Raw genomic sequence first — 72,089 nt, 5'->3', positions numbered from 1 at the left:
TAGTTTAGGTGGAGCCCATCCTTCCTGTATAGGCTCCCCCTTTCCCAAAAGTTTCCCCAGTTCTTAATAAATGTAAACTCCTCCTGCCTACACCATGGTCTCATCCACGCATTGAGACTCTGCAGTTCTGCCTGTCTAACTGGCCCTGCGCGTGAAACTGGGATCATCTCAGAGAATGCTCCCATGGAGGTCCTGGACTTCAATCTCTTACCTAGAAGCCTAAATTTGGCCTCCAGGAACTCTCTCCTGTCATTCCCTATGTCAATGGTACCTACATGTACCACGACCACCGGCTCCCCCCCAGCACTACACATAAGTCTATCTAGATGTCTCAAGAGATCCGCAACCTTCGCACCAGACAGGCAAGTCACCATGCGGTTCTCCTGGTCATCGCAAACCCAGCTATCTATGTTTCTAATGATCGAATCGCCCATTACTAATACCTGTATCTTCCTAATGCCTCTTCCTAATCAGTGCGAGAGGATACCACATCATCATCTGGAAGGAAGGTCCCAACTATGGGATTGTTTCCCTCTGCTGCAGTTAGATGCTCTCCTTCTCTACAACTTTCATCCTCCTCAACAGCACAGTGCTGTCAGACCGGGGATGGGACCTTTCTACTGTGTCCCGGAAAGTCTCATTTATGTACCTCTCTGTCTCCCTCAGCTCCTCCAGTTCAGCCACTCTAGTCTCCAAAGCCCGTACATGGTCTCGGAGGGCCAGGAGCTCCTTGCACCAAATGCACACATACTCCACCTGCCCATAGGGCAGGTAATCATACATGCTGCACTGGGTGCAATAAACTGGGTAGCCCCCACTTTGTTGCTGGACTTCAGCCTGTATTCTCTTTTTACTCCTGCAGCTGGTTCCTTTGCTGTTGTTTTGTATATATCAAGGGGGTGTTTTTGGCTTTTAAGTTTAATGAATGTTGAGTTCTAGCCCCTGCTCACACTCCCCCTCTAAACTCCCTCGCCAAACTCCCCTGTTAGCCACTCCTGTTCACTAGCTCCTCTGGTCGCTTAGGAGTGGGCTTTTTAAACCCCTGGTCTCCCTGAGTAGCCCCGCCACCTGGTTAAGGGTTGATGGGTGCTAAAAGGCTTAGGGATCACAGCCTGGTTAAGAAGCTCTCAGCCTTGCCTAGCAATGTTGATAGTTTTCATTCCCCATTTGGTTTCAAAGTTAACGTCCCACTGAGTTTAATGCCATTTACTGAAGTTTTGTTTGAGGCTGTGGGAAGACAAACAGTCCACGAGTTTATACTCTGTTCTCATCTAGAAATTTATCTTGGCAACTATAGGGACCAGAAATGTATTTGTTTTTTAAAATTAGAGTTTCGATTCTGGAGTACAATGGTGCAGCACAGAGTGGATTCTGCAGCATATTTCAAAAAAATTATACAAATGACCAATGTTATGTACAGTGCTCTCTGTATGCAGTTTGTAACTCATCACAGTAAAAATGTTATTGTTTTAAATTACTGTACCATGTAAAATATAGTCCGACCCCTGTTAGTAGTGTCCCACACTATTCTTAATTATAGCAGCTCTCTGTTGAGTAAATGTGCTTTCTAGAGAATACATTGTAACTTTCTAAGCATTTCTTCACTGGTGCCGAAGCAATCTTGATGCACAGTTCTATATTTCAGTAGTCAGTCAAAATAATCATTAAAGCGCAACACAGCTCAATAAAATGGTAAGAGCGGTGCTGCAGAAATAATTAAAAAGATCAGTAACCAGAAACAGCCATTATTTAAGTGCAGACCTACTGCAGTAGGATGACTTGCCTTACCCCAAACATTGAAGTAAGACAGTCAGTATGGGAAAAATAGCTCTGTCTGTGGTTCAGACCGTTTTCCTTTTCTAGCATGCAAAATCTAGCATATCTGAGAAGCTTTTTCTCCTGCAATGTTAATTACGCCACAGACCAGAGTTCCCTGTAAAGATATGTAGTAGTACCGTGTTACTATTCACTAATAGTTCCTTCAAGTCAATAAAAGCTGGAGACCTCTGTAAAGGCCTAATTAAGTTACACAAAAATGAACGACTTTACTGAGGTTGCAAGACTTCAATTCTTAATAAATAGTGTTGTTCTCCAACAACAATGATGGAGAAGTGGCGAGAGAGCAATTCTGGAACAATTCTCTTGAGGAAAAAAGCAATAATGCATGTATCTAAAAAGAGATCCAAATAAATAATACATAATTTATACATCATTGCAAAAGCCCTTCTAGCATTTGGCTCCTCACAGCAGAGAACACTGACTCTACGGGCCAGATTTTTAAAGCTATTTAGACACCTAAAGATTGAGATCGCTATGGAGTTAGATGTCTAGCCACTTTTGAAAATCCCACCAGGCCTCTATTTGCATCTTTAAGCACCTAAATACCTTTGAAAATATGGTCCTAACTCCATAACCCTAGGGTTACCATACGTCCGTATTTTCCCGGACATGTCCGGCTTTTTAGTTCTTAAATTGCCATATGGGAGGAATTTTAAAATATCTAAAACGCCTGGGATTTTGCCACATCGGTTGGGACGCCCTTTGTCCTGATATCGGGGACCGCTCACCTCACCGCGCGCACCAAAGTCCCAGGGCTGCGGCGCTTCCTGGGGCAGCTCCTGGCGCCCACCTGCTGGCAGGAGCCTGCAATGTGGGCGGCCCCTAGGCACAGAGGCGGAGGGGGGTCTCCGAGTGCTGCACCGGCTCCCTCTTGCCCAATCAGAGCTGCGGGGGCGGGGCTTGCAGGTGCCAGCAGCGGGCAGAGAGCCCTCCGACCTGACCCTAGGAGAGCCAGAGGGACCTGCCGGATGCTTCCTGGGAGCTGCCCAGGTAAGCACTGCCGGGACTCCCCACCTCGCCCCCGGCAGGTTCCTCTGGCTCTTAGGGTCGGGTGGGGGGGGCAGAGGGCTCTCTATGCGCTGCTGGCACCTGCAAGCCCCACTCCGCAGCTCTGGCACCTCCCATTGGTGCTTTTTCCGGCCAATGGGAGCACGGAGCTCGCGCTTGTGGTGGGTGCAGCATGTGGAGACCCCTCGGCTGCCCCTGATCCTAGGAGCCAGAGGGACCTGCAGCAGGAGGGGTGAGTAGGCAAGCAGGGCGGGGTGAAGAGGCGAGCGGTGAACCAGCAGCGGTGGGGGGGTAAGTAGGTGAGCGGGGGGTGGTGAAGAGGCGAGCGGCAAGGGAGCCAGTGGCTGGCTGGCTGGCAGGCAGGTGGGCAGGTGAGGGTGAAGAGGCGAGTGGCGAGCCAACGGTGGGCAGTGAAGCGGCGAGCGGTGAGAGAGCCAGCAGTGGGCGGGGTCCAATGGGGCAGGGAGGGGGCGGAGTTGGGGCGGGGACTTTGGGGAAGGGGTTGGAATGGGGGTGGGGAAGTGGTGGAGTTGGGGTGGGGCCAGGGGGGCATGAGCAAATACCACCCCCGCTCCGTGGAGTGTCCTCTTTTTTGAATGTTCAAATATGGTACCCCTACATAACCCCCAGCCCAGATTGCAGGAACTATCCAGTTACGATGCTTAATTTGAATCTAACTATTCTCCATGCCATAGCAAGATGGTTTACGTATTTGAGTAATGCAACTACTTTTGTAAGAACTTCACACTTTCAGCCTGCTTTATTACACTGCAGACCAATGTCCAGTGTTTCCACATTACCTTCAACAGCTCAGCCAAGACAGAGTTGGGGCTCTCAGCAGCAAATGGTGTCAACCCTACAGCCAGTGCCCATGTTGAAATAACTTTATAGACATGACAAATTACACCAGTCTGTCAAAGCTGGTGTAACAATGTATTTTGAACAACAAATAGAGCAGCGGTTGAAAAATAGGTTTTAATCTCTTTATAGCACATTTTTAATCTGATGGCAAACAGCAACATATTCTGAAATTGCTGCTGTTTTTCTCATTGCTCTGAAAGACATGGGCAGTTTTTCTTCTTCATTGTTTAGATTACAATTTGTTATTGTTTCTGATCATTTGAGACAATATTTCTCAGTAATCTCCTTGCTTTTGTACAATGGGGAATATAACGCTTCTCTGTTTAATTGCCCTTTTTTTTTTACATTGCTTGCAAAACCTGGCCTGTTTTTGCTTTCCAGTCTTGACTCAGTCCTGCAATTACATACATATGTGAGCAAGCCCACTGACTTTAATGGGACTAGTCATGTGAGTAAAAGTTACACACATGTGTATTTGCAGAATCAAGGTCTTAGATCCAGATCCTCAAAGGTATTTAGGCTGGAAGTCGGGAGCCTAGATACCTTTGAGGATCCAGGTATTAGTTTGTACCTGCCAGCTTGCATGTCTAAGACACTATAATCAAAAAAACGGGATTACTCAGTGAAGTGAAAAGTGAACACATTTAAATCGGACAAGGACACACTTTTTACACTATTTGTTTTCTTTTGATTTATGTAAAAAAGTAAAAGAGGGGGCTTGTCCAAAGTTCTAAGAGGTCCTGCCATAAATTAAAAAAACAAATACATTTAGAGCCAGCAGAACACAAAAACAATGCAGTCATCCTGTAGATCTCACTGCCTCAAGATAATAAGAGCCCAGAGGTAGGTATAAAAAAGCTGACAATAACAGAGGGCTAAATATTGGGGGAGAAAACGGAAAGTTGCAATAGGGTCATATGAACAATAGAGAAATCAGCGGAGGAATTGATTCAACATCTTAGCTGCCTTTACTTAGTTGTAAGGAGCATGGGGATTAAACAGGAAGAACTGGAAGTATTAGTACACAAGCTAAATTACGACTTAATTGGAATCACAGAGACTTCGTGGAGAAATCTCATGACTGGAATATTAGAATAGAGGGATACTGCTTATCCAGGAAGGACAAGAAGTGGGGGGGTGAAAGGTGGAGGTGTTGCATTATATGTCAAGAATGTATATGCTAGACCTGAAGTCCAGAAGGAGGGGAGAGACAGACCAGTTGAAAATCTCTGTGTGGATGAGGCATTTCTAAAACAAATAACAGAAATATCCAAAACACAAGATCTGCTACTAATGGGAAAAGTTAACTACCCAGACATCTGTTGGAAAACTAATATAATAAAACACAAAATGCCCAATAAGTTCTTGGAATGTATTGGAGACAACTTTTTGTTTCAGAAGGTGGAGGCAGTAACTGAGGGATAGCCATTTTAGACTTGATTCTGAAGAAGAAGGAGGAAGTGGTAGCAAATCTGAAGACTGAAATCAATTTGGGTGACAGTGAATCGTGAAATGATAGATTTCATAATTCTAAGGAAAGGAAAGGCGGTGAGAGCCCCAGAATAAGAACAATGGACTTCAAAAAAGTAGACTTTAACAAACTCAGAGAACTGGTAAGGTCCTATGAGAAGAAAATCTTAGGGGAAACTGAATTCAGGAAAGCTTGCAGTTTCTCAAAGAGACACTATTAAAGGTGCAACAGTAAACTATACTAATGTGAAGGAAAGATTGGAAAAATAGGAAGAGGCCCATATGGCTCCATCAGGAGTTCTTTAATGACCTGCAAATCAAAAAGGAATCCTACAAAAATTGAAAACACTGACAAATTGCTGAGGATGAGTACAAAAGAATAGTACAAGTGTAAGCAGAGTCAGGATGAGCTCTACCCTGACATCTGGTGGCGAGTCATGGTGGGTTGTGGAAAAGAACTTCAGGGCCTGATCTCATTTGCATAGGCACACCCACCCTGCCTAGGTGGTCACTTTGGCTGCTGTAGGAGCCCCAGTTTCTCTGTTATTGGGGCAGGAGTAAACTGTTATTATCCAGATTATGTGAATCAAGGACAGTGGAACTGTACTTGGCCTTTTGTTATGATGGAGGGACTCACCATCAATTAAGCAGCACTCGCTAGGCAAGGGTCATGCATTCCAAAAACCCAGTGAATGGAGAGAGGTTGGGGGCAGGTATTAATACTTGGTGGCATGGGTCCCCTTACATGATAATTGCACTTCCTCCTCTCTTCAATGTGGAATATCAGAGCTAATTTTGATTCTATTAGGAGTCTAGTTATAGGCTGCTGAGCTGAATTCATTTTGGGCTAATGGTGCACCAGCACTGAGGCTCCCCTACTACAAGCTGAAATCACTGAGTGTTGTGTTAAGTAGTGGGGGAGCCTGAAGATATACGGTGGAGCAGTTTGTGGGGCGGCTGGTGGAGCAGAGCAGTTTGTTGGATGCCTGGAACAGCTCATGGGGGCGGCTGGCAGAGCGGAGCCCCATGGAGAGGTGGGGCAATCAGCTTTGGACCATGTAAGGTGCCCCTTAACCCCCCCCATCTCCACCCAGGTTGGGAGGTAAAACTCTGCAGATAAACTTTCAAACTCTGGGGCTCCCCTGACCAGGGACAGAGACTTTTGGGTCTGTGGACTTTTGGGACTTTGGGTGATTTTGTGTTGCTGGACTCAAGAACCAAAGGGAAAGGACATGCCCCAATTTGCTTGGGGTGGGTTTTCTGCTCGTGGGTTGTGTTATGAATCCTGTTGGTGGTGTTTTCCCAACATAATGCCAAATTGTTTCTCAAAGGCTTTTTGCTACACTCAGACTCTGTGCTTGTGAGAGGGGAAGTATTGCCTCTTGGAGGCGCTCAGCGGGAGTGGTATATATTTGTCCCAGGTCACTGGGTGGGGGCTCGAGCCGGTTTTGCATTATGTTATTGGAATGGAACCCCTAGATACTGAACCCGGCCCTTGTTGCTGCCAACTCTGACGGGCAGAAGGGTTATACAAGCATGTAGGGACAAAATCAGAAAGACTAAGGCAGAAAATGAATTACACCTATCAAAGGGCATAAAAAGCAATAGGAAGTTCTATAAATACCTCAGGAGCAAGAGAAAGACAGAGGAAAGTGTAGGTCCTCTACTTAGCGAGGAAGGAGAGCTAATAACGGACAACATCAAAAAGGCTGAGGTCATGTCTACACTACAAACTCTGGTTGACGCAAGTTATGATGGCATACAGCCATCAAAGTTTTTGTATTGTTCGTGCATGTGTATATTTGGCAGCGTGTGCCAGTGCCACATATACCTATCAGGAACACTTGTGTCAATGCAAATGGCAGTGCATCACAGATAGGTGTCCCAATGTGCCATGCGGTGCTGCCCAGCCTGATGCCTTTTGGGAATTTTTTGCAATGTCTTGTGGGACAGAAATCATTTGCCCATGAATCTCTGAGAGCTAGGGGGTCAACTTCTCAGCATGCAACTTTCTCCATCCCATAATGCCATCCATATTCCATAATTTTTGCACCTCTTTTTTAAATTCTGCAAATCCGCACAGCACTTTTTGGTGTCCACCATTCCTGACAAGCATGGAGCCCACAGAACTCTGCACTATTCTCATGAAAGTTAGGATGCATGATCCTCCTGTATTAGCAGACCTGCAGGAAGTACTGCAGCAATAGGGGACATGACAATTTCTTAGAGGACAGTTTGCTGAGGAACATAGTGAAAAACAATTCAAGCTTATTGGTGACATCCGCATGCGGTTGAGACCATTCTGGGCTTGAGAAATGAGCATTGCCTGTTGGGATTGCATTGTAATGCAGGTTTGGGTTGATGATCAGTGGCTGCAGAACTTTTGGATGTGAAAACCCACATTTCTGGATCTGTGTGCAGAGCTCACCTCAGCCTGGCAGTGGAGGGACACCAGAATGAAAGCAGCACTGACAGTGGAAAAGCAAGTAGCAATCACACTCTGGAAGCTTGCAACACTGGATTGCTACTGGTCAGTGGGAAATCATTTTGGAGTTGGAAAATCCACATATGGAGGGAGGGGGCATTGTCATCCAAGTGTGTTGGTGTAACATTCCCTACAGTAAAATCTGGACAACTGAACAATTGTGTCCCCTCCAACCCGGGGTGCCTTTCACACTTCTTTGCTGTGAAAGCACCCACTCCTGGTCTGTTCATATAGCCTCTAGCATGCAAAATCACTCCTATATGTTTGCTGTTGAAGAAAAAAATCCAGAATACATAACATTGTTGTTTTTAGTTAAATAAAACAATTTAAATGTCTGTCTGGTGATGTTCTCCTCTTAATACAGCAAGGCAAGAAAATCCTCCAAATATTAATGATTAACCTGTTGAATTGGAGATCGTTCACCTCCCAATGACTTCATAAATATATGCTTTGGTAAATGAAATAACCAACAATCATTCATTTTCTGATATAGCTGTAAAACTAATCTGAAAAGTTTTCAAAATAAATCACTTAAAAAATGTATAGTGTGTACCTTTTAAAAATGAAACTTACATCTATCTCTGAGTTGTGAAGAATATGTATTAAGGTTATAACAAGCAACAAGAACGCACTTTTATGTAGAAATCCATGATTAAATCGAGTCTTCCTGACTAGTGATTTAAATCAAATCCACCCTGGTACATTCAAGGGTTTTTACACCTTCCTCTGAAGTATCTATTATTGGTCCCTCAGAGACAGGATACCAGACCAAAGGGGTGATTGATCTCACACTCTATCGCTTTTCCTGCATGCTTAGCAACCATGTAATGTTAAAACACCATTTTCTGAGACAGTAAAAGCGCGGTTCTGCCTTGTAGATAGGACCTATAATGTTTGAACCATGCTACTAGCCCTCTTCAGTCCAAGCAACTTTCAAGGAATAATTTGAAATTAGTTAGGTCCCATCTACGTTAAAAGACAGAACCATGTTTTAAATATATCTGGGAGGAAGTTTATCCCTTGTCATGACACAAGACAGATCCCTTGTCATGGTTATTATAGCGCATGATGTTCCTTAGTGCTGTTTACTAGTTCTATACTTGGTTAGGAGCTGCCTATGTCTGGCATTATTTTTACTGTTTGCATTAATCAGTTATGAGAGAATATGATTTCTGTTTATAAATCAGTGCTTAGCTACCATAGTGATAGGCACTATATAAAAAAAAAATTAGCAAGATGTGTAGCAATCTAGTTGGTTTTGTTGTTTAATCTGCTCTCTCCCACAGCTATGTGGGCTCTCTGTGGTCTGCTCCCATGTGTTCAGCATGACCTGCTCATGGTTCAAGTTGCTTGTTATTCATGCTCTTTCTCTGTCTCCCAGTGCAATTTACTGATTTGTCCACTGAACTAATTTTCACTGCCTTGCAACTTGCAGTCATTTACACCTGTGCAAAATGTTACCAAATCAGAAGGGTGACATTCTACATCTTCTGTGCCAATGCTGCAAACTCTTGCACATTCTTTTTACAAGTCTACTATTTGGAGTTATTCTTTAAGCCCCAGCTGCTGAATTCACAATACTGCATGAGAATCGCTGCTTTCGTTAAATTATTACATTTCTAGCTCTCACAGTTGCAAAGAAAAGCTTAGACTCATCGATTTTAGGTCAGAAGGTCATCTAATCTAGTCCTGGGAATCCTGGAGCCCCACATTCTCAGGTATTGGCACCCTGTCAGCAGGATTGTCTGGCTAGGTGGACTCTCTCCTCAGGCCCTATGCTACCAGCACTCCCAGCTATCTTTGAGACACCACTGGCTTCCTGAGGAAACTACAATCCATCGATGATCTTCCAGAAAACCTTCCTGGCCACCATGGATGTAGAAGTCCTCGACACCAACATTCCACACAAAGATGGACTACAAGCTGTCAGGAACAGTATCCCCGATAATGTCACGGCAAACCTGGTGGCTGACCTTTGTGACTTTGTCCTCACCCACAACTATTTCACATTTGGGGACAATGTATATCTTCAAGTCAGCGGCTCTGCTATGGGAACCCGCATGGCCCCACAGTATGCTAACATTTTTATGGCTGAGTTAGAACAACGCTTCCTTAGCTCTCGTCCCCTAACACCCCTACTCTACTTGCGCTACATTGATGACATCTTCATCATCTGGACCCATGGAAAAGAAGCCCTTGAGGAATTCCACCATGATTTCAACAATTTCCATCCCACCATCAACCTCAGCCTAGACCAATCCACACAAGTGGTCCATTTCCTGGACACTACTGTGCTAATAAGTGATGGTCACATAAACACCACCCTATACCGGAAACCTATACTTATCTATATGCCTCCAGCTTCCATCCAGGACACACCACACGACCCATTGTCTACAGCCAAGCTCTACAATAGAACCACATTTGCTCCAATCCCTCAGACAGAGATAAACACCTACAAGATCTTTATCAAGCATTCTTAAAACTACAATACCCACCTGCTGAAGTGAAAAAACAGGCTGACAGAGCCAGAAGAGTACCCAGAACTCACCTACTACAGGACAGGCCCAACAAAAAAATTACAGAACGCCACTAGCTGTCACCTTCAGCCCCCAACTAAAACCTCTCCAGCGCATCATCAAAGATTTACAACCTATCCTGAAAAATGATCCCTCACTCTCACAGATCTTGGGAGACAGACCAGTCCTCACTTACAGACAGCCCCCCAACCTGAAGCAAATACTCACCAGCAACCACACACCAAAAACACTAACCCAGGAACCTATCCTTGCAACAAAGCCCGATGCCAACTCTGTCCACATATTTATTCAATTGACGCCATCATAGGACCTAATCACATTAGCCACACCATCAGGGGTTTGTTCACCTGCACATCTACTAATGTGATATATGCCATCATGTGCCAGCAATGCCCCTCTGCCGTGTACATTGGCCATACCAGACAGTCTCTACGCAAAAGAATAAATGGACACAAATCTGACATCAGGAATCATAACATTCAAAAACTGGTAGGAGAACACTTCAACCTCTCTGGCCACTCAGTAAAAGATTTAAGGGTGGCAATTTTGCAACAGAAAAGCTTCAAAAACAGACTCCAACGGGAAACTGCTTGAGCTTGAATTAATATGCAAACTAGATACCATTAACTTGGGTTTGAATAGAGACTGGGAGTGGCTGGGTCATTACACATATTGAATCTATTTCCTTAAGTTAAGTATCCTCACATCTTCTTGTCAACTGTCTAAATGGGCCATCTTGATTATCACTACAAAAGTTTTTTTGTCCTGCTGATAATAGCTCATCTAAACTAATTAGCCTCTCACAGTTTGTATGGTAATTTCCAACTTATCTGTATGTGTGTGTGTGTATATATCTATATCTATCTATCTTACCATATGTTCCATTCTATGCATCCGATGAAGTGGGCTGTAGCCCACAAAAGCTTATGCTCTAGTAAATTTGTTAGTCTCTAAGCCTTGGTCTACACTAGGAGTTGAGGTCGAATTTAGCAGCGTTAAATCGATTTAACCCTGCACCCGTCCACACGACGAAGCCCTTTTTTTCGACTTAAAGGGCTCTTAAAATCGATTTCCTTACTCCACCCCCGACAAGGGGATTAGCGCTGAAATCGGCCTTGCCAGATCGAATTTGGGGTACTGTGGACACAATTAGACGGTATTGGCCTCCGGGAGCTATCCCAGAATGCTCCATTGTGACCGCTCTGGACAGCACTCTCAACTCAGATGCACTGGCCAGGTAGACAGGAAAAGGCCCGCGAACTTTTGAATTTCAATTTCCTGTTTGGCCAGCTTGGCAAGCTGCAGGTGACCATGCAGAGCTCATCAGCAGAGGTGACCATGATGAAGTCCCAGAATTGCAAAAGAGCTCCAGCATGGACCGAACAGGAGGTATGGTATCTGATTGCTCTATGGGGAGAGGAATCCATGCTATCAGAACTACATTCCAGTTTTCGAAATGCCAAAACATTTGTCAAAATCTCCCAGGGCATGAAGGACAGAGGCCATAACAGGGACTCGAAGCAGTGCCGCGTGAAACTTAAGGAGCTGAGGGAAGCCTACCAGAAAACCAGAGAGGCAAACGGCCGCTCCGGATCAGAGCTCCAAAAATGCCACTTCTATGATGAGCTACATGCCATTTTAGGAGGTTCAGCCACCACTACCCCAGCCATGTTGTTTGACTCCTTCAGTGGAGATGGAGGAAACACGGAAGCAGGTTTTGGGGATGAGGATGATAGGATATAGATATTCAGGCCTGTCTGTAAAGGCCAAACTCTAAGAATTTAGGTGTATTCTTATCACTTGACTAGTTATAGAGGTATAAAAGAAAGAATCAAAATCACTGTCTGCCAGTGTAAGGTCCTTCTTTTACTGTGATAGTCTGAGGCCCTGTTCTTAGGCTAAGGTCTTTGGCTAAGCAGCAGAGGCAGCCATAAGCTGGGAAGCAAACGGTCACCTCCTCACATTCCAAACTAGTCACATTGAAATAAGGTGCTATTGGGCTGTTAGGCATTATCAGGACAGGATTGTATTCCTATGGCCTCCAGAGAAAGGGAAGTGCCTAGAAAATGTAAAAGGAAACTTAGTTTGATAGCATCCTGTCTGGCAAGAACTCACTTATCAATAGCTGGGATGTGAAATTCTCACTTCTGTATTGTTTTGTCATTATAGTTCCCACTTTGCTATTGTTTGTCTGTATAATCTCTGTCTGGTTCTGTGATTGTTCCTGACTGCTGTATAATTAATTTTGCTGGGTGTAAACTAATTAAGGTGGTGGGATATAATTGGTTACATAATCATGTTAAAATATGTTAGGATTGGTTAGTTAAATTTCAAGAAAATGATTGGTTAAGATATAGCTAAGCAGAACTCAAGTTTTACTATATAGTCTGCAGTCAATCAGGGTGTGGGTGGGTGGGGGAAATGGGAACAGGGAATGGGGGTGGGGAAATTGGAATCATGTTTGGCTAAGGGCAGGAATGGAAACAGGGACACAGGTGTAAGGCTCTGTGGTGTCAGAGGTGGGAAGGAGGACACTAAGGAAGGAAACTGGAATGATGCTTGCTGGGAGTTCACCCCAATAAACATCAAATTGTTTGCACCTTTGGACTTCGGGTATTGTTGCTCTCTGTTCATGCGAGAAGGACCAGGAATGTAAGTGGGTGAAGGAATAAGCCCCCTAACAGAGGAAGATGATGATGATGAGGTTGTAGATAGCTCACAGCAAGCAAGCGGACAAACCGGTTTTCCCGACAGCCAGGAACTGTTTCTCACCCTGGACCTGGAGCCAGTACCCCCCGAACCCACCCAAGGCTGCCTCCTGGACCCGCCAGGCGGAGAAGGGACCTCTGGTGAGTGTACCTTTTAAAATACTATACATGGTTTAAAAGCAAGCATGTTTAATGATTAATTTGCCCTGGCATTTGCAGCTCTCCTGGATGTACTCCCAAAGCCTTTGCAAAAGGTTTCTGGGGAGGGCAGCCTTATTCCATCCACCATGGTAAGACACTTTACCACGTCAGGTCAGTAGCATGTAGTCGGGAATCATTGCAGAACAAAGTATTGCAGTGTATGTTTGCTGGTGTTCGAACAACATCCGTTCTTTATCTCTCTGTGTTATCCTCAGGAGAATGATATCATTCATGGTCACCTGGTTGAAATATGGTGCTTTTCTTAAGGGGACATACAGAGGTGCTCGTTCCTGCTGGGCTGTTTGCCTGTACTTGAACAGAAATGTTCCCCGCTGTTAGCCATGGGGTGGGGGAGGGATGAGGGGCTAGCCACGTGGTGGGGGGAGCCAAAATGCTACCTTGGAACGAAAGCACATGTGCTATGTATGTAATGATAACAGCAAGGTTTACCGTGAAAGAGTGTACCCATTGTTTTATAAAATGTGTCTTTTAAATACCACTGTCCCTTTTTTTTTTCTCCACCAGCTGCATGTATTTCAAGGAGCACAGGATCTTCTGCTTCCCAGAGGCTAGTGAAGATCAGAAGGCGAAAAAAACGCACTCGCGATGAAATGTTCTCTGAGCTTATGCTGTCCTCCCACACTGACAGAGCACAGACGAATGCGTGGAGACAGACAATGTCAGAGTGCAGGAAAGCACAAAATGAGTGGGAGGAGAGGTGGCGGGCTGAAGAGAGTAAGTGGCGGGCTGAAGAGAGGGCTGAAGCTGAAAGGTGGCGGCAGCGTGATGAGAGGAGGTAGGATTCAATGCTGAGGCTGCTGGAGGATCAAACTAATATGCTCCAGCATATGGCTGATCTGCAGGAAAGGCAGCAGGAGCACAGACAGTCATTACAGCCCCTGTGTAACCAACTGCCCTCCTCCCGAAGTTCCATAGCCTCCTCACCCAGACGCCCAAGAACGTGGTGGGGGGGCCTCCGGCCACCCAGCCACTCCACCACAGAGGATTGCCCAAGTAACAGAAGGCTGGCATTCAATAAGTTTTAAAGTTTTAAACTTTTAAAGTGCTGTGTGGCCTTGTCCTTCCCTCCACCACCACCCCTCCTGGTGCTTCTCTCCTCCATCACCCCTCCTGGGCTACCTTGGTAGTTATCCCCCTGTTTGTGTGATGAATTAATAAAGAATGCATGAATGTGAAGCAACAATGACTTTACTGCCTCTGCAAGTGGTGATCGAAGGGAGGAGGGGAAGGTGGTTAGCTTACAGGGAAGTAGAGTGAACCAAGGGTCGGGAGGTTTCATCAAGGAAAAACAAAGAGAACTTTCACACAGTAGCCTGGCTAGTCATGAAACTGGTTGTCAAAGCTTCTCTGATGCGCACCGCGCCCTCCTGTGCTCTTCTAACCACCCTGGTGTCTGGCTGCATGTAACCAGCGGCCAGGCAATTTGCCTGAACCTCCCACCCTGCCATAAATGTCTCCCCCTTACTCTCACAGATATTGTGGAGTGCACAGCAAGCAGTAATAACAGTGGGAATATTGGTTTCGCTGAGGTCTAACCGAGTCAGTAAACTGCGCCAGTGCACTTTTAAATGTCCAAATGCACATTCTACTACCATTCTGCACTTGCTCAGCCTGTAGTTGAACAGCTCCTGACTACTGTCCAGGGTGCCTGTGTATGGCTTCATGAGCCATGGCATTAAGGGGTAGGCTGGGTCCCCAAGGATAACTATAGGCATTTCAACATCCCCAACGGTTATTTTCTGGTCTGGGAATAAAGTCCCTTCCTGCAGCTTTTGAAACAGACCAGAGTTCCTGAAGATGCGAGCGTCATGTACCTTTCCCGGCCATCCCACGTTGATGTTGGTGAAACGTCCCTTGTGATCCACCAGTGCTTGCAGCACTATTGAAAAGTACCCTTTGCAGTTTACGTACTCGCCGGCTTGGTGCTCCGGTGCCAAGATAGGGATATGGGTTCTGTCTATGGCCCCACCACATTTAGGGAATCCCATTGCAGCAAAGCCATCCACTATGACCTGCACATTTCCCAGGGTCACTACCCTTGATATCAGCAGATCTTTGATTGCGTTGGCTACTTGCATCACAGCAACCCGCACAGTAGATTTTCCCACTCCAAATTGATTCCCGACTGACCGGTAGCTGTCTGGCGTTGCAAGCTTCCAGAGGGCTATTGCCACTCGCTTGTGAACTGTGGGGGCTGCTCTCATCTTGGTATTCTTGTGCCTCAGGGCAGGGGAAAGCAAGTCACAAAGTTCCATGAAAGTGCCCTTACGAATGCGAAAGTTTTGCAGCCACTGGAAATCATCCCAGACCTGCAACACTCTGCGGTTCCACCAGTCTGTGCTTGTTTCCCGAGCCCAGAATCGGCATTCCACCGCATGAACCTGCCCCATTAGCACCATGATGCCCACATTGCCAGGGTCCGTGCTTTGAGAGAAGTCTGTGTCCATGTCCTCACCACTCTCGTCACCGTGCTGACATCGCCTACTCGCCCGGTTTCGCTTTGCCAGGTTCTGGTTGTGCATATACTGCTGGATAACGTGTGTGGTGTTTAATGTGCTCCTAATTGCCAAAGTGATCTGAGCAGGCTCCATGCTTGCCGTGGTATGGCGTCTGCACAGAAAAAAGGCGTGGAAGATTGTCTACCGTTGCTCTGATGGAGGGAGGGGCGACTGATGACATGGCTTACAGGGAATTAAAATCAACAAAGGGGGTGGCTTTGCTAGAAACAGAATGGCCCCCTGAAGAATAGAACTCAAAACTGTGTTTAGCAGGCCGTTGATTTCACGGAGGGAGGGAGGAGAAAATGAATACAAAACAAATCTGGTCTATTTCTTGTTTTGATCCACTGCATCTATCTTTATAAATCTTGCTGGCAGCAGACTGTGCAGTACAACCGCTAGCCATTGTCATCTCCTGGGTGCTCAGCAGAAGACGGTGTTACGATATAGATATTCAGGCCTGTCTGTAAAGGCCTATACTCTAAGAATTTAGGTTTATTCTTATCACTTGGCTAGTTATAGAGGTACAAAAGAGAATCAGAATCACTGTCTGCCGGTGTAAGGGCCTTCTCTTACTGTGACAGTCTGAGGCGCTGTTCTTAGGGTAAAGCCTTTGGCTAAGCAACAGGGGCAGCCATAAGCTGGGAAGCAAACGGTCACATCCTCACATTCCAAACTAGTCACATTGAAAGAAGGTGCTATTGGGCTGTTAGGAATACAATCCTGTCCTGATAGTGTCTATCACCTCCAGAGAAAGGGAAGTGCCTAGAAAATGTAAAAGGAAACTTAGTTTGATAGCATCCTGTCTGGCAAGAACTCACTTATCAATAGCTGGGATGTGAAATCCTCACTTCTGTATTGTTTTGTCATTATAGTTCCCACTTTGCTCTTGTTTGTCTGTATAATCTCTGTCTGGTTCTGTGATTGTTCCTGACTGCTGTATAATTAATTTTGTTGGGTGTAAACTAATTAAGGTGGTGGGATATAATTGGGTACACAATCATGTTACAATATGTTAGGATTGGTTAGTTAAATTTAAGGAACATGATTGGTTAAGGTATAGCTAAGCAGAACTCAAGTTTTACTATATAGTCTGCAGTCAATCAGGAAGTAAGGGTGTGGGGGTGGGCATGCGGGTGGGGGAAATGGGAACAGGGAATGTGGGTAAGGAAATTGGAATCATGTTTTGCTAAAAGGGGAAATGGGAACAGGGAATGGGGCTGGGGAAATTGGAATCCTGTTTGGCTAAGGGCAGGAATGGGAACAGAGACACAGGTGTAAGGCTCTGTGGTGTCAGAGCTGGGAAGGAGGATACTAAGGAAGGAAACTGGAATGATGCTTGCTGGAAGTTCACCCCAATAAACATCAAATTGTTTGCACCTTTGGACTTCGGGTATTGTTGCTCTCTGTTCATGCGAGAAGGACCAGGGAAGTGAGTGGGTGAAGGAATAAGCCCCCTAACAGACGGTGCAGTATGACTGCTGGCCATCGTCTTCTGCTGGCTGCAGACTAAAAGACAGTGCACTGCCGGTAGGACTGAATTGCCACAAAATGAAACTTAAAAGGGAAATGACTTGGCTGAATCACTCCTATGTTTGCCCAGGAGCCCTTGACCTCATCGAGGTTGGTTAAAAGAGCACCCTGGACTACATCGACGACGGCTACCAGTCATACTGCACTGTCTGCTGCTAAAAGGCAATAAACTGCTGCTGTGTAGCAATGCAGTACCACATCTGCCAGCACCCAGGAGACATACGGTGACGGTTAGCTGAGCGGTCTCCATGCTTACCGTGGTATGGCGTCTGCACAGGTAACTCAAGAAAAAGGGTGCAAAACAATTGTCTGCCCTTGCTTTCACGGAGGGAGGGGGGGAAGAGGGGCCTGACGATATGTACCCAGAACCACCCGCGACAATGTTTTAGCCCCATCAGGCACTGGGATTTCTATCCAGAATTCAAATGGGCGGCGGAGACTGTGGGAACTGTGGGATAGCTATTCATTGTGCAATGCTCTGGAAGTCGATGGTTGCCTCGGCACTGTGGACACAGTCCGCCGACTACATACACTTAGAGCATTTGTGTGGGTACACACACAATCGACTGTATAAAAACGCTTTCTACAAAACTGACTTCTATAAATTCGACCTAATTTCATAGTGTAGACATACCTTAAGGTGCCACAAGTACTCCTGTTCTTTTTGTGGATACAGACTAACATGGCTTGTACTCTGAAACTAATCTAGTCCAGGGGTTCTCAAACTGTGGGTCAGGACCACAAAGTGGGTCGCGACCCTGTTTTAATGGGGTCACTAGGGCTGGTGTTAGACTTGCTGGGGCCTGGGGCTGAAGCCCGAGCCCTACCACCTGGGGCCGAAGCCAAGCTAAGGGCTTCAGCCCTGGGCTGCAGGGCTCAGGTTCTGGCTTCAACCCCCTGACTGGGGCGGAAGCCCTGGGATTCAGCTTTGTCTCTCCCAGCCTCTGCATGGGGTGGTGAGGCTTGAGCTTGAGGCTCCCCACCCAGGGTGGCGGTGCTCAGGCGTGCTGAGGCTTTGGTCCCGCCTCCTGGGGGTCATGTCGTAATTTTTGTTGTCAGAAGGAGGTCGCAGTGCAATGAAGTTTGAGAACCACTTATCTAGTCTGACCTCCTGCACATTGCAGACCACAGAACCTCACCCACCCACTCCTGTAATAGACCCCTAACCTCTGGCTGAGTTACTGAAGTCATCAAATCATGATTTAAAGACTTCAAGTTACAGAGAATCCACCATTTACACTGGTTTAAACCTGCAAGTGACCCAGGCCCCATGCTGCAGAAGAAGGCGAAACCCCCCACAGGGTCTCTGCCAGTCTGACCTGGGAGAAAATTCCTTACCAAGCCCATGTATTATCTGGTGGTCCGAATTTGGCCCGCGGGCCTCCTATTGACTATCCCGGAGTTAGATCCATAGCATGTTGCCAAGACCCACCCAGCCAGACACCTAGGAAAGAATTTTCTGTAGTAACTCAGAGCCCTACCTATCTAGTGCCTCATCGTTAGCCATTGGAGATATTGGCTGCTAGAAGTCATAGATCGGCTACATGCCATTGTAGGCAGTCTCATCATGCCATCCCATCCATAAACTTATTAAGGTCAGTCTTGAAGCCAGTTACGTTTTTTTGCCCCCACTGCTCCCCTTGGAAAGCTGTTTCAGAACTTCACTCCTCTGATGGTTAGAAACCTTTGTCTAATTTCAAGCCTAAACTTGTTGATGGCCAGTTTATATCCATTTGTTCTTGTGTCCACTTTGGCACTCAACATAAATAATTCCTCTCCCTCTCTGGTATTTATCCCTCTGATGTATTTAGAGACAGCAATCTTATCTCCCCTCAGCCTTCTTTTGGTTAGGCTAAACAAGCCAAGCTCTTTGAGAATCTTCTCTGAAGGTAGGTTTTCCATTTCTTGGGTCATCCTAGTAGCCCTTCTCTGCACCTGTTCCAGTTTGAATTCATCTTTCTTAACCACCAGAGACCAGAATTGCACACAGTATTCCAGAGGAGGTTTCACCAGTGCCTTGTATAATGGTGCTAACAGTTCCCTGTCTCTTGGAAACATACACCAAATATAAACTAAAGACTCAAAAGCTGGAAAGGAAAAGAACAAAAAATGTATTATTTCTAAAAAATCTTATGATTTTTAAGCCAAGCTCATGTTCCCCTCCCCTGACCTGCCACGATTTTTGAACACTTGAAGCTGACAATACTGTGTGCACAGACATAAATGACTGCGCAAGGTTCAAAGGCTACGGAGAATCAAGCTCTGCCTGTGCATCACAGTCCTCAGCTGGGAGAAGACAAGTATTGTATTACCACCAATGAATGCTGAAGACCGGTCTACCCTTAAAAACGGACACGGGCATAGTTATATCAGCCAGGGAGTGTTGAAAAAATGGCACCCACCCAGTGATGAACTGCCAAAATCTTAACAATGGGTTCCTTCCTCACCCCACGACGGGGTCGTTGCCCGCCCCCCGGGACTCCTGCCCCATCCAACCCCCCCGCGTTCCTTGATGCCCCTCCCCCAGGACCCCTGCCCCATCCACCCCCCTCCCCTATCCCCTGACTGCCCCCAGAACTGGGCAGGAGGGTCTTGCGGGCCACCGTAGTGGGTGCCCACCCCACCCCTAAGAGCCAGAGGCACCTGTGGGGGGGGGGGAAGAGGTGGGGAGTCCTGTTAGGGGGCTTATTCCTTCACCCACTTACTTCTCTAGTCCTTCTCGCATGAACAGAGAGCAACAATACCCGAAGTCCAAAGGTGCAAACAATTCGATGTTTATTGGGGTGAACTTCCAGCAAGCATGATTCCAGTTTCCTTCCTTAGTATCCTCCTTCCCAGCTCTGACACCACAGAGCCTTATACCTGTGTCCTTGTTCCCATTCCTGCCCTTAGCCAAACATGATTCCAATTTCCTTACCCACATTCCCTGTTCCCTTCTCCCCCACCCATACACCCACCCCCACACCCACTCACTTCCTCGACTGCAGACTATATAGTAAAACTTGAGTTCTGCTTTGCTATACCTTAACCAATCATTTTCCTGAAATTTAACTAACCAATCCTAACATATTGTAACATGATTATGTACCCAATTATATCCCACCACCTTAATTAGTTTACACCCAGCAAAATTAATTATACAGCAGACAGGAACAATCACAGAACCAGACAGAGATTATACAGACAAACAAGAGCAAAGTGGGAACTATAATGACAAAACAATACAGAAGTGAGGATTTCACATCCCAGCTATTGATAAGTGAGTTCTTGCCAGACAGGATGCTATCAAACTAAGTTTCCTTTTACATTTTCTAGGCACTTCCCTTTCTCCAGAGGTGATAGGACAGGATTGTATTCCTAACAGCCCATAGCACCTTATTTCAATGTGACTAGTTTGGAATGTGAGGATGTGACCCATTCACTTCCCAGTTTATGACTGCCTCTGCTGCTTAGGCCTTAGCCTAAGCACGGGACCTCAAACTGTCACAGTAAGAGAAGGCCCTTACACCGGCAGACAGTGATTTTGATTCTCTTTTGTACCTCTATAACTAGCCAAGTGATAAGAATACACCTAAATTCTTAGAGTATAGGCCTTTACAGACAGGCCTGAATATCTATATCTTAACACTCCACCCCTTTTTTTCTTTTGGGATCCTCCTGCCCAGGTATCCCTGGAAAAGCATAGGACATATGGCGACACATTTCCTGACAGGGCCAGGCATCAAGGTGGAAGGTGTCGATATTCCATTTGTCCCACTGCCCCTTGTGTAGTATAGTGCCCTGCACCTTCTCTCGTATGGGTATACCACACCTATTCCAATTAGTGTTCCAGACTTCCCATTACAGTGGGCCCGAGAAGGTTGGGTCCGGGTTGTCTAGTACATTGCAGGGTTTGGAGGGCTTATTACATTACTTATAGGTTATCTCCCTATGCAACATAACACAAATATAGTGAACAGTACAAAATCCACAGCAACACCGAGTCCTGACCACTGCAGTATGGTCCAACATCCGAGACACCCCCAAAACACTGCCTCTCCTCCTTCGACGGGGTCACGATCTTACGTGTCCAGTTGCTGGCAGTTGCAACAAGCTGCCCCTGCAGGTTTTGCTTGCTTTTGTCCATATCATAAGTCCACTGAATGTTCATACAGAAATGGGATATTGTCCAAACCAGCTTGACCACTTGGTATGGAATCAGGCAGTAGGCCCTGGCTTATTTACAGCAATAAGATTCACAGATCCATTTGTGCACCAAAGTCCATATAGCAGCATGTAGATGTGTGTAGTTTGGTTATGGCCTGGTGTAATTGTGCCCCCAGTAATATGTACATTCCCAGCAAAACACCTTATACACAGTACACCCAATTGTCCACCCCTTGCATAGGCCATTGATCCTGCTCCTCTATAGTTATAGGAGAGGGGCACATCCAAACATCTTCTGCTGATTTACACTATTTTACACACCCCTCCATTGATTCCCAGTGAGCTCCTCCCCTTCTCATTATTTCCACAGGGCTTGTGGGGACCACCTTAGCTGCCATTCCATTTCCAGGTACCACGGTAGCTATTACACAGGTGCTGGCCTCCTAGTGGAGCATTTTGCATTCCCATACACATCTTCCCCCCCAAGGTCAGCCTTTTGAAGCCATCCCCCATCCATGTCATGAGGTTTTCTGTTCATTAAAAACACAACAGTGCTAGCAACAAGACAAACACCACAGACAAACACAAAACACAGATCCATGGTATTCTGGGTTATTTTTCCCGCTGGCGCCAGCTTGCTTGTAGAGTGTCTGAAAAACAAAAGAAACAATTTCCACCCCCATGGTGGGGACAGACTATTGCTTAATAATAATACCACTTTCTTTTACAAATTTCCTTGCTAATTGCAGGAAAAACAGAATTACCTCCAGGCTTTCCTTATTTTGTTCTATAGTCAAAAGTGAATTACCCCACTCACTGGTCATTTATGAAATTCATTAAGTGGTGTACCTCAGTTTCCCCTCTTGTTCAACAGACCAAGTCTGCAATAGTTTCTCTGCTGTACCAAGCTTTAAGTTTATTCTCAGGTAATAGCGGAGACACAGCTTCAGATTTTAGCACTGTACACACACACACACACCTCCCTTTTCTTTTTACGAATACAGACTAACACGGCTGTTACTCTGAAACCTGTCATTATGCAAGGCACTGCATTTAGCCGCATGGAGTGGAAATCTATCAACTGCATGAAAAAACTTGTACAGATACAGACAGACATCATCTTCCTTTCCAAATGCAAACAGATGGATCACTTTAGATAAGCTGTTACCAGCAGGAGAGTGGGGTGGGAGGAAGTTTTGTTTCATGGTCTCTGTGTGTATATAATGTCTTCTGCAGTTTCCACGATATGCTATGCATCCGATGAAGTGAGCTGTAGCTCACGAAAGCTCATGCTCAAATAAACTGGTTAGTCTCTAAGGTGCCACAAGTACTCCTTTTCTTTTTACCTCCCTTAAGGTTAACCTGTCTCTCTTATTTTCAGGCTTGACTTTTTTCACCTCCCTTTCCTGGAGGGCCATAATCTGAGTCTTCTAGTAGCTTGTTTGCTGATCAGATGTATTCATTATTTGCAGCTCCTTTGTGCCCATTGCATTTACACAGAGGCTTACTAGCTTGCTTCTGGATCCAAAGCTGTCAGCAGCTCAGACAGACACTGTCTTAAAAGGGAAACATTTTACTTCCACCAGAGTTCTGATTACTTTCCACTTTCATCTCCTGCTCCAAAACACACACAGATCTGAAAAAGAAAGCACAACCTATTGTGGCCCCTTTTGGAGCCCTAATAGGATTTTAATTAAGTACCATGTTTTATTTGCATTTCTTTTACCCCTTCTCCAATATACACTGCACACGTCCTGGGAAAATGCACATTCCTTCCGTATAGTTTAACCTCCATAACATTATATTAGCCATATTAATTTTACACAAGGTGTAACTGCCTCCCCCATGCCCACAGAGTTTTCATGCACACCCACCAAAGCAACAATCTGATCCCCCAGAGCCACCCCAAGGCTCAGTGTTCCTATCATTCCTCCCCTTTTCCTTTTACCACACAAAATTCTCTTTTGCCTAATATTTCTTGCACTGTGATTACTCTTTTTTACACAACTATACCCCAATTACACTTCCATCTTGTACAACTAGACACAACCAGGGGCAGCCAAGTTAAGTTCCAATAGAAACCCCTTCCATCCTTTCGTGATTTTGATTACATTTCCCAAAAGTCAAATAATTTTGATCAGATTCTCTCTCTGCCTGCAGCAGTCCCTTATAGACCATTTCTGTGGGAAAAGGGCCCATTTTCCCTCAGAATAGCTGTAAAGGCTTCTGGGGACAGAAGCATAGTGGTGGTAGTAGCCACTCGACCTGACCCCCTTGGATAATTTAATTACCAAGCTTCCATCCAATGTGACTGCACAGACTTGCACATACAGTTACATTTATAGAACTGGGTTTTATCATTAAACAAAAACTTCCTTCTTGACATCTCACGTAAGTATCCAAAGTACCCTCCATTAAAACTTCAGAAAAACAGAAGTGTGGAAAGGCAGGTTGCACTTTGAAACTTATTTTTTTTTCCTCTCCACTCCCCCAGGACCAAGTCCCAGGTCCAGTCTCTAAAGGTCGTCTGTTAACTCTGCTTTTGACCTTTTGTGCCAAATCATCTTTAACTACCCCTAACTAATTTACAACCCTTCAGCAGCCCTTGCTGAAGCAGCACCAAACTTGAAAGATTACTGGCAGCTTCCCATAATGCTGCCCTTACTTCAAACCTCTCACAAGCGGACTGAAGTGCCTCCTTTCCCTGGAAGGCATTCAGTCCCCATGGGCAAGGACCTTCTTCCACTACCCATATACCAAGAAGGGTGGGCTCCTCAGCCACCCCCCCCCATACCTTTGGGTCCCCTAACACTTCCTCCGTTTCCTTTTTAATCTCATCCCAGGTTGACCCCTGCACCTGGTATGGGCCCTGGTTCTTCCTTATCCATTTATCCAAAAAAATCCTTTACCCTGGCTTGCCAGAACCCGCAACTACCACCATGAGAGTTCACGATACCGCCTCCAAGCAGCTGCGCGGACTGTTGGGGAGGGGGACTTACAGGCTGCCACTCACCTATCCAACGTGATGCACCCGAGTCACCGGCACCAAGAGGTTAGGGGGCTTATTCCTTCACCCACTTACTTCCCTGATCCTTCTCGCATGAACAGAAAGCAACAATACCCAAAGTCCAAAGGTGCAATTTGATGTTTATTGGGGTGAACTTCCAGCAAGCATGATTCCAGTTTCCTTCCTTAGTATCCTCCTTCCCAGCTCTGACACCACAGAGCCTTACACCTGTGTCCTTCTTCCCATTCCAGCCCTTAGCCAAACATGATTTCAATTTCCCCTCTTAACAAAACATGATTCCAATTTCCTTACCCACATTCCCTGTTCCCATCTCCCCCACACCCACTCACTTCCTCATTGACTGCAGACTATATAGTAAAACTTGAGTTCTGCTTAGCTATACCTTAACCAATCATTTTCCTAAAATTTAACTAACCAATCCTAACATATTGTAACATGATTATGTACCCAATTATATCCCACCACCTTAATTAGTTTACACCCAGCAAAATTAATTATACAGCAGACAGGAACAATCACAGAACCAGACAGAGATTATACAGACAAACAAGAGCAAAGTGGGAACTATAATGACAAAACAATACAGAAGTGAGGATTTCATATCCCAGCTATTGATAAGTGAATTCTTGCCAGACAGGATGCTATCAAACTAAGTTTCCTTTTATATTTTCTAGGCACTTCCCTTTCTCTGGAGGTGATAGGCATTATCAGGACAGGATTGTATTCCTAACAGCCCAATAGCACCTTCTTTCAATGGGACTAGGTTGGAATGTGAGGAGGTGACCTGTCGCTTCCTAGCTTATGGCTGCCTCTGCTGCTTAGCCAAAGGCCTTAGCCTAAGCACAGGGCCTCAAACTGTCACAGTAAGAGAAGGCACTTACACCGGCAGACGGTGATTTTGATTCTTTCTTTTGTACCTCTATAACTAGCCAAGTGATAAGAATACACCTAAATTCTTAGAGTATAGGCCTTTACAGACAGACCTGAATATGTATATCCTAACAAGTCCCCGCGGTGCTTACCTAGGGCAGCTCCCAGGAAGCATCTGGCAGGTCCCTCTGGCTCCAAGGGGCGGGGGAGCGTAGCTGGGGGGGAGCAGGGGGAGCGGCCGCTCCCCCCACTGATCACATCAAAAGTGGCGCCTTAGGCACCGACTCCCTGGGTGCTCGAGCACCCACGGGAAAAATTGGTGGGTGCAGAGCCCCCACCGGCAACTCCCCGCCCCGTGCCAGGCCCCAGCTCACCTCTGCTCCGCCTCCTCCCCTGAACTCACCACCCTGCTCTGCTTCTCTGCACCCCCCCCTCCCCCCCAGAAGGGCGGATAAGCGGAGCTGGGAGGAGCGTTCAGGGGTGGAGGCGGAGCGGAGGTGAGCTGGGGTCGGGGAGCTGCCAGTGGGTGCTCTGCACCCACCAAATTTTCCCCTTGGGTGCTCCAGGGCTGGAGCACCCATGGAGTCGGCGCCTAAGGCAGAACCGGGCAGGAGGGTCTCGCGGGCCACCGTAGTGGGTGCCCACCCCACCCCTAAGAGCCAGAGGGACCTGCCGGGGGGCAAGGTGCGGAGTCCCGGCGGTGCTTACCTGGGGCAGCTCCCAGGAAGTATCTGGCAGGTCCCTCTGGCTCCTAGGGCCGGGTGAGCGTAGCTGGGGGGGAGCAGGGGGAGCAGCCGCTCCCCCCACTGATCATATCAAAAGTGGCACCTTAGGCGCCGACTCCCTGGGTGCTCCGGGGCTGGAGCACCCACGGGGAAAATTGGTGGGTGCAGAGCCCCCACCGGGAGCTCCCTGCCCCATGCCCGGCCCCAGCACACCTCCGCTCTGCCTCCTCCCCTGAAAGCACCGCCCCGCTCTGCTTCTCTGCCCCCCCCCCCGCCCTGAGAAGGGCGGAGAAGTGGAGCTCGGCCCCGCGTTCAGGGGAGGAGGCGGAGGCGGAGCGGAGGTGAGCTGGGGCTCGGGGTGGGGCGGGGAGCTGCCAGTGGGTGCTCTGCACCCACCAAATTTTCCCCTTGGGTGCTCCAGGGCTGGAGCACCCGTGGAGTCAGCGCCTAAGGCAGAACCGGGCAGGAGGGTCTCGCGGGCCACCGTAGTGGGTGCCCACCCCACCCCTAAGAGCAGAGGCACCTGCGGTGGGAGGGGGGGGCGAGGTGGGGAGTCCCGGCGGTGCTTACCTGGGGTAGCTCCCAGGAAGCATCTGGCAGGTCCCTCTGGCTCCTATGGGCGGGGGAGCGTAGCTGGGGGGGAGCGGGGGGAGCAGCTGCTCCCCCCACTGATCACATCAAAAGTGGCACCTTAGGCGCCGACTCCCTGGGTGCTCCGGGGCTGGAGCACCCACGGGGAAAATTGGTGGGTGCAGAGCCCCCACCGGCAACTCCCCGCCCCGCGCCCGGCCCCAGCTCACCTCTGCTCCGCCTCCTCCCCTGAACTCACCACCCCGCTCTGCTTCTCTGCACCCCCCCCACCCCCCAGAAGGGCGGAGAAGCGGAGCTGGGAGGAGCGTTAAGGGGCGGAGGGGGAGCGGAGGTGAGCTGGGGTCGGGGAGCTGCCGGTGGGCGCTCTGCACCCACCAAATTTTCCCCTTGGGTGCTCCAGGGCTGGAGCACCCATGGAGTCGGCGCCTAAGGCAGAACCGGGCAGGAGGGTCTCGCGGGCCACCGTAGTGGGTGCCCACCCCACCCCTAAGAGCCAGAGGGACCTGCCGGGGGGCAAGGTGGGGAGTCCCGGCGGTACTTACCTGGGGCAGCTCCCAGGAAGCATCTGGCAGGTCCCTCTGGCTCCTATGGGCGGGGGAGCGTAGCTGGGGGGGAGCAGGGGGAGCGGCCGCTCCCCCCACTGATCACATCAAAAGTGGCGCCTTAGGCGCCGACTCCCTGGGTGCTCCGGGGCTGGAGCACCCACGGGGAAAATTGGTGGGTGCAGAGCCCCCACCAGGAGCTCCCCGCCCCATGCCCGGCCCCAGCTCACCTCTGCTCTGCCTCCTCCCCTGAAAGCACCGCCCCGCTCTGCTTCTCTGCCCCCCCCCCCCCGCCCCGAGAAGGGCGGAGAAGCGGACCTCGGCCCCGCGTTCAGGGGAGGAGGCGGAGGCGGAGCGGAGGTGAGCTGGGGCTCGGGGTGGGGCGGGGAGCTGCCAGTGGGTGCTCTGCACCCACCAAATTTTCCCCTTGGGTGCTCTAGGGCTGGAGCACCCGTGGAGTCAGCGCCTAAGGCAGAACTGGGCAGGAGGGTCTCGCGGGCCACCGTAGTGGGTGCCCACCCCACCCCTAAGAGCAGAGGCACCTGCGGTGGGAGGGGGGGGCGAGGTGGGGAGTCCCAGCGGTGCTTACCTGGGGTAGCTCCCAGGAAGCATCTGGCAGGTCCCTCTGGCTCCTATGGGCGGGGGAGCGTAGCTGGGGGGGAGCCGGGGGAGCAGCTGCTCCCCCCACTGATCACATCAAAAGTGGCGCCTTAGGCGCCGACTCCCTGGGTGCTCCGGGGCTGGAGCACCCACGGGGAAAATTGGTGGGTGCAGAGCCCCCACCGGCAACTCCCCGCCCCGTGCCCGGCCCCAGCTCACCTCTGCTCCGCCTCCTCCCCTGAACTCACCACCCCGCTCTGCTTCTCTGCACCCCCCCTACCCCCCAGAAGGGCGGAGAAGCGGAGCTGGGAGGAGCGTTCAGGGGCGGAGGGGGAGTGGAGGTGAGCTGGGGTCGGGGAGCTGCTAGTGGGTGCTCTGCACCCACCAAATTTTCCCCTTGGGTGCTCCAGGGCTGGAGCACCCGTGGAGTCGGCGCCTAAGGCAGAACCGGGCAGGAGGGTCTCGCGGGCCACCGTAGTGGGTGCCCACCCCACCCCTAAGAGCCAGAGGGACCTGCCGGGGGGCAAGGTGGGGAGTCCCGGCGGTGCTTACCTGGGGCAGCTCCCAGGAAGCATCTGGCAGGTCCCTCTGGCTCCTATGGGCGGGGGAGCGTAGCTGGGGGGGAGCAGGGGGAGCGGCCGCTCCCCGCACTGATCACATCAAATGTGGCACCTTAGGTGCCGACTCCCTGGGTGCTCCGGGGCTGGAGCCCCCACGGGGAAAATTGGTGGGTGCAGAGCCCCCACCGGGAGCTCCCTGCCCCACGCCCGGCCCCAGCTCACCTCCGCTCTGCCCCCTCCCCTGAACGCACCGCCCCGCTCTGCTTCTCTGCCCCCCCGCCCCGAGAAGGGCGGAGAAGCGGAGCTCGGCCCCGCGTTCAGGGGAGGAGGCGGAGGCGGAGCGGAGGTGAGCTGGGACCGGGGGTGGGGCGGGGAGCTGCCAGTGGGTGCTCTGCACCCACCAAATTTTCCCCTTGGGTGCTCCAGGGCTGGAGCGCCGGTGGAGTCGGCGCCTAGGCCGCGGAGCCTAGCGCAACGGCGGGCGGGGGCTGCCTGGCGCTTCGCTCCCCTTCCCCCCCAGCCCCCCATGTGGAGGAGACGCCACGGGGTCGGCGCGGAGCCCAGCGCAGGTAGGGGCTGGGAAGGGGGCCCCGGGGGCGCAGCGGCGGGGCCTGCAGGGGCGGGATGAGCTGGAGGGGCTGAGGGGTGGGGGGTCGGGGGGGTGTATTGATTGCCAGCGGGGGGCTATGGGGAGAGGTTTTTGTAGGGAATGCTGGGGGGGGGGGGATGTGAGGTGCTGGGGGGTGTAAGGAGCTTGGGGGGGTTTGGTGGTGCGGGCGCTGTGGGGCATGGGTGGTGGGTCTGTGTTGTGGGGCTGTTGGGGGGTTGTATTGGTTGCCAGCGGGGGGCTATGGGGAGAGGTTTTTATAGGGAATGCTATGGGGGGGTGTAAGGGGCTGGGGGGGGGGTTTGGTGGTGCGGTGGCTGTGGGGCGTGGGTGGTGGGTCTCTGTTGTGGGGCTGTTGGGGGGTTGTATTGGTTGCCAGCGGGGGGCTATGGGGAGAGGTTTTTGTAGGGAATGCTATGGGGGGGTGTAAGGTGCTGGGGGGTATAAGGGGCTGGGGGGGTTTGGTGGTGTGGTGGCTGTGGGGAATGGGTGGTGGGGCTGTGTTGTGAGGCTGTTGGGGGGCTGGGAGAGTGTATTTGTTGCTGGGGGGGGCTATGGGGAGAGGTTTTTGTAGGGAATGCTGTGGGGGGGGATGTAAGGGGCTGGGGGGGTTTGGTGGTGCGAGGGCTGGGGGGCATGGGTGGTGGATCTGTGTTGTGAGGCTGTTGGGGGGCTGGGAGGGTGTATTGGTTGCCAGCGGGGGGGCTATGGGGAGAGGTTTTTGTAGGGAATGCTATTGGGGGGGGTGTAAGGGGCTGGGGGGGTTGGTGGTGGGATGGTGTTTTGAGAGTATGTGGGGGGGCCTGTAGGTGGTTATGTGGGGGTTGGGTATTGGTTGTCTTAGGGTTATGGGGTGGTCTTGTAGGGGATATTTTGGGGTCTGAAGGGAGTTATGGGGGGTTGGTGGTGGTATTTTGAGGGTTCTGTAAGAGGTTACAGGAGAGCTGGGGAGGGAGTATTAGTTGCCTGTAGGAGGCTGTGGGCATGTTGGTTCTGGGGTGGTGGTAGGTTTGTACAGGATGTTATGGGGGCTGGAGGGGGTTATTGGGCAGGTTTGGGTGTGAGGGCGGTGTTCAGAAACTTTGTAAGGGAATGTTATGGGCAGAGGTTGCCTAGTGATGGATTGTTCAGTTCTCTGGCAATTCTGAAAAAATTGTAAATCTTGTTTTGGGTTGAACTGAAAACAAATTATTTAGAATTTTTTTAGCATATAAAAAAACAGGAAACATTTCTAGTTGGGTCGAATGAAACATTTTTTTCAAGCCAACTCATTTTTTTGTTTTGATTTTAGGCATTTTGTTAAAAGGATGACTATTCACAAGACAGGGGAGGGGGAGATTGAGGTGGTGGTGGCTGGTGGTGCTCTCCTTATAAATTACTTGGGATGTGGGAGACCCAAGTTCTATTCCGCCCTCTCTCTGATGTGGAGAAGTGATTTGAATTTGGGTTGGCTACATTGTAGAGAGTGCCCTAACCACTGGGCTGGATGTTCTGGTGTGGGTCTCTCTCCTGTTAAAGCTGTTTCACTCTGTTTAAATAAACAGTCCTTAAATTAGGGATTGAAGTAGGATCTCCCATATCCTGTGTGAGTGCCCTAGACCCCAGGCTATAGAGGCATTCTCATTCTCTTTCCCTGGTTCAATTGTTCACTGTCATTCATAATGACAGTGGGCCAGGGAAGTGGAATGACACTCTGGCTCCAGGGGGGTTAGGGCATTCACCCAGGATGTGGGAGACCCAAATTCAATCACTGCTCCAATGATTGATTATCTAGATTGAGACCCCCCCCTCACCCCCGAATATCCAGCACAGTAGGTAGGGCACTCTGCTACAGTCCCAGGTGAGTACACTAACCATTGGACTAAACTTTATAAAAGAGGCACCCCCCACCCCTTCCTTCAACTGTTTTGTGACTCCAACCTGCAAAAAATGACGTTTTGGTATGTCAAAACAGTTTTGACCAAACCAAAAAAAAAAAAAAAAGAAAATATTTGGTGAATTTGACACAAATTCACTAATTGTTTTGGGTCAGCTGAAATTTTTTCCCCCAGCTGCTCTAGTTACAGTTTGTTGGGAAGGTTTTGGTGCTGTGAGGTGGTGGGAGAGTTTGTAGGGGGTGTTACCGGATTTATATGGGGTTATGGAAGTGTTGTATGGGGTCTGTTGGGTTAGGGAAGGACTGTAGAGGGTTACTGAAGAAGTTTTGATGTTGGTGGCTAATAATGAAGGTTTGGAGATTTCAGAAATGGGGTAGTGTTGGGGTACTTAGTAAGGCGGGGAGAAGAGGAGCGTTCTTAGAAGGGATGGGTTGCGGGGGATTTGGTTTTTGAGAGGGCAGTTTGTGAGAAGTGGTTTATTTGGTTCAGAGGAAGGGAAAATCCTGTTTATGGGGTAAATTTACCTCTTTAAATGGATCAAGTTCTCGGCTGTACCGTCCCTGGTACCTGCTATATTCAATCACACAAGCTGGAACTAGCTGTGGGGTCTTCTAACCCCCATGTTTGCTATTATAAGTGACCAAGGTGCATAGCTGGAACATGTGCAGTTGAATGGGTGATGGCGCAGTAGGGGGCTGCCTTAGGTGGCCACAAAACCCCAAAGTACCAGTACTGTGGGCATATCATACTGAATAAGAGCTTCTCATTTAAATTGTGGAAGCTGCAGCAAGCTTGATTTGGGGTTCTGTTGCCAGCCAGGAGTGAGTGGGTGGAACAAGTAGACTATATAATTGCCTCTGCTGCATGCTTTCCCATTAAAATAAATAAAATCCTATTCTGTTGCATCATTTCTCTCTCTGTCATGTGGTCTGATGCTCTAAATTTGGTTGAGGATCTCCTAGATTCACAGCTGTCAAACTGAAAGAGATTAAATGGATTTCAAAATGAAAGAGAAATTTGCAAAACCTTTTTCCGTAAAAGATAGCAAAACTTTAAAAACTGCCTTTAATCTAGAGTGAGGAAGGCTTTCTCCAAATGATAGACGTGCTAAGATTGTGGAGGTGAGTCTGTAACGGATGTGAGTCTTTCTCAGTACTATTTTTGAGATGAGAAATTTTTTTTAGCTTATGTTGTTTTGGGTTTCACCTGAAATATGTATATTTGCATTTGAGTGTATGGTTGGTGTGTATTTTTGCTGCTGTAATTTGAAGCAGTAAAGAGGCAAAGTTGAAAGAAATAGCTTCTTCTGCTAAAACACATTTCCCTGACTCTGGCCCTCTTTAATAGTCAGGGCCAGCCTTACAAAGCCTCGTGATGTGGGGAGCCACCCAGGGTGCTGTAGTCAGGGGAGTGCTGTCTGAGTGCTGCAAGCTGGTGGGCCTAGGCTGCTGGAGCAGGGTGAGTGTGGGTGAACCCGGGGCTGGAGCCCCTGGGCAGGCGGTGGGCAACGCTGCCCTGAGCTGCCAGCCTGGTGGGGAGGCACAGGCAGCAGGGCTCACCCCTGCAGAGCCAGTGGGCTAGCCCCTGGGTCCCCCCTTCCTGTGGGTATGGATGGTGTTCATGCACCCGCTCTCCTGCTAGGTGTTCAAGGGGTGCATACTCAGGGGAGCCCCGGACTCCTTCCTGTTCAGCCCGGCCGGGCTCTGCGGCCAGGAGCTGGCCCTTTTGCTTGGAGCCCCACGCTGCTGTTCTCAAACTCAAAGAAAGGGCGCCAAATACAAGTTTGCCCCGGGGCTCCATTTTCCCTAAGGCTGGCCCTGTTAAAAGTACTCCAGGAAGATAGTAATTCTGCTTGTCTTCTGCATTTTGCCATTCTAACTTATAATTGTAAAATGCTACTTTAGACCTCTAAATATGTGAGGGGAAAAATGTTTAAGAATTTCTTTTGGGAAAACAACCTTTTCCTTCCTGGATGATTATTTCTGTTGTTTGAACTCAGAAGTTGTAAGGGTGATCAAAATGTGTGTGTGCTTCTTTATTTTGCCACATTTAAAGAGATATTGTAAAGATTAGAAATCTATTTGTGTGTTGCAAATGGAAATTTAGGTTAATAAAAATGAACATTTAAAACATCTAATTTGCTTAACTATTCATTTGGGTTTTTAATTTATATTTCTCTCTGGACAGTGAACATAGACTTCAATTTCAGGCTCTTACATGCTGAGACTTAGTGTTTGGGTTGCAGATACTACAAAGGAATATTTTTGTTTAAAATGCTTTCTGTTGGACTTAAAAAAGAGATAATGGAAATGTTTCTCTTGGTCTTAGCTTTTGTAAAAACTTATTTTACGTACTATGAGCTAAATTCTGTTGATGACACTCTAAACTTAGACTACCCCTGGACTTAGGTCTCCAGTTATACGTAGTGTCTTTGACATAGTTTATTTGTGAACCAAATTTATTCAACTATCCACAACAACATCCCCAATGTTAACTCAAGCACAGCATTCACACCAACCTAAGATGCTGTAAGACTCTTTAAGTAAAGTCTGTTGGTAAAATATTTATCTTAAGGAAGGTTGTGTCTCCCATGGGAGTTAGAAGAATTGAGTGTGGGTTTTGGTAGTGGTTGCAGGTTGGAAGTGAAAGCAGGTTTGTCTTGGCTTTTACGCTAGAAATAACAGATGTCCGGAGAATATTGTTTAGCTGAAAGTTGAGTTGAGGACACATGTTCAGTACTGTTTCAGCAATCAGAAATGGTACCGAACCTCTTCTACAATTTTGTGAAGCCCTTATTTTGTGTAATGTGATAGAAACGATTTTTAAAAAGCATTCCTTTTCTTAGGTGTCATCTATGCATGTTTTATTAAACAGATAAGGTGAGCGTCCCAACATGTGGTTCATGTGCACAGGTATCTGTAACCAGGCGTCCTAGGGTCTTGACTACACAGAAATAGTTTTTTGGTATAACCCAAAGTATGGTGGTCGTAGTTAAAAAATATACTCATAATTTTACAAAATAGAACACATTATTTTTCTTCTTTTTTAACTTTATGCGAAAAGCCCTGCAGATTGAACACCTCCTGTTGCTTAAACTTCTACACCAGAATTTCATCATCCCTAATCATGAGCAAAGGTGGCGTTTCCATTTCCTAGAAAATTTTGACATCTTTTCTGCAAATTATTTTTGTTTTTTATTGATTTGATTTTTTTCCAAATACAACAAATACACCAACATACTATTTTCTTTTATAAAATGATTGTTTCTTGCCTCTGAAAAAGGAAGTGGACCAGTGCATTTGGAAAAAGGGAGGACTTTACACTGAGTGTTCTCTTTCCTGTATTATTGACTTAGGCTCTGTGGTGTTATATTCATATGTTTCTTTTAATAAAGTCTGATAGTGGCATATAGAAAACTTTCTGGGAAATGGAGATGCTCGTACACCGAAAAGAATGTGTAGTAAGTGAGAAATGGAGGAGGAAAAAAGAATTGTGCCTTCACCTCTCTGAGTAACTTCCAGGGTTGGGATTCCAGCCAAGCTGCTGCCCTTGAACTGCATTGCTTCCCCTCCAACTTTCGTTCTGACTACTTGGCGTCTTGGAACTTTTCAAGACTTGTAGCCGCATATAATGAAAATAGGCTTGGCATAGTTTGATTTTTTGTTTTGTAATTTTGATTGATATTATCAATGTTTATTTTTAAGCATTTTTTATTTTTATCCATTTAAATGTTCACAGTTGTGCAAAATTATGGGTTTTAAGCATTTTCTTCAATTTTTATCAAATTAAATTTTCACAGTTGCGGAGAATTATGTGGGGTGTCAGACAATAGTTATTTAATGACTAGATGTTGAGATTCAGAAAGTTAGAGCTTTATAACTGTTAAATCAAAAATTGTGAACATCACATGTCAAAATATACAAAGTAACTATCTTTAAATAAACTCTAGTTCTTCAGCAGCATTTTTCTTTCTTTGCCTATCTGTAAATCTGGATGATCATCTATGGAAATATTTTTAATTGGTTTGTGTACGTACAGTGAAAGCAACATTTACCAACTATTGGAAATAATTTCTTTAAGTTTATTAAGGTTTACCATGACTCAGTTTCCACACAAGCATTCATTTATTTGTCCAGAGGCCAGTTGGTGTTGTTTACATCCAAATTACAAATACAAGCATATATGCACTTCTATACCACTTTCTAGCAACAATACAGTTATAAACATTGGCCAGCTACTCATAACAGGATCAGGCCCAGGAGATGCCTTTCCATCATGGCATGACTCCAGAGGGGTAAGGAAAAGCTCTGTCAAAGAGACCCCTAGAAAACTTTGCTTCTTATACACTATAATAAACAAGTGATGTCACTGCTTGTTATTGGATCTTTGCGGAAGCCAGATGAGGGAGTTTTAAGACTGAACACTGTACCTGATATCCAGTTAACCATGTTTTCTTTGTTTCCATTACCTCAGCTCAACCTTAAATAAGATAATGCTGGTATTTCAAGGATCACTACAAGTTTAACACAAACAACTCTTCTTTCTCATGATTTCATTATATGTGGTCACATGCTTTTGGTTTTATCGCCTATGCTAATATTCAAACTCAATTTAAAACCATAGTTTACGCAGTTCTAATGTGGGCCTATATTCCTACACTAACAGTTTCCAGTAAAAATCTAATTCTTCCAAGCCTAATGTTAAAGAACAAAGAGATACCTGAACTTAAAACAAAAATAGATCTGCAACTAGGATCCTTGATTTCAAAAGGCCAAACTTTTCAAAAGACACACAAACAGGAGTATACATTCCATTCAGCACAGCTATTTTACCAGCCATTAAACAAAAGGAAATCGAACGCATTTCTACCTAGATTGCTTACTAACTTAAGGAGTTATGAAGAGCATTCCTGATCTGTTCCCAGCAAAAGCATCCCATAGAAAGACAGACCCTTTGTTTCCCCCCCCCCACCCCTCCAGCTTTGAAAGTATCTTGTCTCCTCATTGGTCATTTTGGGTCAGGTGCCAGCGAGGTTTTCTGAGCTTCTTAACCCTTTACAGGTGAAAGGGTTTTGCCTCTGGCCAGGAGGGATTTTATAGTTCTGTATACAGAAAGGTGGTTACCCTTCCCTTTATATTTACGACAGCATAAAGAAGAGTGCTCAAACTGGCTGGTATGCTTACAAAGCACATGAGGAAAGAGCTCTGAATCTGTTTACCTCCTCCCACAGCCATTTCAAACTGCATAAGTAAATCACTGTTGTACAGTCAGTATAGTCAGCAGATATTTGAGGAGCAAAGTAAAAACACTTCTAGCTGAGGATGCTTCAATTTGCTGAGTACTCTTGTCTTCCCACTGAGTTACGTGAGAATATTTTTTGTTTAAATGTGAAATAGATCCAAGAGCCATGTGTGAAGATATTTTGTGAGGAAGGATGGTCCAGTGGTTAGGACAGTAGTCTATAATCTGGAAGGCATAGGTTCAATTTTCTGCTCTGCCACAGATTTCCTGTGTGACCTTGGGCAAGTCATTTACCTTCTCTGTGCCTCAGTTCTCCATCAGTAAAATGGGGATAATAGCACTCCCCCCAGCTCACTGTGGTAGTGTGAAGATTAATATATTAAATAATGTGAAGTGCTCTGGAGTCTGTTGATGAAAAATGCTATATAAGACCATGGCATAATTATTATCATCATTTGTTATCATGGGCGGCAGGTATAATAGACCAGAGAAGGCTCTGCCTTTCCTGGCTGCAGCTGCTGCTGTGGGATGCTGGGCTGGGGCGTCTGTGGCAGAGCAGACTGGGGCTGCTTGGGTTGGTCGGCCAGCTTGAGCCGCTCCGGGGCTCCTGTGGTGGGGGTAGGTGGCTCGGGGTTCTGGCAGCCAGGGGCTTCTCTCTTCTTTTTAAGAGACTGATGATAGTAAGTACATTTCTTAACATAAAACATCAATACCAGAATCAGAAACTGCACAAGATTCTGTAATAGAATTTTCATCCATGGAAAATCAGTTTGTAAAAACCCACAAATTAAGAAAGATTTATCTTGAAGACAGTTTTTAAATATTTTCAGTCTCTTAATACTCAAATTGGCTAAACAGGGGAGACTGAGCACTTCACCAGCATACAGATGTGTTGCAAAATGATACCTGCAGTGTGTAAATGCAGTTAAACAGCACAGCGTTTTTCACATCCAAGCGAAATAGCAGCAGAATCTTTAAGAAATAACGTAGAATAGGGAAAATTACACTTGTGTAGGAGACACAATTTATCTTTAGGAAACAGAAAACACTAAGCCACTCCAGAGGATGAGGTCAATTTTTATTAATAGTTTTTGAGGTCAGAAAGCACCATTATGACTATCTAGGCTGACTTTCTGCATCAATCCTGTAATTTTCTGGTGGAGCTAGAGTGTTCCTTAGAAAGGCATCCATTCTTGATTTTAAAGAGTTCAAGTGACTGAGTTGCTCCAGTGGTCTGTTATCCTCATTGTTAAAAATTTGTGCCTTGTTTCTAGTCTGAATTTGTCTGGCCTCAGCCTCCGGTTTTTGGATCTTATTATGCCCTTTTCTACTAGATTTAAGGAGCCCTTAACTATCACAAATATTCTCCCCATATGGGTTCCTATAGACTGTGATCAAGTTACCTGTTAAGCTGCTCTTGGATAAACTAAAATATTTATCTGTATTTTAGATAACACTGCTTTCTTATAAATCCATTGAAACCTACTCTTCGGTTTACCCTCCGTTTAGACATTCTTTTCGAAACTTGGTCATTTAATACATCACTCCTGCCCTGTCTCTACAGGGGCTCCCTACTTTAAATATTTTATTACTTTTTGTATGTTGTCATAGATGTATGTAATGCTGAATAGAATTTAGAGATACAATAATTGCCTTGGATAGGAGATCGGGCTTGTATGTGTGTGTGTAATATATAAAGTGTACATATAGACTATGGTCAGTTATTCTGTTCTGTGATAGCTTTATACAACTTCTGTGTAATGTAATTCATATAGTTCAAAATGTTGCATTTCCTATTATTTAAACTTGCATGAAATCTATGCTTTGTAAATAGTAACACTTGTATATTTTTAGAATTGCTTCCTAGCAATACAGTTGAGAGTTGATTGGGATGAATTCATACATTCATTGCAACCCACTGGGATGAAGTGATTCTCAACAAAACAGAAATTTAAAACTGCGATTCACCATTGACAACAGGGTAAACAAAACTACGATCTATTCCAGGAAACTTTCCACTTTAATTGCTCATAGTAATTGAATGCCTTCAGAAGCTTTTTGAATGCATAGCAACAGGATTCTTATTTAAAGTGATGTGTTTTTCTTTACAGCAATGCTGAGTGATGAAGATAATTGTGTGAAGTTGAAAAGTGATCAACCAAAGCTGGTCACACATGAAGATGAAAAGACCAAGCTGGTTTTTAAAAGGTACTCTCAAGTAAGTGTGTCTCTGTCATGATAAATTAGATTTAAATTGCTGTTTAATCAAACATGCTGCAGGGTGTAAGCACTGAAGATACCTCAGTGATGTGTGGTATAAAAGCCTAGGGAATGGGATCATCACATCTGCTAAAGGGAATTAAGCACCCAATCACATTGAGATCCAATGGAAGTTGGGTGCCTGTGTCATTTTTTTCAAGATGCCATCCTCTGTCTCTCTTTGTATATATAATATACACAGCCCATTTCCCCACCTCCCAATAAGAATTTAGCAGCAAGCCCTGGAATATCAGTTTTATTTTGTGTCCAATAAATCATCTTGCCAAGACGCTTCGATAGTGTGATACTTGATGAAAATAGAGTATAGTGGAAATGCATTGTAGATCACTGAATTTTCCCATTGTTCATTTACTTGCTAAACACAATTGTTTTAAAAAATATTGCACCAAAAATGTTTGTCCCTTGTAGTTAGTTCTAATTTGATAATACTTCATAGCTAGTAGTATATTAGTATAAATGCTAAATTATGTAAAAAATAAAGATATATATTTGTATTAAGGCACATCATTACAGTGTGGGCCATTAAATCTTTGTGAAGTGTGGAGAACCTGCCAGTGTTTTTATGGTTTACTAGCGTGTGGATTAGCAAACTTCGCTTTTCACATAGAACTTATTAAAATAGCTGTCTGGCTGGCATACACTGAATAGGTTTATGTCAAAGACAGTCAAATGGGAGCTGCTGGGTGCTCAGCATTCTAACAATCTAGGTATTTATTTAGGATGCCTAATATAGACTTCAGAGCTTAACTTTAGTCACTCATTTGTGAAAATCTTGGCTTTACTGTATATTTACTTCTGACATGCAGAAACCAAATATACAGTCATTAATTTATTAAAAATTATCTACGCTACTCTAAGTGACTGACAACTAATATTTATTTATTGTGTATAAAAATCCATAAATTGTAATGGTTGGCTTTTGTTCTATAGGAATAAATGAACAACTAAACCTCAAAAATCAATAACCAGATTTCCTAATAACAAGAAATTATTCAAATTAACTAACAAGAACAATATGCATTTGTAACGGTCAATTTAAAAATATTTTTATTCTTTATCGTATAAGTGTTTCTAAGATATCAATGACCAAATAGCATTTTTTGGTTTTGTGTTTTAACATGACAGATCAGGCTATTGACATTGCAACATTACTGTTATACAATAGTCTTTGTCAGAAAGTACTTAATTAACATTATTTATTCTGTTCTGGGTAAAAATATATTAAAAAATCATGAGTTCTTAGGAAAATGCATTTTTTATAGCTGAGTATTGGCAAGGACTCCATCAGTCTAAAACACCTTGGCTGTGCCTTCTCAGAAGCAATAGCAGGTGAATTGAAACTTTTTAGCAGCAATGATGATATAAAATCAATTTTTTGTCTCCGTAGAACTTCTGTGGTGGGTTGTAAAATTCTGTGCAATTTTTGATTGACCTACATATGTCTAATTATAAAAAAACCCAAAAACCTCACGCAACACACTGCGTGTGTGTATAAGCAAAACTGACTAAATGTGTGACCTTGTTACTGTAGCCTTTGTTTTTCTCATCCCTTCTTCTCTATTGTGTATTACTCTGTCTTGGCAGAATCTTGATTGTAAGCACTTTAATGAAGGGACATTGCTTGCTGCTTTGTATTTTTGTGTATTTTTTTTTTTAATTGTAAAGCATCTAGCACACTCCAGGATTCTGTAGCTTTAAAATAAAAGACAAATGCAACACATACACTTATGGTACATTTGAATAAGCTGAGTTTCCAAAAAAAGGATGCTGTTAAGTAACGTAAAAGTGCTGGATGGTGCATCCACCTGGGAGGCTTAGTCCTCCGTTAGCTCCATTTCATGTGAACTAACGCTTAAGTCAAGGTTGTTCTTTGAGTAATGGTCCCTATCTGGATTCCAGACGCAGGTGCACATGCGTGCCTTGTGCTGGTGCCGGAACTGATCAGAGTAGTGTCCATTGACCCACACGTGTTTTGTGTGTCAACTGTGTGGTATGTCTGAGGCGGTAAGAGGCTGTGCGGGTCGACGCCACTACAGTTCACTCTTACTGCCGCATGGCCAGAGTTGGAACCCCTGCCAAGAGAACTGCTCTTTGTTTCTGCTGTATATGGTGGTTGTCCGTGAGTTTTTAGTAGTTAGTTAATTTTCCTTGGACTTCTCCCCTTCAGGGGTTTCTTTCTCCCTGGCCTGGGGACTATGCCCCAACAAACCGGCTTCAAGAACTGTGACTTGTGCCCTTGCTACTTTTTCAGTGAGAGGCGAGCACATTCGTTGCCTTTACTGCCTTGTACTGTTTCTCATTGCCCGGACTCGAGCAGCTTGTGAACCTTACCTCCGCGAATATCTGATGGAGGAGCAATGCGCCCACGTGCATAACCGGACACGGCTCCACCAGATCTGCTGGAACAGTGCCCGACACCAGTGATGAGCGCTTCACTGGGCCCCTCCCGTGCAGCACTGCCGCACCCGCCGAAACCCCACTGCGTGCACAAGAAGCATGAGCATAAGAGCGGTTACCCGACGGGGACAGCTTCTAAATGCAGTGTTACCTCCCCGAGCCGTGCTAGGTCGGGCAAGAAGTCGTGTGCAGCTGTGGGTGCTCCTGCTCCTAAGAAGGCTTGTATGGAGCACCGCTCCAAAAGCCGTTGTATGCCACTGGCACTGTCTTCTGCTTCGGCACCTGGGCCACCTCCTTCGCCCTCGGCGCGGTCGACACTGCCAGGACCTTCTGGCCTGTCTCACCCAGTCCTGCGCACTCTGGCATGCTTATCACCCCTGATGCCGTCAGATGAGCTCATGCTGCCTTTCGTTGGCTCTCCTCTGTGCTCTGGACCCCTGCCTGTTCCGAGACTCCTCTCTCCAGCGGACGAGCCCCTCCTGCTCCAACCCGAGCCCCCTCCACCTCATGGCCTGGTATTTGGATGGGGCTCTCATGTAGACCAGGCTTGTTCTGACCCCATCCAAGACATCCTCACTCATAGCAGATGCCAATCCATTTGAAATGGCTAAGTGGCACCGCTTCAGCTCATGGGCACACTGCCATCACATCTCTCCAGGCTCTGTCTCCATTCCTGTTCTTCTGGACTACCTCTGTCATCTCTGCCAGTCAGGCCTCGCTCACTTCTCTGTCTGCATCCACCTGGAGGCACGCAGTGCCTTTCTTCCTCCGGTGGATGGCTTCTCCGTTTTCACCAATCCGATAACCTCCTGCTTCCTCTGCAGCCTTCTCAATGCTTTTCTCCTAGTACGAAGGCCTATCCCCTCTTGGGTTCAGAATCTGGTTCTCTCTGTGCTCACCAAGCCACCCTTTTGAACCCCTCATCACTTGCTCTTTCTCCCATCTTTCCATGAAGGTGATCTTCTTAGTGGCTATCACCTCCGCATGATGCGTCAGCAAACTGGCCGCCATGATGGTGGATCTGCCATTTACCATCTTCCACAAAGACAGGGTCTCCTTACGTCTTTACCCTGAGTTCCTGCCCACGGTGACTTCCTCCTTCCACCTCAACCAGAGTACACACCTTCTGGTCTTCTACCCTAAGCCATGCGCCTCCCCCATGGAGTGCATATTCCACTCCCTTGATGTCTGCCGAGCATTAGCCTTTTATCTCCACCACACCCGTGACTTCCGAGTGGCCCACTGGCTCCTCATCGCCATCACAGAGTGCTGTCGGAGTTGCACCCTTTCTTCCCAATGCCTCTCCAAATGGATCTCCCGTTGCATCATAACCACTTCACATGGGCGTGTGCAACCCTGTTGGCTTTCCTTGCGGATGTTCCGTGGCAATAGATATGTCAGGCAGCTCCTTGGTCCTCTGTCCACACCTTTTCCTCTCACTATGCCATTGCCCCCTCAACGATGACGGATGCAGTAGCTGGTCATGCTGTCCTGCAGATTTGGTCTTCTCGAGAGCCCTCATGCCTGCTTCCCTACTGACTGCTGCTCGCTACTCTCCTGTGTTTGGAATCCTGACATAGGGACCATCACTCGAAGAAGAAAAGGTTATTTACTGTAACTGGAGGTTCTTCAAGATGTGTGGTCCCTATCTGGATTCCAATCCCGCCCTTCTTCTCCTATGCTCCGGGCTCCATTTGCTTCCTGGTCCGAGGGAACTGGAGGGGTGTCAGCCTCTTAAATCTTTGGATGCGCCACATGGTTGAGGCATGTGCAGGTCAACAGAGACTACTATGAACAGTTCTGGCTCCAGCGCATGGCGTGCATGCGCACCTGTGTTTGGAATCCGGGTAGGGACCACACATCTCGAAGAACCTCCAGTTACAGTAAGTAACCTTCTCTCATTCTTTAATCCCATGCTTTGTGAGGTTAGAGGCCGGACAATCACATCATATGTTCGCAGCACAAAAGACATCTGTTCTTTATAGTTTATTTTAATCCCTTTCGGAACAAGGGAATAAATATTAATAAACATTGTCTATTAACATTCTTAGGGAGTAGTTCCCATTAGGGGAACTAGCACTGGGGACAGGGGGGAGCATAAAGTCATAACTGTTTAATAGTAACAATTTATAATTACTCTCTCCGACGTCCCAAATTAAAGGTACAGCTTTGGCTTGTGTCTGTGGGGAAGGGATGGTAGTGGAACAAGAGGACAGAAACTATTGTTTAAAATACTTTCAAATAAATATTTAAAGTGTACTATACCTAGGGCCCTACCAAATTCGTGGCCATGAAAAATGCATCCGAGACTGTGAAATCTGGTCTCCCACGTGAAATCTAGTCTTTAGTGTGCTTTTACCTTGTACTATATGGATTTCACAGGGAAGATCAGCATTTCTCAAATTGAGGGGCCTGACCCACAAGGGAGTTGCAGGGAGTGTCAAGGTTGTTTTAGGGGGGTCACCAAAAATATTGCCACCCTTACTTCTGCACTGTCTTCAGATCTGGGCAGCAGGAGAGCGGTGGCTGTTAGCCAGGCAGCCAGCTCTGAAGGTGGCACCCTGCCAGCAGCAGCGCAGAAGTAAGGGTACCATACCATGCCATCCTTTATTCTGCGCTGCTCTGGCAGTGGCTCTGCCTTCAGAGCTGGGCTCCTAGCCAGCAGCTGCTGCTCTCAGGCTGCCCAGCTCTGAAGCAGTGCCGCTGCCAGCAGCAGCGCAGAAGTAAGGGTAGCAGGACCGCAACCCCCCTACAATAACCTTGCAAGCCCCCCACAACTCCTTGATGGGTCAGGACCCCGAAAGTTACCACACTGTGAAATTTCAGATTTTAATAGCTGAAATCATGAAATTGATGATTTTTTTAAATCTTATGACTGTGAATTTGGTAGGGCCCTAACTATAACGCTCCATCTAAGGTAACAGTGCTCAGCTGACTGGTAGTTCTTATTACTTATGTTGTTCAGATAATAGTTCCCAGTAATAATACTCAACATTCACATAGCCCATTACCATGCTCAAACCACTGAGGAAAACCTGGATTAAAATGATTCTAGGAATGGTGGCTTTTTAATATAGGGCGGAAAGTTGGGTGTCTGGGTGTCTTTTTAAATTTATAAATCCTGCATTCTGGCCTTCCAAGTAACCTAAAATAGATCTGGTGGCACCTAGGTGGTGGTTTGAACACCCAGGTGTGGGATTTTAGCGTCTGAAGTTTTCAGATTGGGTTTTCAGCACCAAAAACATTTTAAGTATTTTTGACACTGAAAAGCCAGTTTGCAACTGCACTCGTTACATGAGTAGTGTTTGTTTTGGCCATTTTTAAGAATGAAGCAAAACTATTCTTTTTAAAGAAAACAAAAAGTACTTTAGTGTTGTCCCAAAATTTACAGAGAGCAGCCTGTTGATGTAGTCCAATTTGATGCAGGACACATCAAGGTCATTTAGTTTAAAGAAACCGCTACCAGTGCAGAACCACGCTACAAAGCCAAAGCATCCTTGAGCACCAGTCTCCATATTACAGTATTTATCCAAGTTAGTGCAAAAAGCTTTGAAGGGGCGAGGAAGAATGTGGCTTACAGCATTAGGACTGTGCAAGTGTCTCAGTATGGGTTGCACTTAAGCATGCTTTTTTACAGTTTTTTTTATTTTTTTGAACTTGCTCACATTTTATCAGCTTCACAAAGGAGTAGTTCAGAAATAACTCCACTGTTGGCAGTGGCCTACTGCTCTAAAAGTAATCACTGGCTCTTATTCGTTTTAGACCTGTTATACTGCTTGCAGTTGTGGTGTACTTCCTTTATATCCTCAAGTTACGTTTTGGCCCTGAAGAATGTGACATGAAGAAAATACACTATGTGGACCCTGAACGTGTAAAGGTTTGCTAGTCTTTATCTGTATCTAGCAAATGTTACTGATGTATTGTGTAGAGTTGGAAAGTTCACTGCAGAACCTGAAGTGATGGAGTTGTAGGCTGAAGTCCTGCAATGAAGGCAGATGAATTTACCTTTCTATATGCTCCATTACCTGCATTGAGAGGCTGTTTTCAATTCTTATGCTTATGTAGGCAGTGAGACTTACACAGAGAAAATTATAGAGTTTTAGGAATAAAATTAACGAGGAAGAAAACAATGGTTTATGAAAGAGTAACGTTTGCCATCACAGATATGATACATAGTTTGAAAAAGTATGTGGAAGGTTGCAAGAAAAGAAGAGGACTTAGATATGTATATAGAATTCTGTGGCCTGATTATCTTGCCAGTTGCATTCACAGAATGCCTTTGACCTTGCTGCAAGTTGCAGAATGGATGGGATGATTAGTCAGACTTAAAAACCAGCTTCTGTAGTGCCACACTGGAGAGTGTGAAGACTTGGGAGTTCTAAAAACTGAAACATTATGCTTGCTATTACACTGTAACACAAAGGTGCTGACTCTCATCCTGCATTGGGAAGAAGGAAGAATTTGGTATTTTGAACTTCTGATTAGAAGTCTAAAACACCCTGGGCCTGTTTAAAATTTTTTGGTACCTGTAGGGTCTGTTCTGCACATCTGTGGAGTTCTTCTAATTGCAATTTTAAAAAACCTCCCCTTTTTCCATTCTCCTTTGTTCCCCTTTTTCTGTAATCTTAACATCAGGCTTGCATTTTTGACTCTCCCACATATATCACACAAACATCTCTTTGTTTTCTACTTGCCTCTGTTCCTCCCCCCTTTCCATTTTGTTCTTGTTTTTATGATAAATCTTCTCATTTGTTGAGCAGTGATAAAATGGCATCTTTGCCTTTGAACTGTATTAAAGCTTCCCCCTTGTACCAGACCCCAATTTGCAGGTTCTACTCTCTAAAAATGTGGAGGAGGATCTTGTTTCAAAGAGACAGATTATCATTTATTTGGCAGGGGAAGATTCAGCTGAAAGCTGGTACTGTAGGTTTTTATATTGGTACTTCATCTTCATTTTAAGGAGAACTTTAGACCCTCCACTTCCAGGTGAACATTTTAAGCGTAGTTATAGTGGGATTTTTTAAATGACCATAAACATCTAGATTAAAATCAGTTCAGAAGTCAAAATGCTGCAAGTCCTGTCTTGGATGTGACGGAGTTTTTCTTTCCAGCTTACATGTCGCTGGTAGTACAGTTTCTGCAATCAAAATTTAGCTGACAAATTTGTTACTGATGGATAAGGCAGAGCAAAAACCATCTTCCTTTCCCATAGCCCTATTGGCCATGAACAAAAATAACCAGTCATTGCTTGAAAACGTTCAGGAAGCAGACAAGCTTTGTAAAAAGGTACCATTTTACATAGTAATTTTTCTGACTGCACCTGCACTCTAACTTACTCCTAAAGAAATCTTCCACCTGAAAGAGGTAAGTTATACTCTGAAACCTGCACTCTTGATAACCCCACAAACAGGAAGCTCCTTGTTTTAACTGACTAGTTTTAAATTTCCCACAGTTGGCATTCAGTTTGGTTTGTCTTTCTAAAACCTACATCTGCTAATTTACGGATGTCTATTGACCTCGTGGGAGGTTGCTTCAGACAGGATATGCTATAGATATAATACTGAAATGTACTAGCTCGTATGACTTAAATTTTATATACCGTCTTGTTTCAGAGAGCACAAAAATATGCCAAACTCATACAGCAAGGAGAATGTCGACCTTCTTTTGTGAAGAAGGAGATGGACAGATTATTTGCTGAGAAGTACAGCGTGAACATATTTCCCTTTGTAAGAGAAGATATAAACAGACATGAAGCTGTGTTTAAATACAAACCCCCATTTGGATTTCACAAGAACTCTGATAAACTTCAGAACCTCTTAAAACTCTTACCTGAGTATGACTTGCCCGAGAACTTGAAGTCAAAACACTGTAAGCGTTGTGTTGTTGTAGGAAGTGGTGGAATACTTCGTGGATTGGAGCTAGGCCATGTGCTGAATGAGTTTGATATTGTTATAAGGTGCATATTTCTCTTCTGTCTAAAGTTACAAAGTAATTTAACATTTGTGTTGTTTTCAAACAGCCTCTCTTTTTGAGAGGGGAAAGGGGAGTCTCAGACTCCATTTATTACTTAGTTTATGAAACTGAAAGTATTTTAGTAATATTACTTGTCTTTACAATATTCAAAATATGGTGAATCAGATAAACTTACTCAAATTCAGACTGCAGGGACCAGTAATATATCATTATTTCAGTGTGCTCTAGACCAGTGGTTTTCAACCTTTTTTGGACCAGGACCCATTTGTAAACATTGGTGGCCAGTCTCAATCCAGTAAATAGAAAGTAGAAAATGCACGTATTTTGGCCCCAAAATACTTATTACTCACTATATGTAACAACAACACCAATAATAACAATAACAGTAATAAAAAGTTAAAGCAGCTCAATATCCAGAAAGTTAAAGGCAGAAATCAACATTAACAGGAACACATTAACAGTATAATAAATTCTAGGTTCCACTTAATGAGAAACCTGAGCTTGCTTCTCTTTGACAAGTTTATCAAAGTTTGGTGTAATTTTAGTCAGCACAATCTGAAGGTTGTGTTCAACATCCAGTCTATTCCTGCTTTTATTCTTCAGTTGAGTCAAGGCAGAGAATCCAGCTTTGCACAAGTATGTTGTACTGAAAGGCAAAAGGACTGGCAAGCAGGACATTGTCCAACAGCAGCACTGCACCAAAACTGGGGAATGCTCATTTCAGTATATTTTCTCTATAGATTGCGAATGCAAGATAACTTGACCAGCTGAGATTCTTCCTCCTTAGGTAGATTCATGTTTTCCAACACAACTCCAAACGGATCCTGTATCCATTCTTTGCCCTTAGGTTGTTTGTCTGGAAAGTAATTGCAGAATCTTGTGTGCAGTTTAGTTAAATGACTACTGATCGTTTTCTTCAGTGCTTCCTGGCTAGTGGAATCTTTCAAATTTTTTGTTTCTGAATATGCGTTACAAAACATGTCCATCCTATCATTTGAAACATGTTTGTTCACAGAGAGGGTTTTTTTTAAACTCAGCAATTTTGTCAGTTAGCTGCAAGCGATTGTGCCCTCTGCCCTGTAAAGACAGATTCAAATAATTCAGATGATTAAATATATGTGCCAGATATGCAGCACAAACAAACCATGTGTTGCTACTGAAGCGTTCTGCCAGGTGAGACTTTTTTTCTTCAAGAAAAACTGCCAACTCATTTTTAAATTTGAGACACTTTGCCATGGGACAGCCAGCAAACTTCAGCATGGTAAAGCAGATGTACATGAGTACTGCCCATTTTCTGACAGAAAACTTGAAAGCATCATGACTTCTTGGTATTTTGTTTGATGTAATTGACTATTTTAACAGCATTTTTAAGAGTTTCTTGAAGCTCAGGTGCCTTGTCTTTAGCTGCTAATGCCTCCCTGTGCAGGAAACAATAGTTCCATGTTGCATTGGGTGCTTTCAAAGGGATTCTTTGAGCAACTACTGAATGTTTCTCTCTCATCATATGTGACACCAACACACTTGGACCAGCTTAATCCCACCAACTCCAAGTAATTATCCAGTGCAAGAAATATATCAGCAGTAGTAATAGAAATAGGCAAATCCGCACTAAACAAGTACTGTTCTTGCAAATCACTTTTCTGTGCATGCCTCACATAAACCAGCAATATAGTGTGGTTTGATACATCAGTAGATTCATCTAGTTGTAAAGCAAAACAGTCGCTTACTGAAAGATGATCAGTTGTTTGCAGTTTGGAGTGTTCTGAGCTATATCACAGATTCTTCTCCATATTGTATTGTTGGAGAAAGAGATTGCTTTTAATTTTTTTGCCACTGACTCGCCCAACAATTTAGTGCATGTGTCAATAGCAGAAGGTAAAATTAACTCCTCAGCGACAGTGTGAGCTTTTTTGCAATGCGGTGTGCAACAAGGGTAAGAGGCATGCAGTGTTTGCTCACGGACAGTAAATACATGTTCAGATGCTTTTTTTGACATTTCCAAATCTTCTTTTTCGTTTAAAAAAAATGAAGAGGCTTGTCTTTATAGCTAGCGTGCTTTGTCTCCAAATGTCTACATAAATTTGATGGTTTTAGGCTTTAATTTGCTAACAGTTCACTGCAGATGACACACAGTGGCCTGTGTTCACCATTTCGGTCCTTGGTAAATGAAAACCCAAACTTTAAGTAAGCAGGGTTGTACCTACGATTACTTTTCTTCCCAGGTTGTGATGAATTCCTACTATCATTGGTACTTGCAGTTGCAACAGGACAGTTTAAAAATTTATCCATTTCACTAACTAAAGACCCATTTTGTGATTAAAACACACTCTTCACTTGAAACTCTACACAGCACTCTTTTCCCATAACTCTTCCCGCCTTGCATTCGATTGGCTAATCGATAAGGCTAGGTCACGGAGGTCACTGATTCTGTGATTTTATGTGACTTCCATGACTTCAGCCCTTGGTGGCGGGGCTCAGGGCTGGGGTGGCTGTGAACCTTCTGTACATTCATGCGACCCACTTTTAACCTGTGGGTTGAGAAACTGCTCTAGACACCAGATACCACACAACATGGATAATAAAAATAGTGAGTTGGAAATTACTGCAGTCACGGACAAAGCACAATGTTCACATGAAGTTGATACTATATAAATTCCTAAAGTAAATAGATGTCTGATCATTCTAATGCAGGCTCTTGAAATAACCTGTTCCACCTTCTGGTTACCAGGGGGAGTTGATCAGTTATCTTGCTTTTCTAGTATTAAGTGTTTCATGTGAAAGGGTAAGTGGATCTGCTAGTGTTAGAAAGCATTCTGTTTCAGAGTTGTGATACATAGCTTTATTTTCAATGCACCTGCCTTGTTGACACACTCTGGAAGACACATAGTATAACAGAAGCATAATAAACAGTCAATAAAAATGAAATAAACCACTGTCTTCTTTAAATGAAAACCAATTCTGAGGTTCCTATTAAAAAAAAGAAAAAGAAAAAGGGTTTGGGAGTGATGACATGGGCAAAGAATAATATGGGCTCGCTAGAGGTCATATTAAATACTCATTGAAATTAAAAGATGACAAGTGCAATGTAAAATATAGACTGCTTGCTCATTTTAGTGACAAAAGTAAGTCTTGACTGCTTTTTACCCTCGTTAGCCCTGCAGAGATACTACTTTTCTTGTCACCAATAGAATTGTGAGACACTAAAAATTATGGACTGAATAGAGACACTGGATTTATGGCTTATTACAGCCATCTATAACCCACTAAAAGCCCCTCTTCTCAGCTGCTTTCCCTGCCTTTTCCTCCCTCTGACTGGAAAGATGTTAACGGGCCACTTTGCCTTGAATAGTCCCTTGAAATATGTGTTAACTTCTTTTGCTAAACAATCTGTTCCATCATGCATTTAGCAGTAACACTTTGAGGTTAAGGTTTTGTCTAACACTGCAGTTTCGTTCAGAGGTGTGAAAAACACACACACACACACACCCCCGAATGACAAAAATGTTACTGACGAAAAGTGCTCTATCCTTCCTCTTGTTGGGAGTGGATTTATTTTGTCAGCGGGAGAGCTCTCTCCTGCCGACATAGAGCGGCTACACTTCGCACCTTTTAGTGGTCTGGCTGTAGCTGCACAGCTGTGTCACTAGAAGGCACGTGGTATAGACATCGCCTTAGGCTGTGCTATAGAGTTAGGTCAACATACGGCAGCTTAAGTTAAAGTAACTATAGAAATGTCTACACTTCAGTTTCGCTCCTGTCACTGTAACTGCCCTGCTACGTTGACTTAACTCCACCTCCAGAGTGGCGTAGAGTCAAGGTGAATGTAGTTAGGTCGAAGCAGTGTCAGTGCAGACACTTTGCATATGTTGACTGTTCCTGGCTTTCAGGAGCCATCCCACAATGTCCCACACTGACAGTACAATCGATACAAGCACTCCTCGTGCGGAGGCACACTGCTGACACAAGGAGCAAAGTATAGATATGCACAAGCAGTGTAATTATTATGGCAGCTGTATGCCAACGTAAGCTAGGTCAATTTAATTTTGTAGTGTACACGTGGCCTGAGTTAATTTCCCAGACCTGAAGAAGAGCTCTGTTTAAGCTTGAAAACTTCTCTCTCACCAACAGAAGCTGGTCCAATAAACAATAATACCTCATCCACCTTGTCTCCTAAATTCCAGTCAGTTAGAATTGTGCAAACCCATTGAGGACATTGGGATTCCTGAGATGTCATTGAAGGGGTAATTTTGACTTGAAGAGCCTTTTATTACAGGTGGTGATATGCAGTAAGCTTGCTGTTTGCCCCTCAGAGCCCTAGTTGAGCTATAGGGCAACAAGAAACACGAACACTGCAATAGTATTTGTACAGTTGCTTTTCAGAGCGAGGCCACCCATTGAAGTTTGTTCTTGTTACCAGGGGAGTAATTTATTGATGTATTATGTTCAAATAAAATTTGGTGAGCCAACTAAAACTTGTTACTTAGGTATTTAAAGTCACTTGTGTGGTATTTTAATGACATCAGATACCATGTTTACTTAATGTGTTTTATTTCACCTTTTTAGATTAAATGATGCACCAATTCAGGGCTACACAGATCATGTTGGTAACAAAACTACCATAAGGATGACCTATCCAGAGGGAGCCCCACTTTCTGAAAATGAATATAACCCTCAGAGCTTGTTTGTTGTTGTCTTATTTAAAGGTGTCGATTTCAGTTGGCTTCAAGCAATGGTAAAAAATGAAGCATTGGTAGGTATAAACAGTCGACTTATCACATGCATATCTTGGTTTTCTGATGCACAGAAAACTGACTTTCCAGTCCAGTCACTATTTTACTGTATTGAATCCTTCACAAGCAGTCAGGGTGGATTGTTTTAAATCAGCAAGCAGGAAACTTTGATTTAAATATTCAGTTTTAATCCTGTTTTGCATTTGTACTTCTGAATGATTTTTCAAAAGAAAGGTTGATTCTCATTGGTTGGTACAACATGGTACTACTTTTCGCTAACCAGGAGGGTACACAATATTTAATGGCACAGAGAGTACACTTATAAAGTTTGCGGATGATACCAAACTGGGAGGGTTGCGAGTGCTTTGGAGGATAGGATTAAATTTCAAAATATTCTGGACAAACTGGAGAAATGGTCAGAGGTAAATAGGATGAAATTCAATAAGGACAAATGCAAAGTACTCCACTTAAGAAGGAACAATCAGTTGCACATATACAAAATGGAAAATGACGGCCTAGGAAGGAGTATTGCAGAAAGGGATTGGGGGATCATAATAGATCACAAGCTAAATATGAGTCCACAGTGGAACACTGTTGCAATAAAAAAAGCAATAATTCTGGGATGTATTAGCAGGCATGTTGTAAGCAAGATACGAGAAATAATTCTTCCCCTCTACTCCATGCTGAGCTGAGTAGGTCTCAACTGGAGTATTGTGTCCAGTTCTGGGCATCACATTTCAGGAAGGATGTGGACAAATTGGAGAAAGTCTAGAGGAGAGCAACAAAACTGATTAAAGGTCTAGAAAACATGACCTATGAGGGAAGATTGAAGAAATGGAGTTTGTTTAGTCTGGAAAAGAGAAGACTGAGGGGGGGATATGATAACAGTTTTCAAGTACGTAAAAGGTTGTTATAAGGAGGAGGATGAAAAATTGTTCTCCTTAACCTCTGAGGATAGGACAAGAAGCAATGGGCTTAAATTGCAGCAAGGGTAGTTTAGTTCGGACATTAGGAAAACCTTCCAAACTGTTGGTGATTAAACACTGGAATAAATTGCCCAGGGAAGTTGTGGAATCTCCATCATTGGAGATTTTTAAGAGCAGGTTAGACAAACACCTATCAAGGATGGGCTAGACAATACTTAGTTCTGCCGTGAGGGCAGGGGATTGGACTAGATGACCTCTGAAGGTCCTTTCCAGCCCTATGTTTCTGAGACTTACATGCATTTAAGCAGTATGTGGCTTAACATTGATTTAGTCAGATTCTTAATTTTTATATTTTTGTTAGAAAATGCTGAATGACACATTTATATACTAGATTGATTTTTATTTTTTTTAGCAGTGACTTGTCTAGCTGCATTACATAGGAGATAGTATAGCTTAGTGGCTAGAGAACTGAACTGGGACTTAGGAGATGTGGGTTTAATTCCTGGCTCTTTCACTGGCCTGTGTGCCCTTGGGCAGGTCACTTCTCCATGTCCCTTAATTTTCTCATTTATAAAATAGGGATAGTGATACCGTGACCTCTTTTGTAAAGTGTTTTGAGATATAAAAGATGAGAAGTTCTATATAAGGACTAAGTGATTGTCATATTATTATTGGTATTATTTGGATGGAAATTGGAATCTAATTAAAAATGCACAAAAAATAACATTTTAAAATTGTTTTTTGTTAAAACTACCTTAAATATGCTGGATACATAAGAAAAAAAGTATATCAACATTTTTTGCATTTAAAACCAATTGATTTATTAAACAACGACAGCATTATCTGTAGTTTAATTGAAGTGATTTCTTTCTGGTTATCATGTCCATCAAGATTTTATAATGGTAGATCTCGTCCTGTCCCCTCGTGTTTATTGATAGATTAAAAGAGGGAAACAAGTTTTCTACTTTTTAAGCTTCCAGCTGGTTTCACAACTTTGAATGAATTAATCATTGCACTGAACTACTTGAATAAACTGAAATGAAGAAAATATTTTCTTTGCAGCTGCAGAAGGGGCTAGGTCTGTCAAAAGCTGGGTAACACTTCAACAAACCCGGGTTCTAGGTGCATAGCCAATGACTTCAATTAGTTCAGTAGTTTAGCTTTTCTGGCAGCAAACATATTCTGTTTGAATATTATTTTGATATTTAAATTGTAATATATTTTAATTTAGGCCTTAACATAGCATAATTTCAAATTTAATTTTTAAATATATCTTTTAAAAAAAAGTTGAATTAAAATCAAATTTTGTGTGGTTTTTTTTTCCACCTTGCAAGCAATCTGTTTGTTGCAGTACTTCTAGTTATTGTTCATGTCAGTACATAGATGTAATACTCAAAAAGAAAAGGAGTAACAGCCGTGTTAGTCTGTATTCGCAAAAAGAAAAGGAGTACTTGTGGCACCTTAGAGACTAACCAATTTATTTGAGCATAAGCTTTCGTGAGCTACAGCTCACTTCATCGGATGCATACTGTGGAAAGTACACGAGATCTTTTTATACACACAAAGCATGAAAAAATGGGTGTTTACCACTACAAAAGGTTTTCTCTCCCCCCACCCTACTCTCCTGCTGGTAATACTTTAGATAAGCTGTAGCTCACGAAAGCTTATGCTCAAATAAATTGGTTAGTCTCTAAGGTGCCACAAGTACTCCTTTTCTTTTTGCGTATACAGACTAACACGGCTGTTACTCTGAAACCTGTCAAGATGTAATACCGTATGCTCACACTGGTGCCTTTCATCCAAATATCTTGATCCTTTACACACAGTAAACATCAAAATGCCTTATGTGCTCAGTAAAGTATAATTCATTTTGAATTTGGGTTAAGTGACTTGGTTAAGGTTGCAGATCCAGTAACAGAAACCAGATGTTCGGACTGCCAGTCCCCTTCCTTACTCGCTAAACCACATCATGCTCATTTAGGGGTGTTTGTGTTATGTGTAATAGATGTAAGGTATTACTGGTGTTGGTTACTGCCCTTCAAATTCTGTATGAAGATTCATTCGTTGCTTAATGTATGTTTAAAGAAATAGATCTATATGCAAGAGACACCTGAAGTATTGTATTTTATTGATTAGAGTGTTTATGCAAACATGAAATTCCATAAATTATTCATTAGCAATATATTTGATAGAAAATCTGTCAAGATATTTAGCAGTTTGTGCACATAATATTATAGATAATGCAAAGGAAGGTTAAATTCTATGGTTTTGCAACCTGGACGGGTTTATGGAATGCTTTTAGACTTGCAGAATTGACCACGACTACCAATTACTTTGCACATGCATTTAGGTAGAACATACTGTTTTATTACAGTGCTCGGCATTGTATGTTCTGCTTTTTAAAAAAAATGCTTTAAATATAATACAAGTGACATTAATGAAGAAATTATCCTTAAATTATCGTTTGAATTTAAATAATGGTAATAACTCTAACAATCAATAATCATTCAGTGTGATAACAGGAAAACGTATTACATTTGTGGAACTTTGAGGAACTATCGCTGTGTGATCCATTGGGCCCAAGCAATGTGTAATTTTATAGAACACCAGCACATCTTTCAGAAAAAATGGCACAATTTCACATAGCAGCATTATGTTAACAACTATCGAATGCACCCTCTGATCTGAACTGGATATCTGACTGACTTTGGTGGCTCTAATGTCATTTTATGTGCTTAAAGCTGCATATAGTATATTCTAATAATGAAAAGTCCCTGTATTTTTGTAATATCAGAAGAGTAGTCACATTACAAAAATAGATATAACAAATGTTTTTCATAGGGATTTGTTGGGAAAGAATGTGCCAATGTACAGAAAAGGTACCCTCTTCTTGAATCACTTTTCTCATTTGCTCACCATGACACAATTTATGGAGAGAAACATAAAATGAGCCTGATTCTGATCTGTCACCAGTTTAGCATCAGTGCATCTCTATTGACTTCTTTAACATTCTGATGTATTCTGGCATGAGATCAGCATCGGGAATGCTAAGTCCTCTTCTTTCATCCTACTACACTTGTCTTTATATGTACACTGTCTGCTAGAAATACAGTTAATTTGAAAATGTGAGTAAAATAGTTTCAGGTAGGATGACCAGATGTCCTGATTTTATAGGGACAGTCCTGATTTTTGGGTCTTTTTCTTTTATAGGCTCCTATTATCCCCTACCCCATCCCGATTTTTCACACTTGCTGTCTGGTCACCCTGGTTTCAGGTCCTACACCTGTTTGCAAGTCACTCAGCCAACTGTTGTGGAATTTTGTTCATGTTTTTCCTCTCTTTTCAAATGCTTTCTCTAGCGTGTTGCTGTCGGAAAGCCCAAATAGAGGCAATAGGGATGGGTGAGTGACTGTCCACGGAAATGCAGTCACACGTTCAAAGTAAATGACCTAAACAGACAAAGAATTGCTCGCGCTCGCGCGCTCTCTCTCAACTTAAGTATTATTTGTTTAAAAGAATTCAGGCATTTGGGAATTATACGTCAATGTCCTAGTTAGTCTTTTTCATAAATCATTTGTGATGAGATGTGGACAATCTTATGTTTTAATAGTATTGAGTTACATGCTATGCCCCAGTACCAATTTGTCATGTCAAAGTATTTGTTTCCCTAGTTTTAACTGATTTTTTTTTTCCTCTTTAGCCACTATGGGTGCGACTATTTTTTTGGAAGCAGGTGGCTGAGAAAATTCCTGTAACACCAAAACAGTTTCGCATTTTAAATCCGATCATCGTTAAAGAGACTGCCTTGGATATACTACAGTACCCTGAGCCTCGATCTAAATTTTGGGGCTGGGATAAGGTAAGATACCTTTTTTGAGGTGCTGTATAGATACATTTAGCTCCTTAGAAATCTAATATGACAAGATCAAATAAAAAAGAGTTTGGCCTTTTCATTCAGTGTAGTCTCTTTGTGCAATTTCTCAGTCATTGTAAAACATCGAAGTCTTCTCTTCTCAAACACTATTTGTATTTTCTTTAACATTCTCTGTTAAATATTTGTAGAGTAGTGGGGTTCAGCGTTCTCGTTAATTATAGAAAAAGTAAAAATCTAGTTTTAAAGTTAGAGGTTAGGCTTGTTTATGTTCATGTAAGGTGACCTGCTTGTGATTTTTTTATTTTTTATTTTTTTTTTAATAAATACCCCAAAGTTTTAAAAAGAAAGTACTTCTGTGAAATGCATTAAGGATGCAGGTCTTCTCAATACCATGTACATGTGGTAGGCCATGCACTGCATTTAAGCATTCAGAACTTAAGGCTTTTTGAATCATTTGTGTGTCCCTTTTTTGCTGAGGAGGATTTTGCCTACGAATATGTTTACACTACACTGTAAAAATAGGTGAGTTCTTCACTTGGGGTAGCTCACTTGGGTGAAAATAGCAGTTATTACAGCAATCAGTGTGTAAGCACCGGGAGGATAGTAGGGTAATAAGAATGGATTTATCAAGAATACATCATGCCAAACCCCAATCTAAAATCCTTTCTTGGCAGGATAACTGGCTTTGTGGATGTGGGAGAAGTTGTAGATGTGAGATACCTTGATTTTTGTCAAGGCTTTTGACACATGACATTCTCATAAGCAAACTAGGAAAATGTGGGCTAGATGAAATTACTATAGGATGGGTGCACAGCTCGTTGAAAGACTGTACTCAGAGTAGCTATCAATGGTCAGCTGTAAAGCTGGAGTGGGAGCTATAGAATATAAGAATGGCCATACTGGGTCAGACCAAAGGTCCATCTAGCCCAATATCTTGTTTTCCGACAGTGGCCAATGCCCGGTACCCCAGAGGGAACGAACAGAACAGGTTATCATCAAGTGATCCATCCCCTGTTGCCCATTCCCAGCTTCTGGCAAACAGAAGCTAGGGACACCATTCCTGCCTATCCTGGCTAATAGCCATTGATGGACCCTATCCTCCATGAATTTATCTAGTTCTTTTTTGAACCCTGTTATAGTCTTGGCCTTCACAACATCCTCTGGCAAAGAGTTCCACAGGTTAACTGTGCGTTGTGTGAAGAAATACTTCCTTTTTTTTTTTGTTTTAAACCTGCTGCCTATTAATTTCATTTGGTGACCCCTACTTCATAGACTCATAGAATATCAGGGTTGGAAGGGACCGCAAGAGGTCATCTAGTCCAACCCCCTGCTCAAAGCAGGACCAATCCCCAACTAAATCATCCCAGCCAGGGCTTTGTCAAGCCTGACCTTAAAAACTTCTAAGGAAGGAGATTCCACCACCTCCCTAGGTAACGCATTCCAGTGCTTCACCACCCGCCTAGTGAAAAAGTTTTTCCTAATACCCAACCTAAACCTCCCCCACTGCAACTTGACACCATTACTCCTCGTTCTGTCACCTGCTACCACTGAGAACAGTCTAGATCCATCCTCTTTGTAACCCCCTTTCAGGTAGTTGAAAGCAGCTATCAAATCCCCCCTCACTCTTCTCTTCCTCAGGCTAAACAATCCCAGTTCCCTCAGCCTCTCCTCATAAGTCATGTGTTCCAGTCCCCTAATCATTTTTGTTGCCCTCCGCTGGACTCTTTCCAGTTTTTCCACATCCTTCTTGTAGTGTGGGGCCCAAAACTGGACACAATACTTCAGATGAGGCCTCACCAATGTCGAATAGAGGGGAACGATCATGTCCCTCGATCTGCTGGCAATGCCCCTGCTTACACATCCCAATATGCCATTGGCCTTCTTGGCAACAAGGGCACACTCTTGACTCATATCCAGCTTCTCGTCCACTGTAGCCCCTAGGTCCTTTTCTGCAGAACTGCTGCCCAGCCATTCGGTCCCTACTCTGTAGCGCTGCATGGGATTCTTCCGTATTAAGTCTAGGACTCTGCACTTGTCTTTGTTGAACCTCATCAGATTTCTTTTGGCCCAATCCTCTAATTTGTCTAGGTCCCTCTGTATCCTATCCCTACCCTCCCGCGTATCTACCTCTCCTCCCAGTTTAGTGTCATCTGCAAACTTGCTGAGGGTGCAGTCCACGCCATCCTCCAGATCATTAATGAAGATATTGAACAAAACTGGCCCCAGGACTGACCCTTGGGGCACTCCACTTGATACCGGCTGCCAAATAGACATGGAGCCATTGATCACTACCCGTTGAGCCCGACAATCTAGCCAGCTTTCTATCCACTTCTTGTGTTATGAGGAGTAAATAACACTTCCTTATTTACTTTCTCCACAGCAGTCATGATTTTATAGACCTCAATCATATCCACCCTTAGTCATCTCTTTTCCAAGCTGAAAAGTCCCAGTTTTATTAATCTCTCCTCATATGGAAGCCGTTCCATACCCCTAATCATTTTTGTTGCCTTTTCCACTTCCAATATATCTTTTTGAAATGAGGCGACCACATCTGTACGCAGTATTCAATATTTATATAGAGGCAATATAATATTTTCTGTCTTATTATCTATCCCTTTCCTAATGATGTCCAACATTCTGTTCGCTTTTTGGATTGTTGCTGCACATAGAGTGGATGTTTTCAGAGAACTATCCACAATGACTCCAAGATCTCTTTCTTGAGTGATAACAGCTAATTTAGACCCCATCATTTTATATAGTTGGGATTATGCTTTCCAATGTGCATTACTTTGCGTTTATCAACTTTGAATTTCATCTGCCATTTTGTTGCCCAGTCACCTAGTTTTGAGAGATTCTTTTGTAGCTCTTCATAGTCTGCCTGGGACTTAACTATCTCGAGTAGTTTTGTATCACCTGCAAATTTTGCCACCTCCCATTTACCCCTTTTTCCAAATCACTTATGAATATGTTGAATAGGACTGGGCCCAGTACAGACCCTTGGGGGACACCACTATTTCCTGCTCTCCATTCTGAAAACTGACCATTTATTCCTACCCTTTGTTTCTTATCTTTTAACCAGTTACCAGTCAATGAGAGGACCTTCACTCTTATCCCATGACAGCTTACTTTGCTTAAGAGCCTTTGGTGAGGGACCTTGTCAAAGGCTCTCTGAAAATCTAAGTACACTGTATAATTCACTTGATCCCCTTGTCCACATGCTTGTTGACCCCCTTCAAAGAATTCTAGTAGATTGGTGAGGCATGATTTCCCTTTCCAAAGCCATGTTGATTCTTCCCCAACAAATTATGTTCATCTGTTTGTCTGACAATTTTGTTCTTTACTCTAGTTTCAACCAGTTTGCCCGGTACTGAAGTCAGGCTTACCGGCCTGTAATTGACAGGATCACCTCTGGAGTCCTTTTTAAAAATTGGCGTCACATTAGCTATCTTCCAGTCATTTGGTACAGAAGCTGATTTAAATGATAGGTTACAGATGACAGTTAGTAGTTCTGCAGTTTCACATTTGAGTTCCTTCAGAAGTCTTGGGTGAATACCATCTGGTCCTGATGACTTATTACTGTTTAGTTTATTAATTTCTTCCAAAACCTCCTCTAATGACACCTCAGTCTGAGATAGTTCCTCAGATTTGTCGCCTAAAAAGAATGGCTCAGGTTTGGGAATCTCCCTTACAATCTCAGCCATGAAGACCGAAGCAAAGAATTCATTTAGTTTCTCCGCAATGGCCTTATCGTCCTTGAGTGCTCCTTCAACATCTCGATCATCTAGTGGCCCCACTGGTTGTTTAGCAGGTTTCCTGCTTCTGATGTACTTGAAAAATTTTTTGCTAATATTTTTTGAGTCGTTGGCTAGCTGTTCTTCAAATTCTTTTTTGGCCTTCCTAAATATATTTTTACACTTCATTTGCTAGAGTTTATGCTCCTTTCTATTTTCCTCACTAGGATTTAACTTCCACTTTTTAAAGGATACCTTTTTGCCTCTCACTGCTTCTTTTACTTTGTTGTTTAGCCACGGTGGTACTTTTTTGGTTCTCTTACTATATTTTTTAATTTTGGCTATACATTTAAGCAGTGAATTCATGCTTCATTCATTAACTTCTGTTTCCTTTCATTGTTGATGCAGACAGGACCTAGTACTGTTCAATATTTTCACTGATGACTTGGATAATGGGGTGGAGAATGTGCTTCTAAAATTTGTGGGTGACACCAAGATGGGAAGAGGTTGCTAGCACTTTAGAGGACAGGATTAGAATTCAGAAAGACCTTGACAAATTGGAAAAGTGGTCTAAGATCAATAAGATGAGATTCAATAAAGACAAGTGCAAATTACTACTCCTAGGATGCAAAAAAAAAAAAAAAATCTAATGCACAACTACAAAATGGGGAATAACTGGGTAGGTGGTAGAACTGCACAAAAAGATCTGAGGATTATAGTACAGTAGTTCTCAAATTGAGTTTGACTCAACAGTCTGCAAATGTGATGCAGTGCTAGAAAGGCTAATATCGTTCTGGGATGTCTTATATATGGATTGTAGTATGTCAGGTAATTGTCCCACTCTATTTAGCATTGGTGAGTATTCAGCTCGAGTACTATGTTCAGTTCTGATCACTGCACTGTAAGAAAGAGGTGGACAAATGGGTGAGAGTTCAGAATGGAGCAACAAAAATGATACAAAGTTTGGAAAATCTGATCTATGAGGAAAGGTTAAAAACGGGGGGGGGGGGGGCATGTATAGTCTTGAGAAAAGAAGTCTTCAAACATGTTGTAAAGAGCTATTTTAAAGAGTACCGTGATCCGTTGTTTTCCATGTCCATACAAAAAGTAGTTGACTTAAGCGGCAGCAAGGAAGATTTAGGTTAGATGTTAGAAAAAAAATGTCTAACTATAAGGATAAATAAGTAGTGGAAGAGGCTTCCAAGGATGGTTTTGGTATCCCTGTCATTGGAGGTTTTTAAGAATAGGTTAGACAAACACAGCAGGGATGGTCTAACTATACTTGGTCTTGCCTCAGTGCAGGGTGGTGGTCTACGTGACCTCTAGAGGTCCCTTCCACCCCTAGTTTCTAAGACTCTGTGAAAACTGATCAAGGAGAGAGATGTTGTATTGTAAATGTTTATTTTTCTTTTTAGAATGTTCCCACTATTGGGGTCACTGCAGTTGTTCTGGCCACACATTTATGTGATGAAGTGAGTTTAGCAGGATTTGGATATGACCTCCATCAACCCAACACACCTTTGCACTACTATGACAATCTCTGCATGGCTGCAATGGAAGGACAAACTATGCATAATGTGACAACTGAAACAAAATTCCTACAAAAACTGATCAAAGAAGGGATTGTGAAAGACCTCAGTGGAGGAATAGAGTGTGAATTCTGCAAAAAACCAAGCTAATGACTGGAACTGAGAGCACAGACTGGATTAGAGGTTCCTGCAGCCTTGCTAGCAATGGCCCTTTCAGTGCTCTCATCCCACAAAGACTTTGAAGAATCTCTGTTCTTTGTATTTCTGTTGCTTTTTAATGTCAAGTTGAATTCGTTGTATTTTTTAATTTATTTTGAGTCCAGGTTTTTACCTTGCACACTTTTGTGGGTAATTATCAATACAGTTTTGAGTTGAGAGATTCATTTAAAATATGTTTTAAGCTGTCTGAAGGAAAACAGAAAATTTAAGGGTTTTATATGTGAAGGGCACTCACGAACCTAGGTGTGTTTTGCCTAATCTGGGGAGAGGAGAATTGTTCCCACTGAAGTGATGTTGCCTTTGTGGGTCCATTTGTCAGTACATGAATCTTCTGTGCATACAAAGAAAAGAAAAGGTGTGTGTTTTCTAAGTGAATTTGCTTTGTTGCTTGCAGGTTCACTATTCTTTGTGGTAGATCATCCACTTGTGTAACCTTCAACAAATATTTAAACTACTCCCTTTCTGTGCTGATACTTATTTTGGGGCTGGGGGGCAGGGAGCAGGAAAGGGCAAAACTGATGTGGCAGTGGAGCTGAACAGTAAGTTCATTCATGCCACATCTAGTCATGCCTGGTATTTAAATCATTGACGGATGTGAGTGCTTTAGGATTAGAATGCTGGCTACTTAACCACTTGACACATTTGGACCTGACCATGTTATAACCAGATTTAGGCTACAGTAGATATCTACCTGAGCCTAAACCCTTCTCTTTCCCATTCCTGGCTCCCAAACACCTGGTTATAATATGGTTGGGTCACAAAGTTTAAACATCACTGTTACAGGAACAGCATCAACACGAATTCCAGTCCTTTTTGGGGAGGGAGGTAAAAAGTAGGGTTTGGGGGTCCACCTGCCCTTTTGCTATTTTATAAAAATGTTTTACTCCTTGCTGCTGTGTGAAAAACCCACAAAGGAAATGGAAACTTACTATGTAGTAGTCAGTGAAACTGACTACAAACAAATTGAAAGAATGGAAGTATTTGATTTAATCTCCTTAGTGGTACAATAGGTATTAACTTGCAACAGTATTATGTAAAATAAAAATTCAGACTCAAATATAGTTTAAGTTGATAGTGGCCCTTTTATGTTGTGAATATGGTGTATGCTTCTTAATTGGGAGGGAGAGAGTGGAATTGTTTGCTTTGCAGACCACCAAATAAACTGGCAATTCTGTGTGCACAAATAACTTACAAAGAAGAAATTGCCTTCGAGGAAGTAGTATGATCTACTAGCACTGTACAATGTCTGCTAAGTGCAGATTGCTTTTAGAAATTTCTGTATAAATGTACTTTCTAATGATCGGAAATCAATGCAATTGAAAGAAAGCGGGACTGCATTTTTGTGAGCAAGTCTAAACTGTTTTGCAAATAACACAGTTGTGGTTATTGAACTGCTTGCTTTTGCAAATAACACAGTTGTGGTTATTGGACTGCTTGCTTTTGAGTGCTGTCTGTTACTCAGAGCGAGTGAAAAATATTTTATTTGAACATGAAATCTTATCAGAAAGTTAATAGAAGTGAACCGGTGAAACATAATTATATGAATTACAGGAATCCCTTTTGACTTTCCAGATGATAAACCTTCCTATTAGTTCCTTATCATATGGTAAGATACACTAGGCATATTTTTAAAATTAGCATCAGGTTAAATTGCATCAAGAAAATAGGATGTGGGAATGGAATATAGTATTCATACTTGCCGTGAAGAGTAGGTCTAATGGATGATCGTGTATGAACGCAGAAGTTGCACTGGCTATGGTTGTAGAGAGACAATAAAACAATGCCAGTTTACAAAGTGTAACACAAGATAGTGGCTATGAGCCTCATCTTTCCTAAGCACCCACACATCCCCTAAAGTGAATGATTAGAAATCACACTCTGTGTGTTCAGGGCTCCATTTGTGCAACAGCAATAATATTAACCTAACTTCCTCCTTGTAACAAACTAATTTTTATAACAGCAATAAATTTCTAGTCCATGTTTTGTATGCTTTTAAGTATAGATAAAACTGTTTACTTGAAAATTACTGATATGTAAAGAGTTTTTACAGATAGTGTTTTGTTTAATATAACAGGTTGATTATTATCCCCTTATAGTTAAGATGAAAGCAAGCTACCTTAACTCCATTCAATATTACTGAAATATGAAAGGGTTTGGGAAAATTCAAAATGTGCATATGGACAGTAATACACTGAAGTCTTTCAAAGTGCTGTTACCCAAAAGTTTTGTTGTACATTAACTGTTAGTTCACCAGGACTTCACACTGTTATGACTTAAGAATTTGAAAATGTGAACTTAATAGAATGAAAGTATTATTAAAGCAATCAATAGTGTCCTTTGAGGTTTTCCATTTATCATCAGCTCTACAGATGCTTTAATGTGGGCTTAAACTATAGTCCAGCCAATTTTGTCAGCTGTGATCAAACTTTTTTCTCTGTAGTAGTAAATATTATGTAGAATACTCCTATGTGGACTTGACCATTCCTGAAACAGCAATGGAATTCAGGCTGTGAAAAGCAATAAACAGATGGAACCACTTTCTATTTATGTAGTTTCACAGGTCACAACATATTCTGTCTTTTTCATTAAGAATTATATATAGCTAAAGAGTTCACTGATCCAGTTTAATAGTCGACATGAGATCCCAGGCAATCTAGAAAGAGGAGACCTTATGGAATAGTGCCTCATTTCTTTTCACTTACGCCTGATTAAGATTAATTTCATGAGAGTTATTCTTGGATCTCCCTGGTGTACGTGAGAATTGGTCCCCTACTCACAGCCAATGTGCTCTCCAGGTTCTTGAGGCTAATGTAGATGAGAATATATTTGTCTTCACTGGAGCACTGTCCTTAGTGTTCTAAATGTGTTTACATGTGTTTCACATGTATTGAAATTTAAAGAATTTGTGAGTGAAGATAAAGTAACCTCACATTAGAATTTACCTTTTATAATAGCATTATAGGTGGGAGGAGGCACAGATGCATATTCAGAATCAGTGCAGTCTGTGTGCTTTTTTCATTGTAACTGGATATGTCTTTACTTTGGTGTCTAGAACTTTGTTAATTTTTCATCTTTGAATGGTGGTGGGTTGTTACCTTGCAGCATCTGTCATCTGAAAAAGGCAAAACATAATATACATGATGATCTGTTCAATCTTAAAGTATTTAGACCCATAATCTACTCTAAACTACTTTTTTAAAGAGGGCACTAGCTTGTCCATTTAAAAATATATTTTATTAAAAAAATCTTTAATTCTAAGTTTAGTTCATATTTGGGAGGTTATTTAGCAGATAGCAAAAGAGACAAACCTAGGAGCAGCTCAATTATTTTGGCTTGCAAGAGGTTGCCCATTCCAATTTGTTTTCACAGATTTTCACAATTTTGTGTATGCAGAGTATGGATCTCATTGCTGTGTGTATGTACAGGAATCCTGCATGTAACCTGATTGGCTTGCCTCCAGATGAAAGCAATGTCAGCTTGGGATTTTTGTATGGTAGTGCAACTTATGATTAGTTTGTACAGTGCTATGAACATGTAAAATGCTAATGTATGTAAAATACAGGCAAATGGAGTAGTGTAAATACAGAGTGAGAATACTCTACAAAGCATTTAGTCTCCATGAAAGATCTGTAACCCAATGGTATTCAAATGGGATTGTGACCCACTCTTGAGGTACTTGGGGATGTATATAGACTGAATGTAGACCAACCTCATCTGCCAGTGGGTGCAGGGTGGTAACTTAGACTTTAGTGCGACAGCCTGGTCTTGAATAAGAGGTAACCAACTGACATAGAAAGGAGAGACCTGCACAGAAAAGAAGCATGAGGTGGCTTTTGTCACCAGGCCTTGTGTCTTTCAGCCAGGCGAGGCAGGGAGGTTGCTTGAAACCTATGCTTCTTTCAGAGGTGACAACAGAGACCACACAGAGGTGGTCAGGTAGCATCCTTTCTCTCTCCCACCAGCAGCAGGGATTTTTGCATGCACCTCTGGTTCCATAAGCAGTGGGATCTCTTCCTTAAGGCTGACTTTCCAGAACCTTACCCTTTTGCTCTCCTTTTACCAGAGAGTGACTCTCACTATCTTGGAGAGCATAAGCCTTGTTTTCTGTGTAACTAAGGCTGTGCATACGCTATGAAGTTTGGTTGGCACAAGTAACATCTGTGAACAGCCACCAGAGTTCGTATGTTGCTCAGGTGTGTGCACGCTTGGCTGTTGCCTGTGCATACGTACCGGGAGTGTTTGTGTTGATGTAAAGTTAGGAGCAACACAGGTAGCCCAGTGTGCCTCGTGCCACTGTCTGGCAAAATACCTTTTGTGATATTTTTGAGTGCTTTGTGGAATAGTCGTGACTTGTCTCAGGATTTCTTAGAGATAGGGGTCAAGTTCACTCCATGCCACTTTCTTCATCCCATAATACTTTCCACATCTCATAATTTTCGCATTGTTTTTTGAAAACTCCCTCAGTTCCATGCAGTGCTTTGCCATCATTTCTCTGACAGAAGCTTGGACCCTCTTGAGCTCAACAGAATTCTCACGTGCTGACTGAACGCTGATGTGTATATAGTGGTGGTGGGGGAATGCCAGGTTGCTGCTGACATTGATAGAGCAGCACCACACGTAGCCAGACAAGCCAAAGAAGGGAAATTGAGCACTCAGAGAAAGGAAAAGCGAATGCTGACTCTACCTTTGTTTGATTACCTCTAGCTGAGCACAGGACTGTTCTGATGTGAGTTGTGTAACTGGATTGCCATACAACCCTTTTTAGAACTTGTTCCCTAACCTGTTATTTTCTAACACTGTATCGCTAAAGCAAAGAAGAGTCAATACCTTGGTCTTAACTTGCAGGTGGGCCAGGTGCCATTTTTAAATGGGAAACAAAGGTGGCTTGGTGGCGGGGAGGGAGGTGAGGTTTGAGGGAGAGGAAAAGCAAAAAACACATTTCAAGGAATAATGCATGTATGCACTTACCCAAGCTCCCTCACCCTTCACGAGCAGGCTCATCTCTGCTTTTTTAGAAGGGGAGCAATTTTAGCCTATTTCTTTACTGCATTGTACTCCAGATGGAGGATCAAATTCAGCTTTGTTCTAATTTCCTGGACTGTAATGGAGATAAACCCGTGGTATAACAGGTCTGTAGCGTTGATGCATTGTTCCAAAGCCCAGGGCTGTTGTGTTTCTTGCAGGCATGCTCAAAAGACATAGGACTGGAAGAGCGCTGCAAGGGTCATCAAGTCCATTGCCCTGCTACCACAGGGTAACCCCATTTTATAATTGTGTTCCAGACTTCCACTCCTGATGGCTAAAAACCTAATTTCCAGCCTAAATTTAATAATTGTTACTTTATATCCATTGTGCCAACATTGCCCTTTAGCTTAAATAGCTTTTCTCCCTTGCTGCTGTTTACCTCCGATCTATTTTCAGAGCGTACTCATATCCCCTGTTAGCCTATGTTTTTCGCTAGTCTGAACAAGCCAAGTTTTTAGTCTCCACTGATAGATATATTCTCCTTTATCTTGATCTTCCTAGTAGCACTTTCTTCACCTGTTCCGGTGTGAATTCATCATTCTTCAACGTGGGTGACCAGCATTGTAAATAGTATTCCGGATGAGGTCTTACCAGTGCTTTGTACAATGTCAAAGGGGAGAAAATCAAGTGGTCAAGAAAACAAACTTGAAGAAACTCTGGAGAGTTCACACTCTGTGTAACTGGGAAGACCATGGTTTTTCCCGCAGCTGAGACCCAGTCTGAGTGGAGGATGTGCTTCACAACTGCAGGATTTATTGGGAATCAAAAGTGAGTTCAAAGTACCACCTACTACCTGCACTGAATACTGCTGTTAAGAATTTTGTAATGTGGGCAGGGCTAATACCAATATCTCCATATAATGTAACTTGCCATTGTTATTTAAGTAGGGCTGGGGGCAAGAGAGGAAGTGGGCTACAGATCGGCATTGCAAAAACGGGATCAACAAATTCTTTCCTCACTTGCATAAAAGGCATGTGGCTATTACCTGCTGCTTTGGCCACTGTGCCCTGAAAAGTTCTATGAATGAACTGTTTGTACTTGTGCATTGCACTAGGAGACTCAAAGTGGAGAAAATGCAGTGCCAAGACTATGACATTGTTTGGATTCATAGAGTTTAAGACCAGAAGGGACTATTTTGTAATCTCGTCTGATCTTCTGCATGTTATAGGCCATTAAATTTCAACCAGTCACCCCTGTAACTGAACGCAGTAACTTGTTTGACTAAAGGATATCTTCAGAAAGGCATCCAGTCTTGATGTGCAGACATCGAGAAGGAGAATCTACCACTTTCCTTGGCAATTTTGTTCCAATTGCTAATCACGGTAGTTTAGAAATTTGTGCTTAATTTCTTATTTGAATATGTCTGGCTTCAGCCTCCAGCCATTGGTTCTTATTATGCCTTTTGTCCGGTAGATTACAGAGCACTTCAGCACCTGGTATTTTCTCTGTGTGAAGGTACCTATATACTGTAATCAAGTCACCTCTGTCTTTTTGATCAACTAAAGAGATTGAGCTTTTTAAGTCTGTCACTGTAAGACATTTTCTCCAGCCCTTGAATAATTTTTGTGGCTCTTTTCTGCACCCTTTCCAATTTTTCAGTATTCTTTTTAAAACAACACCAGAACTTCATGCAGTATTCAAGGATTGGTCTCACTAATAGCATATAAAATCCCCTCCTTATTCCTGCTCGCTACTTCCCTGTTTATACATTGTTTATGCTACAGCATTGCACTGGGAACTCATGTCCAGTTGCTTCTCCACTGTGACCCCCTATATCCTTTTCAGAGTCATGGCTTTCAAGGCTGCAGTTCCCTGTTCTGTAGAGAGGTCCTGCATTCCTTGTTCCTAGACGTTTCATTTGCATTTGGCTGTATCAAAACCAACTTTCTTTGAATGGACCAAGCTTACTATGCAATCAAGATTGCTATGCATGACTGCCCTGCCCTCATCATTTACCATTCCAGAAATCTTGGTCATCCCCAAATACTATCAGCGGTGATTTTATATTTACTTCCAGATCATTGATGAAAATGTTTAATAGTGTCAAGCCTAGTATCAATGCCTTCGGAATTCCATTAGAAACGTCCTCCTTCAATGAAGATTCCTCGTTGACAACTACTTTTTGAGATCTATCAGTGAGCCAGCTCTTAATCCATTTAACATGTGCTTTGTAGTTATTGTTTAGTGCCACTTTTTAAATCTGAATGTGGCATGGTACAAAGTCAAAGGCCTGACATAAATCGAAGTATGTTATCTCTGTGCAGGTACCTTAATCAAATTTGTAATCTCATCAGAGTAAAACCAGGTTTGTTTGACAAGGTCTGTTTTCAATAAAATGTTGAATTGGCATTAACTGTATTTCTATGCTTTAATTATTTTATTAGTTGAAGCACGTGTGTGTGGGTGTGTAATTTTATATTACTGGTTGGGACTGTCTTTTGTTTGCTCATATTGAATGTTATCAGGCCATGTGAAGTCCAAAAAAGTATAACAAGGTTCAAAAAAGATAAGTCCCTGGAGGATAGGTCCATCAATGGCTATTAGCCAAGATGGTCAGGGCTTCAAGCCCATGCTCTGGGTATGCCTAAACTTCTGACTGCCAGAAACTGGGACTGAACAAGAAGGGATGGATCACTTGAAAATTGGCCTGTTCTGCTCATTCCCTCTGAAGCATCAGGCACTGGCCACTGTTGGAAGACAGCATATTGAGCTAGATGAACCATTAGTCTGACGCAGTATGGCCATTCTTATATTCTTTAAATCATTGGTCCCTAGGCAATCAACATCTTCATGTGCAGTGACTAATTCATAAGGTCCAAAATAGTTACATCATCTTGGTTGCAATACCATTTGTGTTAGAAAATTATCTATAATTTTTTAGAAACTTTAATGAACATGTCCACCATATATGCATAATATCTCCTCTTTCACTACAATTTCTCCAACACTTATTCCCATTCAATCCATCCATCCATACTAAATATGAGGTGCCACAGAAACAGTATCTTAAAGAAATTTTCTTTTATTGTACTAGAGATTGAGGTTTCTGGTCCTCTTTTTCCAGATCAAAGTCTATTCCTCTGTAGTAATTTGTCTATCCAAATTCCTTTACACCTGTCACATATGTGTACCACTTTATTAGAAAAGTATCTGCAAAGATTGTTTCCTAATTGACAAGAAGCCATTACTTCGATAAAAGTTAGCTTTCTGAATAAAAAAACTTTCCTAGAAAAGTTGAGAAACCTAGTGCCTAACTTGAAGGTACTGGTACCATGGGAGAGTGGGCCCATTGAAATTAGTTTTGATTTTTAAAATAAGTTAGAAAAGTTTCTTTGGTGAACAGTTGGCCAGCCATATGTATTCCGTGGCTATCGCAGTCTTTAAAAACTCTCTGATTTGTGACTTGGGTATTATTTGTAATGGGTGTCACTGATGAAGGAAAAGAACTAAAGAGCTGCTTTCCCCTGTCCTCCCCCCAAAGTAGTTCTATCCTGTAGCCTTTGCTAAGTGATGTGTGTAAATTTCCGGAGGGCATGTTTTTTAGTAGTCCATGGTAACCTAGTAATTGTGATGGTTTGGGGCCCTTTTGGGTGTCACCTGATGTGCTGAGATACCATCGAGTCGGCCTGTTATGCCAGACTGGGTCCTCTTTACCTGGCCTTGCTGGGTTAGGCTCACAAGCCTCTTCCAGTCAAGCACACAGGCAGGGCCACACCCAGCTGTACAGAGAGACAGAGATCCACTCAGGAAAGATTCAGCCTTAGGGGCTTGCCCCAACACTCTGGTGCCCACTCCCTCTAGAGGGGTACAAACCCAAAGGTTTTATGAAATTCGCCCCCTCCCTCAACATGGAGGGAGATATGCACAACTTCTCTTACCCCCCAGTTAGAAATTACAGAAACTGGGTTTAATTAATAAACAAAACAAATGGTATTAACTACAAAAGGTTAATTTTAGGTGAATATAAGAGATTCTTGCTTCCAGGTCTTTTTCAGTGTCTCTTATGGTGGGGAGGCTGAAGAGCACCTTGATGATGTCACTCCCCTGCCTTATATAGCTCTTGTGTAAGGTGGGAACCCTTTGTCTCCTCATGGAAAACCACTGGGATTCCAAAAGGGGATGAGGGGTATCCAGTACCAGGTGACTCTGATCCTGGTCTCTGCATGGCTGTGGCAGCCATTGCTCCAGTACCAGGTGACTCAGACCCTGGTCTTTGCATGGCTGTGGCAGCCATTGCTCGTAGGCTGTCTCCAGCAGCCTCAGGAAGACTAAGCTCTTTCACAGTCCATTGTCTCTGCTAATGGCCCATTAGTCCTGTCTGGCTTTTCCGTTGTTGTACCTGAAGGGCTGGCCGGGGTTGACACCCAAAGTAACACATTTGAAATACAGACACATAGTTATTTTTCCTAACTTCAGATACAGAAATGATACAGGCATACAAATTGGATAATCACATTGAGTAAATCATAACCTTTCCAATGATACTTTTACAAGACCCATTTTGCATAAAGTACATCTCAGTTATGTCATATTGATGTCATAAGCATATTTTCATAAAGAATATGGCGTGAAACGTCACAGTAATATTTACATTGCAACAGTTTTCTTGTTCAATAATGACTCAATATATGGTGAGATTAGAGCACCCCCACTCTGCCGGCCGGCTTGCTAGTACCATATAGTATTTGGAAAAGCTAGACTACCCAGGTTTAATGCACTCTTATTCCATATAAATTTCAACAACATTCTCTGTATTCCTGCTAGAGTTTTATGTGGGATAATTAGAGGAATATTTTAAAACAAAAAAAAATGTCCTTGGTAAAATGTTAATTTGATTGTGGCTGTTCTTCCATACCAAGAAATTGCATACTTCCCTCAGCATTCCGAATCTTGTTTTGTTTGCTGAAGTAGTGGTTTAATATTTAAATCATACAACTTTTCTAGGTTGTTTTGAGACCTGAATTGGCTGCCCATTAGTAACTAAATGTTTTCTATAAGTATGACTTCTCAGAGTCTGGTAAATGTATAGCTACCATTTTAGTTTTGGCATAATTTATTTTAAAGCCAGATGCTTTTGTGAAATAATGGATTTCTTTAGATACTAATTTCAGGGAAATATTCAGATTAGCTAAAAATATTACATAATGTACACATATAAAGCTATTTTTAATGTATTCCTGCAACTTTTATTCCTGTGATGCTGCGCAGTGAAGATCATATCCACAGTTCCATGACTTGTTCAGAAACCACTCTGTGACTCCGGTAAAATTTCTTCTGACAGGGGTAGAAGGTGGGTTGCAAGGATCCGTGCCAGAACTTTGCCTGCAGTGGCTAGGAGGGAGATACCACGATAATTTCCACAATCCACTTTATCCCCTTTCTTGGGTGACAATCAGGGCATCCCTCAATTCACTGGGTATCTCTTCCTTTATCCAGCTTTTAAAGATAAGCAGG

General features: G+C 43.7%; 1 protein-coding gene across 9 annotated transcripts; it reads left to right on the top strand.

Annotated features, from left to right (window-relative positions):
- Positions 1 to 26,246: 26,246 nt before the first annotated feature.
- On the top strand, positions 26,247 to 68,988 carry ST3GAL5 (ST3 beta-galactoside alpha-2,3-sialyltransferase 5). 9 transcript variants are annotated; one of them, XM_037898267.2, is made up of 8 exons: positions 28,581 to 28,795; positions 37,806 to 37,932; positions 38,063 to 38,159; positions 44,391 to 44,505; positions 46,241 to 46,584; positions 51,165 to 51,351; positions 55,958 to 56,116; positions 61,278 to 68,988. In XM_037898267.2, exons 3-8 carry the CDS (start codon positions 38,065 to 38,067, stop codon positions 61,539 to 61,541), a joined length of 1,164 nt encoding a protein of 387 aa, XP_037754195.1. In that variant the 5' UTR covers positions 28,581 to 28,795; positions 37,806 to 37,932; positions 38,063 to 38,064; the 3' UTR covers positions 61,542 to 68,988. The 9 variants fall into 9 exon arrangements, with proteins under 9 accessions (XP_037754196.1, XP_037754201.1, XP_037754197.1 ...); XM_037898271.2 differs by having other exon boundaries at positions 38,063 to 38,169; XM_037898268.2 differs by lacking the exons at positions 28,581 to 28,795; positions 37,806 to 37,932 and adding an exon at positions 26,247 to 26,274.
- The last annotated feature ends 3,101 nt before the right edge of the window (positions 68,989 to 72,089 follow it).

This window comes from Chelonia mydas, chromosome 4, assembly GCF_015237465.2.
Source record: "Chelonia mydas isolate rCheMyd1 chromosome 4, rCheMyd1.pri.v2, whole genome shotgun sequence".
Classification (NCBI taxonomy): Eukaryota; Metazoa; Chordata; order Testudines; family Cheloniidae; genus Chelonia; species Chelonia mydas.
The sequence above is the reverse complement of the archived record's forward strand: the minus strand, read 5'-3'. Positions and strand labels throughout refer to the sequence as shown.

What these genes read in the sequence shown, in the direction of transcription:
- ST3GAL5 (XM_037898266.2), top strand. Translation starts at nt 28,753, where the DNA reads ATGTGGAGGAGACGCCACGGGGTCGGCGCGGAGCCCAGCGCAG. An exon ending in ACCAAGCTGGTTTTTAAAAG is followed by an intron (nt 38,160 to 44,390) that starts GTACTCTCAAGT and finishes TATTCGTTTTAG; the next exon opens with ACCTGTTATACTGCTTGCAG. An exon ending in TGGACCCTGAACGTGTAAAG is followed by an intron (nt 44,506 to 46,240) that starts GTTTGCTAGTCT and finishes GTCTTGTTTCAG; the next exon opens with AGAGCACAAAAATATGCCAA.